We start from the raw sequence: 71,932 nt of genomic DNA, 5'->3' as shown, positions 1-71,932 counted from the left end.
AGCTTTGCGATCTCTGTGTGTTTTGTGCATGCTGCGCCATCTCTCTGATGTTTTTTTTGTGAGCTTTGTGATCTCTCTGTGTGTTTTGTGCGTGCTGCGCGATCTGTCTGAGGTTTTTTTTGTGAGCTTTGCGATCTCTCTGTGTGTTTTGTGCGTGCTGCGAGATCTCTCTGAGGCTTTTCTTGCGAGATTTGCGATCTCTCTGTGTGTTTTGTGCATGCTGCGCGATCTGTCTGAGGTTTTTTTTTGTGAGCTTTGCGATCTCTCTGTGTGTTTTGTGCATGCTGCTCGATCTGTCTGAGTTTTTTTTTGTGAGCTTTGCGATCTCTCTGAGGGTTTTGTGCATGCTGCGCGATTTGTCTGAGGTTTTTTTTGCGAGCTTTGCGATCTCTCTGAATGTATTGTGCATGCTGCGCGATCTGTCTGAGGTTTTTTTTGCGAGCTTTGCGATCTCTCTGAGTGTTTTGTGCGTGCTGCGCGATCTGTCTGAGGTTTTTTTTTGTGAGCTTTGCGATCTCTGAGTATCTTGTGCGTGCTGCGCGCTCTCTCTGAGTTTTTTTTGTGAGCTTGGCGATCTCTCTGTGGGTTTTGTGCATGCTGCGCGATCTCTCTGAGGTTTTTCTTGCGAGCTTTGCGATCTGTCTGAGGTTTTTCTTGCGAGCTTTGCGATCTCTCTGAGGTTTTTCTTGCGAGCTTTGCGATCTCTCTGAGGTTTTTTTGTGAGCTTTGCGATCTCTCTGAGTGTTTTGTGCGGGCTGCGCGCTCTCTCTGAGGTTTTCTTGTGAGCTTTGCGATCTCTCTGAGGCTTTTCTTGTGAGCTTTGCGATCTCTCTGAGGTTTTTCTTGCGAGCTTTGCGATCTCTGAGGTTTTTTTGTGAGCTTTGCGATCTCTCTGAGTGTTTTGTGCGGGCTGCGCGCTCTCTCTGAGGTTTTCTTGTGAGCTTTGCGATCTCTCTGTGTGTTTTGTGCATGCTGCGCCATCTCTCTGATGTTTTTTTTTGTGAGCTTTGTGATCTCTCTGTGTGTTTTGTGCATGCTGCGCGATCTCTCTGAGGTTTTTTTGTGAGCTTTGCGATCTCTCTGAGGCTTTTCTTGCGAGCTTCGCGATCTCTCTGAGTGTTTTGTGCATGCTGCGCGCTCTCTCTGAGGTTTTTTTGTGAGCTTTGCCATCTCTCTGAGGCTTTTCTTGCGAGCTTTGCGATCTCTCTGTGTGTTTTGTGCGTGCTGCGCGATCTGTCTGAGTTTTTTTTTGTGAGATTTGCGATCTCTCTGTGTGTTTTGTGCATGCTGCGCCATCTCTCTGATGTTTTTTTTGTGAGCTTTGCGATCTCTCTGTGTGTTTTGTGCATGCTGCGCGATCTGTCTGAGGTTTTTTTTGTGAGCTTTGCGATCTCTCTGAGGGTTTTGTGCATGCTGCGCGATCTGTCTGAGGTTTTTTTTGCGAGCTTTGCGATCTCTCTGAGTGTTTTGTGCGTGCTGCGCGATCTGTCTGAGGTTTTTTTTTGTGAGCTTTGCTATCTCTCTGTGGGTTTTGTGCATGCTGAGCGATCTCTCTGAGGTTTTTCTTGCGAGCTTTGCGATCTCTCTGAGGTTTTTTTGTGAGCTTTGCGATCTTTCTGAGGCTTTTCTTGTGAGCTTTGCGATCTCTCTGTGTGTTTTGTGCATGCTGCGCGATCTGTCTGAGGTTTTTCTTGCGAGCTTTGCGATCTGTCTGAGGTTTTTCTTGCGAGCTTTGCGATCTCTCTGAGGTTTTTTTGTGAGCTTTGCGATCTCTCTGAGTGTTTTGTGCGGGCTGCGCGCTCTCTCTGAGGTTTTTTTGTGAGCTTTGCGATCTCTCTGAGGCTTTTCTTGTGAGCTTTGCAATCTCTCTGTGTGTTTTGTGCGTGCTGTTCGATCTCTCTGAGGCTTTTCTTGTGAGCTTTGCGATCTCTCTGAGTGTTTTGTGCGTGCTGCGCCATCTCTCTGATGTTTTTTTGTGAGCTTTGCGATCTCTGTGTTTTTTTGCGAGCTTTGCGATCTCTCTGTGTGTTTTGTGCGTGCTGCGCGATCTCTCTGAGGCGTTTCTTGCGAGCTTTGCGATCTCTCTGAGGTTCTTTTGCGAGCTTTGCGATCTCTCTGTGTGTTTTGTGCGTGCTGCGCGATCTCTCTGAGGCTTTTTTTTGTGAGCTTTGCGATCTCTCTGAATGTATTGTGCATGCTGCGTGATCTGTCTGAGGTTTTTTTTTGTGAGCTTTGCGATCTCTGTGTGTTTTGTGCATGCTGCGCCATCTCTCTGATGTTTTTTTTGTGAGCTTTGCGATCTCTCTGAGGGTTTTGTGCATGCTGCGCGATTTGTCTGAGGTTTTTTTTGCGAGCTTTGCGATCTCTCTGAGTGTTTTGTGCGTGCTGCGCGATCTGTCTGAGGTTTTTTTTGCGAGCTTTGCGATCTCTCTGAGTGTTTTGTGCGTGCTGCGCGATCTGTCTGAGGTTTTTTTTTGTGAGCTTTGCGATCTCTGAGTATCTTGTGCGTGCTGCGCCATCTCTCTGATGTTTTTTTTGTGAGCTTTGTGATCTCTCTGTGTGTTTTGTGCGTGCTGCGCGATCTGTCTGAGGTTTTTTTTGTGAGCTTTGCGATCTCTCTGTGTGTTTTGTGCGTGCTGCGAGATCTCTCTGAGGTTTTTCTTGCGAGCTTTGCGATCTGTCTGAGGTTTTTCTTGCGAGCTTTGCGATCTCTCTGAGGTTTTTCTTGCGAGCTTTGCGATCTCTCTGAGTGTTTTGTGCGTGCTGCGCGATCTGTCTGAGGTTTTTTTTTGTGAGCTTTGCGATCTCTGAGTATCTTGTGCGTGCTGCGCCATCTCTCTGATGTTTTTTTTGTGAGCTTTGTGATCTCTCTGTGTGTTTTGTGCGTGCTGCGCGATCTGTCTGAGGTTTTTTTTGTGAGCTTTGCGATCTCTCTGTGTGTTTTGTGCGTGCTGCGAGATCTCTCTGAGGTTTTTCTTGCGAGCTTTGCGATCTGTCTGAGGTTTTTCTTGCGAGCTTTGCGATCTCTCTGAGGTTTTTCTTGCGAGCTTTGCGATCTCTCTGAGGTTTTTCTTGCGAGCTTTGCGATCTCTGAGGTTTTTTTGTGAGCTTTGCGATCTCTCTGAGTGTTTTGTGCGGGCTGCGCGCTCTCTCTGAGGTTTTCTTGTGAGCTTTGCGATCTCTCTGTGTGTTTTGTGCATGCTGCGCCATCTCTCTGATGTTTTTTTTTGTGAGCTTTGCGATCTCTCTGTGTGTTTTGTGCATGCTGCGCGATCTCTCTGAGGTTTTTTTTATGAGATTTGCGATCTCTCTGAGTGTTTTGTGGGTGCTGCTCGATCTCTCTGAGGCTTTTCTTGCGAGCTTTGCGATCTCTCTGAGTATCTTGTGCGTGCTGCGCTCTCTCTGAGTTTTTTTTGTGAGCTTTGCGATCTCTCTGTGTGTTTTGTGCGTGCTGCGCGAGCTGTCTGAGGTTTTTTTTTGTGAGCTTTGCGATCTCTCTGTGTGTTTTGTGCGTGCTGTGCGATCTGTCTGAGGTTTTTTTTTGTGAGCTTTGCGATCTCTCTGAATGTATTGTGCGTTCTGCACGATCTGTCTGAGATTTTTTTGTGAGCTTTGCGATCTCTCTGTGTGTTTTGTGCGTGCTGCGCGATCTGTCTGAGGTTTTTTTATGAGCTTTGCGATCTCTCTGTGTGTTTTGTGCGTGCTGCGCGATCTCTCTGTGTATTTTGTGCAAACTGTGCGCTCTCTCTGAGGTTTTTTTTGCTTTGCGATCTCTCTGAGTATCTTGTGCGTGCTGCGCGCTCTCTCTGTGTGTTTTGTGCATGCTGCGCCATCTCTCTGATGTTTTTTTGTGAGCTTTGCGATCTCTCTGTGTTTTGTGCATGCTGCGCGATCTGTCTGAGGTTTTTCTTGCGAGCTTTGCGATCTCTCTGAGGTTTTTCTTGCGAGCTTTGCGATCTCTCTGAGGTTTTTTTGTGAGCTTTGCGATCTCTCTGAGGCTTTTCTTGTGAGCTTTGCAATCTCTCTGTGTTTTGTGCGTGCTGCGCCATCTCTCTGATGTTTTTTTTTCTTGTGAGCTTTGCGATCTCTCTGAGTGTTTTGTGCGTGCTGCGCCATCTCTCTGATGTTTTTTTTTTTTGTGAGCTTTGCAATCTCTCTGTGTGTTTTGTGCATGCTGCGCCATCTCTCTGATGTTTTTTTGTGAGCTTTGTGATCTCTCTGTGTGTTTTGTGCGTGCTGCGCGATCTGTCTGAGGTTTTTTTTGTGAGCTTTGCGATCTCTCTGTGTGTTTTGTGCGTGCTGCGAGATCTCTCTGAGGTTTTCTTGTGAGCTTTGCGATCTCTCTGAGTGTTTTGTGCGTGCTGCGCCATCTCTCTGATGTTTTTTTTTTTGTGAGCTTTGCGATCTCTCTGAGTGTTTTTTGCGTGATGTTCGATCTCTCTGAGGCTTCTCTTGCGAGCTTTGCGATCTCTCTGAGTGTTTTTTGGGTGCTGCGCGATCTGTCTGAGGTTTTTTTTGCGAGCTTTGCGATCTCTCTGAGTATCTTGTGCGTGCTGCGCTCTCTCTGAGTTTTTTTTGTGAGCTTTGCGATCTCTCTGTGGGTTTTGTGCATGCTGCGCGATCTCTCTGAGGTTTTTCTTGCGAGCTTTGCGATCTCTCTGAGGTTTTTTTGTGAGCTTTGCGATCTCTCTGAGGCTTCTCTTGTGAGCTTTGCGATCTCTCTGTGTGTTTTGTGCATGCTGCGCGATCTGTCTGAGGTTTTTCTTGCGAGCTTTGCTATCTCTCTGAGGTTTTTCTTGCGAGCTTTGCGATCTCTCTGAGGTTTTTTTGTGAGCTTTGCGATCTCTCTGAGTGTTTTGTGCGGGCTGCGCGCTCTCTCTGAGGTTTTTTTGTGAGCTTTGCGATCTCTCTGTGTGTTTTGTGCGTGCTGCGCCATCTCTCTGATGTTTTTTCTTGTGAGCTTTGCGATCTCTCTGTGTGTTTTGTGCATGCTGCGCGATCTCTCTGAGGTTTTTTTTATGAGATTTGCGATCTCTCTGAGTGTTTTGTGGGTGCTGCTCGATCTCTCTGAGGCTTTTCTTGCGAGCTTTGCGATCTCTCTGAGTGTTTTGTGGGTGCTGCGCGATCTGTCTGAGGTTTTTTTGTGAGCTTTGCGATCTCTCTGAGTGTTTTGTGGGTGCTGCGCGATCTGTCTGAGGCGTTTCTTGCGAGCTTTGCGATCTCTCTGAGGTTTTTTTGCGAGCTTTGCGATCTCTGTGTGTTTTGTGCGTGCTGCGCGATCTGTCTGAGTTTTTTTTTGTGAGCTTTGCGATCTCTCTGTGTGTTTTGTGCGTGCTGCGCGAGCTGTCTGAGTTTTTTTTTTGTGAGCTTTGCGATCTCTCTTATTGTTTTGTGCGTGCTGTGCGATCTGTCTGAGGTTTTTTTTTGTGAGCTTTGCGATCTCTCTGAATGTATTGTGCGTTCTGCACGATCTGTCTGAGATTTTTTTGTGAGCTTTGCGATCTCTCTGTGTGTTTTGTGCGTGCTGTGCGATCTGTCTGAGGTTTTTTTTTTGTGAGCTTTGCGATCTCTCTGTGTGTTTTGTGCGTGCTGCGCGATCTCTCTGTGTATTTTGTGCAAACTGTGCGCTCTCTCTGAGGTTTTTTTTGCTTTGCGATCTCTCTGAGTATCTTGTGCGTGCTGCGCGCTCTCTCTGTGTGTTTTGTGCATGCTGCGCCATCTCTCTGATGTTTTTTTTGTGAGCTTTGCGATCTCTCTGTGTGTTTTGTGCATGCTGCGCGATCTGTCTGAGGTTTTTCTTGCGAGCTTTGCGATCTCTCTGAGGTTTTTCTTGCGAGCTTTGCGATCTCTCTGAGGTTTTTTTGTGAGCTTTGTGATCTCTCTGAGGCTTTTCTTGTGAGCTTTGCAATCTCTCTGTGTTTTGTGCGTGCTGCGCCATCTCTCTGATGTTTTTTTTTTTTGTGAGCTTTGCGATCTCTCTGAGTGTTTTGTGCGTGCTGCGCCATCTCTCTGATGTTTTTTTTTTTTGTGAGCTTTGCAATCTCTCTGTGTGTTTTGTGCATGCTGCGCCATCTCTCTGATGTTTTTTTGTGAGCTTTGTGATCTCTCTGTGTGTTTTGTGCGTGCTGCGCGATCTGTCTGAGGTTTTTTTTTGTGAGCTTTGCGATCTCTCTGTGTGTTTTGTGCGTGCTGCGAGATCTCTCTGAGGTTTTCTTGTGAGCTTTGCGATCTCTCTGAGTGTTTTGTGCGTGCTGCGCCATCTCTCTGATGTTTTTTTTTTTTGTGAGCTTTGCGATCTCTCTGAGTGTTTTGTGGGTGCTGCGCGATCTGTCTGAGGTTTTTTGTGAGCTTTGCGATCTCTCTGAGTGTTTTTTTGCGAGCTTTGCGATCTCTCTGTGTGTTTTGTGCGTGCTGCGCGATCTCTCTGAGGCGTTTCTTGCGAGCTTTGCGATCTCTCTGAGGTTCTTTTGCGAGCTTTGCGATCTCTCTGTGTTTTGTGCATGCTGCGCGATCTGTCTGAGGTTTTTTTTGTGAGCTTTGCGATCTCTCTGTGTGTTTTGTGCATGCTGCTCGATCTGTCTGAGTTTTTTTTTGTGAGCTTTGCGATCTCTCTGAGGGTTTTGTGCGTGCTGCGCTCTCTCTGAGTTTTTTTTGTGAGCTTTGCGATCTCTCTGTGGGTTTTGTGCATGCTGCGCGATCTCTCTGAGGTTTTTCTTGCGAGCTTTGCGATCTCTCTGAGGTTTTTTTGTGAGCTTTGCGATCTCTCTGAGGCTTCTCTTGTGAGCTTTGCGATCTCTCTGTGTGTTTTGTGCATGCTGCGCGATCTGTCTGAGGTTTTTCTTGCGAGCTTTGCGATCTCTCTGAGGTTTTTCTTGCGAGCTTTGCGATCTCTCTGAGGTTTTTTTGTGAGCTTTGCGATCTCTCTGAGTGTTTTGTGCGGGCTGCGCGCTCTCTCTGAGGTTTTTTTGTGAGCTTTGCGATCTCTCTGTGTGTTTTGTGCGTGCTGCGCCATCTCTCTGATGTTTTTTTTTGTGAGCTTTGCAATCTCTCTGAGTGTTTTGTGCGTGCTGCGCCATCTCTCTGATGTTTTTTTTGTGAGCTTTGTGATCTCTCTGTGTGTTTTGTGCATGCTGCGCGATCTCTCTGAGGTTTTTTTTATGAGATTTGCGATCTCTCTGAGTGTTTTGTGGGTGCTGCTCGATCTCTCTGAGGCTTTTCTTGCGAGCTTTGCGATCTCTCTGAGTGTTTTGTGGGTGCTGCGCGATCTGTCTGAGGTTTTTTTGTGAGCTTTGCAATCTCTCTGAGTGTTTTGTGGGTGCTGCGCGATCTGTCTGAGGCGTTTCTTGCGAGCTTTGCGATCTCTCTGAGGTTTTTTTGTGAGCTTTGCGATCTCTCTGTGTGTTTTGTGCGTGCTGCGCGATCTGTCTGAGGTTTTTTTTGTGAGCTTTGCGATCTTTCTGAATGTATTGTGCGTGCTGCGCGATCTGTCTGAGGTTTTTTTTTGTGAGCTTTGCGATCTCTGAGTATCTTGTGCGTGCTGCGCGCTCTCTCTGATTTTTTTTTGTGAGCTTTGCGATCTCTCTGTGGGTTTTGTGCATGCTGCGCGATCTGTCTGAGGTTTTTCTTGCGAGCTTTGCGATCTCTCTGAGGTTTTTTTGTGAGCTTTGCGATCTCTCTGAGGCTTTTCTTATGAGCTTTGCGATCTCTGTGTGTTTTGTGCATGCTGCGCGCTCTCTCTGAGGTTTTTTTGTGAGCTTTGCAATCTCTCTGAGGCTTTTCTTGTGAGCTTTGCGATCTCTCTGTGTGTTTTGTGCGTGCTGCGCGATCTGTCTGAGGTTTTTTTTTGTGAGCTTTGCGCGCTCTCTCTGAGTTTTTTTTGTGAGCTTTGCGATCTCTCTGTGGGTTTTGTGCATGCTGCGCAATCTCTCTGAGGTTTTTCTTGCGAGCTTTGCGATCTCTCTGAGGTTTTTTTGTGAGCTTTGCGATCTCTCTGTGTGTTTTGTGCGTGCTGCGCCATCTCTCTGATGTTTTTTTTTTTTTGTGAGCTTTGTGATCTCTCTGTGTGTTTTGTGCATGCTGCTCGATCTCTCTGAGGTTTTTTTTATGAGCTTTGCGATCTCTCTGAGTGTTTTTTGCGTGCTGCTCGATCTCTCTGAGGCTTTTCTTGCGAGCTTTGTGATCTCTCTGAGTGTTTTGTGGGTGCTGCGCGATCTGTCTGAGGCGTTTCTTGCGAGCTTTGCGATCTCTCTGAGGTTTTTTTGCGAGCTTTGCGATCTCTGTGTTTTGTGCTTGCTGCGCGATCTGTCTGAGTTTTTTTTTGTGAGCTTTGCGATCTCTCTGAGGTTTTTCTTGCGAGCTTTGCGATCTCTCTGAGGTTTTTTTGTGAGCTTTGCGATCTCTCTGAGTGTTTTGTGCGGGCTGCGCGCTCTCTCTGAGGTTTTCTTGTGAGCTTTGTGATCTCTCTGTGTGTTTTGTGCATGCTGCGCGATCTCTCTGAGGTTTTTTTTATGAGCTTTGCAATCTCTCTGAGTGTTTTTTGCGTGCTGCTCGATCTCTCTGAGGCTTTTCTTGCGAGCTTTGTGATCTCTCTGAGTGTTTTGTGGGTGCTGCGCGATCTCTCTGAGGTTTTTTTGTGAGCTTTGCGATCTCTGTGTTTTTTTGCGAGCTTTGCGATCTCTCTGTGTGTTTTGTGCAAACTGTGCGCTCTCTCTGAGGTTTTTTTTGCTTTGCGATCTCTCTGAGTATCTTGTGCGTGCTGTGCGATCTGTCTGAGGTTTTTCTTGCGAGCTTTGCGATCTGAGTGTTTTGTGCAAACTGCTGGCTCTCGCTGAGTGTTTTGTGCGGACTGCGCTATCTCTCTTAGGTTTTTTTTGCGAGCTTTGCGGTCTCTCTGAGTATTTTGTGCAAACTGCGCTCTCTCTCTGTGTGTTTTGTGCGTGCTGCGCGCTCTCGCTGAGGGTTTTGTGCGTGCTGCACCCTCTCGCTGAGTGTTTTGTACGTCCTGCGGGCTCTCGCTGAGGTTTTTCTTTGCACTGTAAAATGTGATAAGTTGATCTTACTTAAAGGAATTTAGGAATCCGGTTGCCTTGAAATAGTTAAGTAAATATAACTATTATTTTGAAGTTATGTTAACTTAACGTCTATCATTTAAGTGTACTTAAAACGCAACTGTATTTACTTAATTGATATGAGTTGTTCTGACATTAAGTAGTACATAGATGTAAGTTGCCATTTTTAAGTACTGCCAACTTATGTTACCCAAGTTAACATAATTCCACAAGAGTCCTGTTTACTTAATAGAATTTAGGAAACCGATTGCCTTAGAAAAATAAAGTAAGCACAACAAAGAATTATTATTCAGTAGTACTTCTGGTTTATTTTAATCAAATTCCATTACATCACAGAGCACATCAGCCTATCTAAATACATAAAGTTACCCAAAAATAAAATTAATTCCACATTTAAGTCAATTAAAAATATTTTTTAAAAGAAAACCTACAGTAATCTTTATTCTTGAATGACTCAAATGGCACAGTCTGTGTAATAAACAAAAATGTACAATAATGTTTAATGCACTTAACCAAGCTAAAGTTTTGCACAATAAATTTAAGTGCTTTGACACATTATGAACAACACAAGAACATTTTGCAAGTGCAAACCATATAAATGAGAGCCTAACATCAATAAGAGGGTAAAGCTGGGTCCATCGAAACTTAGAAATCCCTTAAATTATTTTGGGCTCAGATTGCCTACTCCCAGGTTTAGCAAGTCAAATGTGTTCTCCAGTCTTTTGGGATAGTCCAAATGAAGGTTTTATAGTAGTTCAAATGTCAGGCAAATAGCTTGAGCATGGTTTTCAATGTTCTCCATAACGTTACCTTCCAGTATGATATTAATGCTAGATGGCTCAAAGTGTATGGCATTTGGACCTGGTTGCTGGCTGTCTTCAGGTATAACAGTCAATAACCCATCAGGAACCTGAATGAAATCTGTGATGGTATCTGAATCCTGCAGACAAAAGGTAAATATAATGAAAAAATATATTATTGCAAAACCTTCATGTCTTCACTAAGTAAATTTTAATTATACAATTTGATGTAATACTTACAAAACAGACCTTGAAGTACTCACTGCCTAATCTCCAAGATAAACCTGGAAGACAACGAAGGACAGCAGTCCACATTGCTGTAATATCCTGGATCTACAAGTTAAGAAAAAACAAACCAAAATATCTAAAAATAAACATGAGACAAATGTGTGATAAATTATAAGTTAAAACACATAGGTGTCTGTGTTCTATAATATATGTTACCATCCCATTAAAACAGGATTCATCTGCTAAAAAAAATATTATTGGGTGTTTGTGCTGTTTTGTTTAACTTGTCTGTCTTTGGGCTCCATGGTTTTAGAAAGAACCATTAAAAATGAAAGAAACATTACACAGCACAAAAATAACTGATTTGTCTTTAATAGTTTTCGGGAAATAGTGCAGCTCCATGGCAAATAAATGTTGGTTCTCATGTTTGGAATTAGTTGATGATGACAAGTCTACAGGAAAACTAACCAACCTTAAAGGAACACTAGCTAAGATCAGTGGAGCATCACAATGATTTTTAAGCTGTAATTAAGCTAAAAAATTAAGGTAAAAAATATTATCTAGTGTTCCATTAAGGAGGTGACTGGATCACTCTTATAAAAGTAACATTCCAAATTGTAATAAAAAGATTCCTTACCTTAATTTCAACTTGGGCAACAATGTCTGCAAGTGTACTGCCAATAATTCCTTTCCTGGATTTAAAGATCTCAAGGAATCGTGGGGTGTGACTGTCCAAGGCCTCAAAAAAGTCTTGTTCAAGATCTTTACTTGCCACCCTTGTGAACTCAGCAAAAACCTTTAGGAAAAACACAGCACACATAGAGCCATAATTCGATTTGTACCACATTAACAGATTACACAAATTAAAATACATTTACTCTTGTAGAAGTAATATGTTCATGTTAATACGATTGTATGTTTTATTTTACATAAATTACATATTTGTTACCATACCTGCTGCTTTCTGAAAAGGGCTGGCCAGCGCTCCAACATGCGTTTCACTGGTGGCTGTAACCACCATGTTTCTGTATCTGTAATGTCTAAGCAGTTGCCCTTTCTTTCATACACAAATTTGCAAAATTTACATGCCCACTGCATCTGATTTAGTTGTGTTCAAGCTGCAAAAAAGAAGAACCTTTTTTAAAAATGGATTCAAACATTGTAGATATAGTGCTCACACAAGGTAAAGTGTGTTTCATAAAATGTCAGCCCTGTGCTTACAAAAAAAAGGCTAACCCGTGTCTTCTATATTATTTATAAAACGTGCTCTGTTAACGTCGACTTGGTATGTGTTGTAAATAATTGTTTTATCCATGTTATACGGAGCGCTGTTGGAGTATTTTTCCGGTGAACACATTCACACAAGACTTGAAGTTATGTAAGACACTTCAGACAAAAGGTTAACCCCAACAAAGTTATGCCTTAACCAGCTTTGCATTTGCCGTTACAAATATGGAGCTTTGCCTGGGTCACGGTTTTTTAAAAAAAAAGTAACCTCTGCCGCTTTTGACTCACCATTGAGTTATGCTATGGCTTCAACAGAAATTTTGTGAGTGCTGCGCGCTCTCTCTGAGTGTTTTGTGCGTGCTGCGCGCTCTCTCTGTGTGTTTTGTGCAAACTGCGCGCTCTCGCTGAATGTTTTGTGCGCGCTGCGCGCTCTCTCAGGTTTTTTTTTTTTTTTTTTTTTTTTTTTTTGCGAGCTTTGCGCATCCCTCTGAGTGTTTTGTGCAAACTGCGCGCTCTCTATGAGTGTTTTGTGCGAACTGCGCGCTCTCTCTGAGTTTTTTTTTGCGAGCTTTGCGCTCTCTGTGTGTTTTGTGCAAACTGCGCGCTCTCGCTGAGGGTTTTGTGCGTGCTGCGCGCTTTCGCTGAGTGTTTTGTGCAATCTGCGCGCTCTCTGAGTGTTTTGTGCAAACTGCGCGCTCTCTCTGAGTGTTTTGTGCATGCTGCCCGCTCTCTCTGAGTGATTTGTGCGAGCTTGTACTTTCCACTTCGGACGTCAGTCGCATGCTGAGCAGAGTGAATGCATGGAAGGTAGCTGGCCCTGATGGTGTACCTGGCCGGGTGCTAAGAGCTTGTGATGTGGAACTTGCGGGTGTCTTCACTCACATCTTTAATGTTTCGCTTGCCCAGGTAGCTGTACCATCTATCTTTAAGTCAGCCATCGTTGTGCTTGTGCCTCACTCACCCCAATAATTTCCAAGTGCTTTAAAAGACTAGTTCTTTCTCACTTGAAATCCTGCCTGCCTGCTACGCTGGACCCACACCAGTTTGCTTATCGTAGCAACAGATCCACCGAGGACGCTATCTCAACAGCACTACACACTGCACTAACCCACCTCGCTTGGAGGCATAAGGAAGCATAAAGTAATCTAAATCTCCCTGGTAGGCGGCTGCGTTGACCTTGGACCTCAGAAAATACAGTGGACCCACACCATCAGATGACATGGGACCCCAAACTGCCACTGACTGTGGAAACTTTGCAGGGTACCTCGAGCAACGTGGATTCTGTGCCTCTCCTCTCTTCCTCCAGATTCTGGGACCTTGATTTCCATAGGAAATGGTCCTTGGTCTCCCAGGACCAAGATGGCATCGCGATCACACTGCGAGGCTCAGCGTCTTACCGGTTTTAGTGATGTTATACTTCTGTACTTAGCTATCTCCAGTTTTCTTGCGCAAATAACTCTTGCGAACTACAGTTACGACAGACAGACACTTTTGGAAATTAACATTCACCGCACAAACACCGGATTCAGCATCGGTTTGACTTTAACCAGCTTCAAAACAACACCCCTCCCCCATCTTGGACTGTCCGATTATCTTTCTTTGTTCCTGCTTCCCAAATACACTGCAGTCATGCATAGGATTAAGCCTTCAACCAGAACTGTAAAGATCTGGATGGATGGGGCTGACTCCTTCCTTCAGCAACAGTTCCAGCACACCGACTGGAGTGAGTATGCTGCCCGAGCCACCACAGTCTCACACATCCACTTGGACACCTACACTAACTCTGTCCTGAAACAAATCAACAAGCGCTCAGGGTACAAGAGTCCTCTGTACCGCCCACTGGGGTTGCTGGCAATATGAAGAGACTAATAGCTATAGCCAAGCACTGCTACAAACGCCGGATTGAGGAGCACTTTACCTCCTCTGACCCTCGGCGTACGTGGCAGGGAATACACGCCCTGACTGACTATAAACCAACTAGCTTTGTTCCATCTACCAACAGTGCTTCAGTCCCTGATGAGCTGAACAACTTCTACGCTCGTTTCGACCAGATGATATTGATATCTTCAATAAATCTTCCACCGACGACAACCCACTTGTACTTTCCACTTCGGATGTCAGTCGCATGCTGAGCAGAGTGAATGCACGGAAGGCAGCTGGCCCTGATGGTGTACCTGGCCGTGTGCTAAGAGCTTGTGCTGTGGAACTTGCGGGTGTCTTCGCTCACATCTTTAATGTTTCGCTTGCCCAGGCAGCTGTACCATCTATCTTTAAGTCAGCCATCATTGTGCCTGTGCCTAGGCATTCTACTGCTTCAGACTTTAATGACTTTCGACCTGTAGCACTCACCCCAATAATTTCCAAGTGCTTTAAAAGACTAGTTCTTTCTCACTTGAAATCCTGCCTGCCTGCTACGCTGGACCCACACCAGTTTGCTTATCGTAGCAACAGATCCACCGAGGACGCTATCTCAACAGCACTACACACGGCACTAACCCAACTGGACTGTCAAAACTCATAGGTGAGTATGCTGTTCATCGATTTTAGTTCTGCATTCAACACAGTGATTCCGTCTATGCTGATATCCAAACTCAACCATCTGGGTATCAGCACATCACTCTGCCACTGGATTTTAGACTTCCTGTCTAACAGACCCCAATCTGTTAGATTAGGCAACCTTCATTCATCAACCATCACCTTGAACACTGGCGTTCCACAAGGTTGTGTTCTTAGCCCGATTCTGTACTCTCTCTTCACCCATGACTGTGTACCTGCCTATGGTTCAAACACCATAGTCAAATTCGCAGATGACACCATGGTGATAGGCTTGATTACAGACAATAATGAAACGCCCTACCGGGATGAAGTACAGCATCTGTCCTTGTGGTGCCAAAACAATAACCTAGTACTAAACATGCTCAAAACAAAGGCGATCATCATGGACTTCAGACGGACTAGGAATCAAGCTCACGCCCCCATTTACATCAACGGAACTGCAGTGGATCAGGTGTCCAGTTTCAAGTTCCTTCGAGGACATCTACCATAAACGCTGCCTGGGCAGGGCACGAAAATCACTATAATATCACTACTGCACTTTATGTAAATAATGTAATATATTGCACTTCTGGTTAGATGCTAACTACATTTCATTGGCCCTGTACTTGTACTCTGCACAATGACAATAAAGTCGAATCTAATCTAATCTAATTTACTTTAATCAGGGAACATAACTTTGGACCACTCAGGAGCAGTCCAGTCCTTTTTCCTGACGCTGTCTCTTGTTCAAGAGTGGCTTGGCATAAGGAACATGACAGCTGAAACCCATGTCTTGCATACATTCAAATTTTATGACCAGCACCTGTATGTGCTTGTATAATTTTAAACTACTGATTCTTAACATTGAAGTTGCCCAGAAGCTCTATTGCAACTCTTCGCTTCCACATTAAATTACCTGACGCTGGATTATAACTTACTTCTGAACGTCATCGTTCCATTATCTTGGGCATGATTTTAATGTGTGAGCAATCTTTTTGTGCTGACTATATGCAGGTGTATTGTTTAACATTCGGATTCTGACTGGTGTTCGCTCAGAAGCTTTTACATTTTTCGCTTCCACCTTAAGTAATGCAGCAGTAACGTTAGGTAACTTGAAAATTTGAAAGTAAGGCGTTCGGACAAGAGTTTCAGAAGGGCAGGCTGGCTCACTGTGGTTAACGTGTTTGTCGGTTTACTGGCATTATAAATATATCAAAGATAGTTGGAAACTTTGTGAAAGGACGTTTGTGTTGCCTTATCAAAGTAGCCAACACTTTAAAATGTTAATGTCTATGGATGTTGGGCATGTTAAAAGTATTAAAAACATTACAAAACACTTCAACGAATGATAAATATATACGCCATCCCAATCCCAATATATTTGCCTGTAATGGAATGTAATGGAATATATTGGAATCGAGACGTTCCGGGAGCCACCTGGTGGATTGATGCAGAATTGCGGGTAAAAGGCCCAAACTTTGAGGATTTTTAGCTCCCACCACGTGTGCCCAGGACCCGACCCCGGGCTCTGCAAAAAAAATCGTCTAGGGTGCGCCGCGCGCTAGGCCGATAAGGTCCACCAAGCAGCGTATCATATATGTGGATTGGGATGGTGTGGTACTACGAAGAGGTAAGCAACTGCTATTTTCTCGACTAAATGGCCTTTCGGACCTAAGACCCCACCACCACCTGTTAGGTCTAAATGGAATTGTGGACACATACTCCCATTTGTGGCCAGATGGTAGTATGTCAGTGTAGTTTTTATTTATTTTTTATTAAGTTAATGCAACATATGATTGGTCATTTGAAAATGGTACTCAGGCAGCTAGTACTTAACCTTTTCCATGTTACATATTTCAGATTATTCCAATTTTGGACATTTCAATTCCAACATTACTGATTATACACAGAGTCTTGTACAAAAAAGAAGGCATGGGTTTGAAAACGTTCAACGTACACATGTATCATTGTCACAAGCATTTTAAAATGTGCACTGTGTACACATTTGAATTTGATATGTATTTTTGAAATTGTGATGGAGAAAATAAGGACAAGTATTAAGAATTGAAATCTAACAGAGCATTTGGAATCAGAAAGTAGTTTATTTAACCTTAAGGTGGTCAACATACAATAGCAGAGAGTACTATGTGAATGTGGACAAAGGAGATGTTTTCACAGAGATATTTATATAGGTAGTTTATACGTCATAACCATAAGATAATCACTCGATGTTTCTGCAAGCTTAGTTTCCTTAGAGACATCTCAGTTTGATATACAAGATGTGGTTTGTTCTAATAAAGCATTGACCTCGAGCTGACCTGACATACACTTAGTTTTTGAGCTCTGTTGACGATTAAAAATGAATATACTGACAAACAAGCAGACAAGTTCTTTCAACAGAGACATATAAAAATTACCATTACAGAAATATCTGAGTTTGGATATCCCTATCTTACTAAGAAAAGTCGACAAGAAATGTTGTAGAGCAAATCAAAAGCTGTTCAGCAACATATAGCAAGTTTTGGTCCCTTGTGTACAACCAAAAATACAACCGCAAAGTTGCTTCAGAATATAGTGCACCTTGTCTGCCCACTGCAACGGGCTTATCCGCGTTACATTTTACCAGCCGTAACTACAAAACCTCATGTAATTCTACACACTTAGAGCAGGCCAAGCCATTTAAAATGAAAATAACCTGTTTCCAAATTGTATTATACAAGAACAAGTATAAAAACAACAATAAAGTAATTTTCACTATTAGAATTAACTCACACATCCATTCCCCTCATTTTCCTTCAGAAAAGGGTACTTAAATATCAGAGCTTTACACACTTGCACATACTCATTTGTACACTCTAAAAAGTGTATTTGGGCAGTAGTTCCTATTATAGACTTATTTACATTAACCTCAATTAATTCTTTTGCCTTAGTTCCTACAACTTACTTTCATGAGTTCAATTAACTTAAAAGTCACACATTTTATCTCAAAATAACTTTTTACTTTGAGACTACGTGAAACAATTAAGTTTAAAGCAGCTTTACGTCTGACGTCATTACGTAAGCTTTGCGCGAGGCAGATCTCTGGTACCGACAACAGGTGCGCCCCGCTTTTTCTTCCGAACATCGACGGTCGACGTGACTCGGATAAAACAGTAAGTATGCTACCCACCATAACCAAACATTTAATAAACCTTAAAAAAAACAGACTGCACTGTAAAAAATCTAACTTCAAATTTAGTTGATTATACATTGAAATAGTGAGTTGGGAATAGAACTCAATTGTGTGATAGTTCATCTAACACGAAATGTATTGTTCTGATCAACCTGTAGGCACAACATAAAAAATGTGTTGAGAAGATTTGTTTGGAAAAGTTGCTGATTAAGATAAACCTGCGCATGCTCTGTTCTAGTCATGCGCATGCTCAGTGGGAGGTTCGGGAATACGCGCGAAGGACGGTTGATTCCTCTTTGTTGTGGCTCGAAGTTTGGAGAAATTCAAGATTGAGGTAAATAACTAGTGATAGTTCACAAAGCATTTTAAAGTTACGTTTCTAGTTTTAACACTATCTTAAAGCCGTGAATATGTGAGGGAAATTGCCGTGGCATTGTTATATTAGCTAACTTTGCCAACTCGACTGAGCCATGGAAAGTTTGAATATGAGCCGTTTGTTTCATTTAATCAAATGCCCAACGTAACAGACTCAAGCAGGCTGTAACAAGCCTGAGCGCTTTCTTTATGTTCTATTTTGAAAATGTTATGTATCTTGTTGGCTGGCTTTTTTCCATTCCACCTTAAATACCGGAATAGGTAACGCTATATTGAGCCTCCTCGGTGTTTGTTGAGCTGTTTAAGGTAGAACGGAAAATTCAGGATGCTGACTACAACAACGCTCCTTTAGTCTGATATCATTTATATGAAAGCAGCAGGGTGTTATTACAAGATTAAGCCGTCAAAGATACAAAAATATCCGTATTGTCTGAATCAGACCTACTATTTGTTTTTTGTTTTGCTTTTGAGAAGTTCGTAGGTGTCTAACAGCACTAGCACTATACCTAACATCGTCTGTTTCTCAAAACATTTAGCTAAATGTAATATATGTGTGTGTGTGTGTGTAAATAAATTACAAAAACATTAAATAACGTTACATAGAGTTTGTGGTTCTGTAATTGCATTTACAAACTATAATTGTGTACAATGACAATACTAACACTAATATTGTTTTCATTTTCAAGGAAAAAAGGGATACATTAGATGAAGTGCAAAATCTGCTCTTTCACAAGCCAAGACACAGACGTTGGGTTGAAGCACCACAGAGTACGCCATGGATTTCATGGTACACGCTGGCCCTGTTTTCACTCCAATTGTGTGTGTTCCTTGATATGTCGTTTTTCAAAATGTCACAGTAAATTATCTACATGTCACCAAAGTTCTACCTTCAAATGTGATCTTTGTGATTATAAAGATGTTTGCGATATAGCCCTGCAGGGCTGAGTGAGGATTCCTTGGAAGAAGAGAGAAAGGCAATGAGGGCTGAGATAGATAAAAAGGGTCCAAACATTTTCTTTACGGTGGAAGGAGCTTGTTGAGCAGGAACCTCTGGTTGGTCTGGTTCGAGAATGATGGCCAGCACTGTTCTTGGAGAGTCAGGTGAGTAGTGTTTGTTTGCTGTACTTGTGACTCTGGCCCATTTCAGCATATTTTTCTTTTTATAGTTTTTGTAGGATTGTTTCACACTGCAAAACCTAGTGTGAACCAATCTAGTTTACTTGTCTAAAATGATACTTAACTTTTTTTCCCCAGAACAGTTCCAAAACTGTTATAATGCGAAGTCATCAGCTGTTTGGATTATTTACTTATTTTTTTAGTTATTTACTTATTAACCAAGAAGCGTACAGCATTGTCCAACCACAGTAATGTTATTTAAAGGCAACAAGTTTTATCGCGCACAACATTTGTCACGAAAGCGTCCCAAAAGAGCAATTTTCCTGTGGGCTATTTTTTTGGCCTTGGGATGACGGGATGGTTTTTGTCTGGATCCCTGCATAACTGTTATCAACTGAATCAGTGTTTGTCTAGAAATGTTCAGGCTCTGTACGTAATGACTGATAATCTGTATTCTCTATTGTTTACTCCTCTCTCTCTCTAGATATGCAGTGAGTTTCGTAGAATAACTGCCATCAACCTGAAGAGTCAGTTTCATGATGCACTGGACACATGTGCCAAAACTCCTTAAACTGTACAGGAGTAGAAGGGCAGCCTTTGGAGGAGATGGGATGCATCTGTAGTATGTTTAATGCACAAGTTTTTGTGAAAAACTAAGTTTGTGAGGTTTTCACAATAAAATTTTAAAATATTCCATTTGTGCAATGTAGATTTATTATTTTAACCAAGTTGAATTTCTGAGTAGCGTAAAGGTATTTGACTCCTATTTGCAAAACTAAAATAACATGCTAAAAAACACTTTTAAAATTATTTAAATGTAAGCTGTATTTTAAGTACACTGTAAAAAGAAAACAGTTGATCCAACTTAATTGAATTGCTTCAATTGGTAACAAGTAATTCAATTAAGTTTATCCAACTTAATTGTTTAAGTTTAACCTTAAAAAAATAAATTGAAAAAACTTAATTGAATTACTTGTTACCAATTGAAGCAATTTTCTTTTTACACTGTATAGTGTGAGTGATAATGTAATGCTCAGTGTCACTTCGTCAGCAGTCATGGGGGTCCAGGTGTATGGAATGGCGTTGGTCTCTTATAGAACAGCGTTGGGCTCTAAACGTGTGAACACATGCTCGTTAACACGTTATTAAAAATTTGCGTGTTGACACGTAAAATTTTGTCGTGATAACGTGACCAAAATTGACACGTTTACACGCTTCTTAAGGTTTTCGCCAATGGGAGGCCTCAAATCCGGGCGTACTTACATATTCATGATAGGATTTACATCACACCCTGTAGCTGACACGAAACATAAATCCTTTGTGAACGTAGTCCCTACGTTTCATCTGAATTATTCATAACATAGTGAGCTAAGCACTGACCTGTGGCTACGTTGAGCCCTACATGAGCAGTGTGAAGACAGCAATACTAGTAAGCTGTTTATGTTTCACAATAAAAAAAAACTGTTGTTTAGTACCTTAAAATTTGTAAACATGCATATTATTATATAACTTCATTCATAACATGCTCTAAAGCTTTTCATAATTTTATAAGAAACAAACATCACTATTCACTCACACTGTGTGTGACACATACTGAGGCGTAATTCATTCACATTGATAAATTATGTGCATTCTTTTAATAGCATACTGCTAAACAATACAGTGTCAATACAAACCCATAGTGAAATTAACTTTCCAGATCCTCCTCTTTCTGTAAACATGTATACTATGTGTAAAGATACATTAATTTACTCATGTGTTATTTAATTATGTGTATGTACTTATATATGTTAAGAGAGGATAAATCTCCTTCAAAATTAAATTGAACAAAAAAATCTGAATTAAAAAAGGGCTTTTTTCAGCAGTAAATTCAGTGGTGGTTGAAGTGAGGGGTATATATATATATGTGTGTGTGCGCTTTTAAACGTATTTATGTTTATATAAATATTATGTTTGTATAATGTTTATACAAAATCTCATAAACATTGTTCAGAACATTAAACACTGGAATTGTTTCCGTTATTTGGTAAGTTAAGGCTTTATGTTGTTTCAGCAATAACGCCATACACCAGTAGGTGGCAGTAAAGCATCATGATTCACGAAATACACAAACTTAACGTGTTAACACGAAATTATACGCTGCGTGTTAACACGGAGAATCCAACACGTTTAGAGCATAATTTAAAACAGATGAAAGAAAAAAAAACAGGAATTCAAGTTTATAAAATGTATTGGACTAAAAACAATAAGCTCGTAGCCTACTTAGTGTATACTCAAATACCTACATGCAACATTGAGCCATGCTTTGGTACTGCGTTCTTATAATGTTTTTTGTGAATTGACTACACTCGGCTCAGAGTCACAGTCAGAAAACAGCGTTGGCCCACAGCAGGCGCAGTGTCACTTTTCTGAGTGTTCTTCGTCAGTAGTCATGGGGGTCCAGGTGTATGGAATGTCGTTGGTCTCTAAACGTGTTGGATTTGACCATGTTTTTTTTTTTATGAGATTTTGTATAAACATTATACATATATAAATACGTTTTAATGCACGCACACACACACACACACACGCACACACACACATATATATATATATATATATAAACCCCTCACTTCAACCACCACTGAACTGCTGAAAAAACCCTTTTTTAATTTAGAATTTTTTGTTCAATTTCATTTTGAAGGAGATTTATCCTCTCTTAATGTATATATAGAAGTAGATACACATAATTAAATAAAACATAAGTAATTTAATGTATCTTTTAACATATACATGTTTACAGAAAGAGGAGGATCTGGAAAGTTAATTTCACCATGGGTTTGTATTGACACTGTATTGTTTAGCAGTATGCTATTAAAAGAATGCACATAATTTATCAATGTCAAATCTCAGTATGTGTCACACACAGTGTGAGAGAATAGTGATGTTTGTTTGATATAAAATTATGAAAAGCTTTAGAGCATGTTATGAATGAAGTTATATAATAATATGCATGTTTACAAATTTTAAGGTACTAAACACCAGAGGTTTTTTATTGTGAAAAATTAACTTCCAGTTGCTATGGGGATCAGCTTACTAATATTGCTGTCTTCACACTGCTCACGTAGGGCTCAACGTAGCCATAGGTCAGTGCTTCGCTCACTATGTTATGAATAATTCAGATGAAACGTAGGGACTATGTTCACAAAGGATTTATGTTTCGTGTCAGCTACAGTGTGTGATGTAAATCCTATCATGAATATGTAAGGATTAGTTAAATGCTGTTTTAACTACAGTAACTGAAAAATATCACTGGTGAACAAGACAAAATACATATTCAATTATAACTGATATCACAACAAAAATATAGAATTAGAAACCGTACATAAAAACCCAACCAAAGTGTAGTGTAGCGAAACTGGTGGACTCTCTCTTTGTCTGTGTGTGGATGGATATAATCTCGGTGTGGGGACTAAAACTTGTTTACAGACTCACATTTTTAGTTATACAAATACACGCATTTTTGTGTGTGTACGATTGTTTACATGTGTAAGGAAGAGACGTTATAAAAAAATAACTAAATACTCTATAAAGGACTTAAATCCAGGATAATAAGTCTGAATTAATGAAGACATGGCCCCTGTGCATAACTCGTGCGGGAGCTGGCAACGCCAGCCATGGAGCTTTCCCATTGAAGCCAGTTTGCTACGGTCTCTTTTAAATATCATTTGATTAGAATACAACATTTTACATGTGCTTAATGAATATATTTTTTGTTAAATATTGGTTTTAATCATAACATAAATGTGTCGCTTTGTCAGTTACCAAAGTTACATCAGCCAGTAATGTTAAGCTACAACCCGGTCTCACACCTACTCGTGATATAGTAGTCTGCAATTCGTGACATATCGCATATTTTCAGCATGAATTGCAGTCTCCTATATATGTGACTATACCACGAGTAGGTGTGAGACCGGGTTGTAAGCTATCACTACCTCAGGATGTAAAGGTCTTCCATGTGTCTTAGCAAATTGCAAATAATTTAAATAAATGTTTTACAGTTACTGAAAGACATCTACGAAGAAATGTACTGCTTAAATTTTAATTGTTATTTTATTATTATTTTTTTTTTTTTACAGAATATTTGTATGTTAGCATCTGCTAATGTTAGCTAGCATCCAGTTAAAAGTTCTCCTGTTCCACCTTAAACAGAGTGACAGTTATTTTCTGATGAAACAAGAACAAAAAGTAACTGCTTCAGCATTTAAAAAAGAACAGAAAACTCCAGTATTGTGCTTGTAAATAGGGATTAACATTTAGTGCTAGTTTTGCTATGCTGTGTGTGTTTTGAAAATAACATTGTGTTTGGTATTTAATATGCAGACTTTTAACTTTGGGAATTGTGTCAGTATAACAATTAATTTATGTTTTGTATTCTTTATTCCAGATTGCAAACATATGTTCCTGCACTTTTTTAGACTTCTGTTTTTTTTTTAAACTTCCTGCTATATATATTGTGTTGAAAAAAAAGCGTATTTGACAATACAAGAAATTGTATAAAACTTTATCTAGACAGTATAATAATTACATTAAGCAAGACCATACATATTTTTGCACAAATCACTAATATAAGCCTTTTAAAATTCTAGTCAACTGAATGGAGAAAAAACACATAGGGAAGAAATATGAGCATCTGCAATATCTTCAGACCATTCAGCTATTTATTATAATGTTTGTAACAGCTATTTAATACTAAAATTTAATTCAAATCAAATCAAATTGTATTTATATAGCGCTTTTCACAACAAAAAGTCGTCACAAAGCAGCTTTACAGAGATCCGGGTCCAAGCCTCCTATGAGCAAGCCAGGGGCAACAGTGGCAAGGGAAAACTCCCTCAGCACATGAGGAAGAAACCTTGGAAAGAACCAAGACTCATACGGGGAACCCATCCTCCTCGGGTCCACACCGGAGACACAACAGAGAACAGAACAGAAGTAAAAGTGAAATGATGACAGATGAAGGGGTTATAGTAATGTAAATGTAGTATATTAGTGATGTATGAGTCTGAGGAAGGAGAAGGTGATCAGGGATTCTGTGTGAATTAAAAGTAGGTGCAGAGTTAATCTGAGGTAAAACAGCATGGCCAAGCATGATAGTGTAGATGAGACAAGGCCAGGATCTTGTACAGGATACACAGGGGCTGGATCAGGGCAACACCTGGAGAGCAGCAGGACATCTCAAAGCATGAGAGAGAGACAGGAGAAAGAAAACCAGACAAAGGGAACAAAAAAATACAGAGATTAGTAGGGTCATGGTAAAGAACAGGCAAATTTGTCCTGCGAAAAAAGCTTCCACGGGTCAGGCAAGAGAACCCAGTGACAGACAGCGTGTTGGCGGTTACTAGAAAGCTAACTAAAAAAGCTGTAGCTATGGTAGTATGACAGGGTTAATACAGAACAGTGATAATTAACCTGATGCTGTGTATGGGGAAAAAAGCTTGTTCCATTTAGGGGTGGGGTGGGCGTGGCTAGGTCCCAGAGGAGGTTTCAGAGCACCTGTAAGTCCAAAATCGATGACGAAAGGAGATTCACGGTGAACGTAGTCTTCTAAGACCCACCCACCCTTGAAACTTCTGTCAAAACTCAAGCAAACCACGAAGCAGACTCTGGAGAGATTCCAGAAGCAAAAGACCTTATCAGCAAAATCCAAAAAACAATAATGAAAGCAAAGACTGGCAAAATTCAAATGAAATAATGTCAAATAACTGCAAAGAGTATCTTATAAAAATAAACTTAGCACAAAAAGTAAGGAAATTTGTGTTTGGTAGATTATTTTTTTTTGTTGTAACAATGCTTCTTGGCAGTTTATCTCATACCGTTGGAAAGCCTGTTAATTTCCCCTTTAAACGGTGCCACATTTGTAAGGAACATGCATTTGTGGGATGAGCAGTAGAGCTGAGAATGTGGGTTGCGCCTCTTTAAAAGGTAAATGTGGCATCATTTAACAGGCTTTCCAACTGTATAAGATTTATTGCCCAGAAGCATTGTTACAACCAGGAAATAATCTACCAAACACAAATAACACAATTTTAAGAAATTTGTTTATTGTTTTTTGTAGAAATTTTTAAACAGAATTATATTTCTTAAAAAGTTTAGCTTTTTCAAAGTTTCTGTAAATACAAGGGTGTGTTTAGTGTTGAGTGATATTTTTTTTAGAACTGGTCTAAACTACCTCCATGATAAAGTTTTTATAGCAAAGTTGTATAATTAGTGTTCATTGTAAGTTGAACCAGAAAATTTGCACTGAAATATTTTTAATATGTTTACTGTATCATCTTTCAATAAGAATATAATTAATTAATATAATGTGTGTGTGTGTGTATTTATTTATTTTTTTTCCACATAAGATATCAACACAGAGGTGTCTTACACGAGGGGAAAAAAATTGTTGAACTGATGGAAGATGAATGCTGATGCAGCACCACAGACACTTGTGATAATGGGCATTGCAGCAGTGGTAATGGGCAGTCTTTGAATTTACCACAGCCTTCATGAAGCATTTTAGACAGCTGAAATTCGGTGTGGCTTTTTTGAATTTGTTCTGAAAAACGTGAGTTGGTGTTGTGGGCTGTGTGACAAGAAGTTTGTGCAGTCAACTAATACGTTGTGATTAGCAGCTATCGGATTCTGGAGTTTTCAAGCCCCAAAGAGCAGAGGAGCGCGCGCCATGTCAGGTTGGTAACAGTCATTTTGTTTGAAGTTTGTGTTTTTTTCTTTAGCCATCTCAAGTGAACAAAGTCATCAAAACTTTTTATTGCATTAGGCTTACTTTTCTAATGTTTGCTGCAGCTAGCCAACGTGTCATTATGATGAATAGCAAGTGTTCTACTTAGCTTTTAACCCACATTATGTAATGTCTGAGCTAATAGCCAGGTTGTTAAATTTTGAAATTTGAATAATTACTTACAGTCTACTTGAGGTTGAGAAGTAAAATGTTTCTATCATTGTTTCTCAATATGACAACTTTAGAATGTGATCATATACTTTGATATATGAATCACGCTATATTATAGGGTAAGTGTACTTTTAAGGCCACCAAAATCAGGTTTTCAGGTATGTTTAATAGATATTCTTCTGATTTCTATTTGATATCTGTGGGGAAAAGGCAAGGTCATTTGAAAATGTATGCATTTGTTTATGTACATGTTTAGAATATTAAATGGTGATATTTTATGAAATATGTCAGAAGTGTGGTATGGACCTTATTGACAAAATAAAAATGTTGTTGATTAAGGAGGCCTTGACTTACATAGGGGTGTGATTATTTTCGTAACTGGGATTTTCTCTCAATAGAGTTAATGGTGTTGAATATAGATTCTTATAAACTAGGTGCACTGGGATAGACACTTGACTCCCACAATACACACTCCAGCCACTGGGGGGGGGTCTTACTTTTCTTGAGATCTTGAAGTGGAGCCTTTAAAGGGGAGGACCTCTGGTTTTGGAGGCCAGATACCGGAGCGTCGTTTTGGATATATATAAGATGGTGGAAGTTTTGGCGCTGATTTTTCTCTAGCACTCTGGAAACTGTTGCACCTCCAGATTACTACCTACCCTTTTGAATAATCTCTACATGCTTGGGCTGGTCGACCATGGAGTCAGCGCTTGGGTTCTTCGAGGATCTTTAGGTAAGAAGAGTGAACCCTCCCAAGTTCTCATTTCATCACAATAGATTTCAACACCTTATTTTCGTGATCTAATTGTTGGCTGTGTGATTGTAACTTGATAGTTTTGTGCTCTGTTGAGGTTAGCTGTTTGCTAAGGTGGGTATTGGATTGCAGAGTTGCTTGATTGTATACAGTCTAGACCTTTGGTAATTGGGTATGTTTGGTTGAGTTCTCAGGAAATCTGATTTGGTGGTGTTGATTTGACTCAAAAATACCTGTTGGAAATTGTGGCCTACTTGGGGCTTCTTGAGTTGTATGTGTTCTTTCAGAAGTCCTATGAGAGGACTTGAGGTAAGGTGGCCAAAATTGTCAAGTACTTTTAGTTTTGTAGTCATACTTTGGTGGTACTTAGGGATTTTAGGCCAATAGGGGAATATAGGTTACCTCTTGGTGTTTGAATTTTAGTAGCCTTAGAGTTAGGGGTCTCTGGTCTGTCCTCATTTCGGCTGGGGGGCTTTTGGTATTTTTTTAATTTTTTCCCAAAAATGTCTCAGTTTGATCCGGAAAGTTTTATCCAAGCCCATCTGCAGACAACGGACTGGATAAAATTAAAGAAGCCTCAGTTGCTCCAGCTTGCTGAATATTATGAGATTGAGGTAGATTCAGAGTTGAATAAAATTAAGATAGTAGATCCTTGCTCAGTCCCTAGGTTTGAGTGACTCCATCATTGAGGCAAGATTGGCTAGGGAACAAGCAGAGAAGGGTAGGCGAGAGAAGGAGAAGGATAGTTTGCGGGAGCTGGAGTTAGCTAAGATTGAGTTGGAGAAGGTTAAACTCTCGCAGATGGAGAGTCAACAACAGCGCAGACATGAGACTCGGTTTGATGTATCCAAATGTCTACATCTAATGCCAAAATTTCAGGAAGACGAGGTAGATGTGTTTTTTGATGCCTTTGAGAATATAGCCACGGAATTAGCTTGGCTGGAGAATTGTTGGACCGTTTTGGTTCAGAGTGTCCTGTAGGGGAAAGCTCGGGAGGCTTATGCAGCTTTGAATTCTGCACACTCCATGGAGTATGACACGGTGAAAACGGCAGTGAAGAATGCCTATGAAGTTGTGCCAGAAACTTACAGGCACAAATTCCGTTCTCTTAGACGTAAGCTAGCGGAAACCTATTTGGATGTAGCTAGGCAGCAGGAGGCAGTGTTTGAACGAAAGCATGTGAAGTTTATACTTTTGCAGATTTAAAACAGCTTGTTCTTATGGAACAGTTTAAAAATAGTCTACCTGTTCTTTAGGAAGTGTACATTCAGGAGCATGGGGCGACTGAAGTTAAAAAGGCTGCTATGATGGCAGATACTTACGAATTTACCCATAAGGAGTCGAGAGTGAAAGAGAGATCAGTGGTTGGAGAAAGGCTAATATAGAGGTTAAATCAGCAGAGACTAAAAGTCATAGGGAAGGGCCATCTGGCTCTAAACCTCATAGTCAACTTCAAAAACCTGTAAATTCTACTCCCTCGGGAGAAATAATCTGCCATTATTGTAGAAAACCTGGCCATATAAAATCAGGTTGTCCAGTTCTGCAGAAGTGCAGACGTGGGTCTTATACTGACTCTTCAAAATCTGTGGCATTGGTAGTTGGTTCAGAGAGGACTATTAGTTGTGTGGATCCTGAGTCTGAAATAACCCCCTCTCTGTATGATGGGTTTGTCTCCTGCTGTACAGTGTCCATTGGTTCTGGGGAGCCAGAAACCAAAATTAAAATTTTCAGGGACACTGGTGCAGTTCAGTCCTTGTTGTTACAAGGGGTTCGTGATTAGCCAGTTTCAATGACTCTTCAGTGTTGCTTCAGGGTGTGGGAAGTTTGTTTGGTGCCATGCCATTGCATAAAGTGTACCTAACCTCTAACTTGGTAAATGGCTATGTTAATGTAGCAGTAGTGCCATCATTACCAGTCCCTGGAGTTTCTATGCTATTGGGGAATGATCTTGCTGGGGTTCAAGTTTCGGTAACCCCTTTAATTAGTCACATGCCATGTGAGGTACCAGAAACAGAGGCTTTGGCCAGGGAGTATCCTGAGGTGTTTTCAACCTGTGTCGTTACCCGTGCCCAGTCTCGCCCCAAGGGGGTGGTTCCACAGAGAGGGCTGGAGGAGGCAGCATTTGAGCTTGGAGATACCTTCTTTGGAAAACTAGGTTAATCAGATGCAGCTCAGTTTAATAGGGAAACCTTAATCAAGGAGCTCAAGGAGGACCCTGAGTTGGCCTCATTGTGTAAGGGGGCTGGTACACGGGAGGAGACAGAGGAGTCGGCAGAGGTCTTCTATATGCATCAGGGAGTGCTTATGCGGAAGTGGAGGCCTCCTTATCATCCTGCTGTTGAAGATTGGAGTGTTGTGGAGCAGATTGTGTTGCTGAAGAGTTTTAGGTTGAAAGTGTTGCGCTTGGCACATGAAGCACCCATGGCAGGGCATGTGGGTATTCGTAAAGCCCAAGAGAGAGTCTTGCGTTATTTTTATTGGCCGAAGATGCATCGAGATGTAATCTCCTACTGTCGGACATGTCATGCTTGTCAGCTAGCCGGTAAGCCAAATCAGAAAGTGCCTTGTGCACCATTGTGTACTCTCCATTTTTGCGAGTGACGATAGATTGTGTTGGACCTTTGCACAAGACAAAAAAGGGTTATAAGTATCTGTTCACAATATTGGATGTGTGTAATAGATTTCCGGAGGCTGTACCCTCGAGAAACATTAAGGCAAGAACTATAATTGAGTGTTTGTTTCAGTTCTTTTCTCGGTGTGGGCTGCCTCGTGAGATTCAATCAGATTGTGGTTCAAACTTTACATCTGGTGTTTTCCAGGAAGTAATGTGTGAGCTAGATATTAAGCAAATTTGTATTCATTAAAGGAGCAGGAACACTCTTGTCTGTGATGTTTCTCTTTTCTCTGAGACCTCCTGTAACAAAATGCACATATGCCATTTGTTCAAAACTGTGATCTTCAAAATAAAATTTGGGCATTTAAACCATCTAACAGTGATTATGGAAAAGCGAAGAACCACTATGTTAGTACACAATAGGTTTCTGAACAGGGGCTCAAGCACTCATGAATAATAATTTACAAATAAACAAATAAGTGCTCATTTATTCTGGTTCATCCTGAGTAAACAGACCTCGGTGTGCATTTACCTCAGATCAGTATCTGGTAATGAGGGACAAACAGGTTTGTACTCACAGTAAAATCTTTAATGCTTTGTTTTAGACAGAACATTACCTCAATATCTGCATTGATTGTCGAAGTTTGCAGGTATTTCATCGTTTTAAAACAGTAAAGTACAAAGAGAATTTGTGTGTGTAAAGTTGTTCACTCTTTAATGTTAAAATCTTTCCTGTCTCTCCGCTGCTGAGCTGCAAGTAGGTGTACGCATGTGTAGTCCAAAATGCCTTGGGCACTGAGTTGTCACTCAAAAACTCATTAGCCAATGGGAAGGTACCCCTGAGAAAACCCGCCCACACGAGAGCTTTTTGCCAAAACTGCTTGCAAAACTCAAGGATCCAGTGTACAAAACTCAGAGAGCTCGTGCACAGAACTCGTGCTGCTTGTGCACAAAACTCAGAGAGCACACGCAGAACTCAGAACTCACACACTAAAGCCATGGAGCGTTTCATATTTGGCACAAATCTGATTCCATAATCCTTGGAATCCTGAAGGTTCCAAAAAGCTGTGCAAGCCTATTCTATACTTCACTCAGCACATGGAGCATTTACAAAAGAGGCGTGAGCCTAATCTTTATTTTTTTTAGCACATCTGTAACATTCCAAAATGCTGCGAGAGCCAATTCTTAATTCTCGTAGCAACCGGAGCGTTAAAAAGGGTGGCGTGAGCCTACTGTTTATTTTTAGCGCATCCTGAAGATTCCAAAAAGCTGCAAAACCTGTTCTTAATTCTTGTAGAAACCGGAGCGTTCCAAATGATGACGTGAGCATGCTGTTTATTTTTAGCATGTGCTGAAGGTTCCAAAAAGCTGCACGAGACTATTCTCAATTCTCGTAGCAACCGGAGCGATCCAAGTGGTGACGCAAGCTTGTTTATTTTTAGCGAATCCTGTATGGAACCTGATTGGTGCCAAAAAGAATCGCACAAAAAAAAATTAACATCAAACGTAAAACTTAAAGGTTACCCTCTACTCATGTGTTTACCTAGCTTGACTGGAAATAGGAATCCCATCTTGATATATACAGTTATACATTTTATGGACTAGAAGAGGTCTCCATATCTCAGCTTTGGGATATGGTAGAGCGAAAATAACCACACCACTGTCTTTGTCAGGACTTCCCTGACACACGGTGTGGGTTTGGAGAAGATCTGAGGAGGTCACAGTTTTCACCCCAAAAAAAAAATAATAAAGGGTACCCCTTTGTGTTTTTTTTTTTATACTAAATTTTTGACCGTCTCAGACTTCTACCTCTACCTCTACCTTGCTAGATGTTTTTTTTTTTTTTTTAGCGCATCCGGAATCTTTCAAAATGTTGCGCAAGCCTATTCTTAATTCTCAAAGCATCCGCAGCATTCCAAATGGTGACGCAAACTTGTTGATTATTTTTAGTGAATCCTGTATGGAATCTGATTTGTGCCAAAAAGAATGCACAAAAAAAATTCATCTCAAATGTAAAACTTATAACTTGCAAACAAAAAATCCAGCTCTGACATTTGTGCTCCATGACTTTGTGCGTGAGCGCTGAGTTCAGCGCATGCTCTCTGAGTTTTGTGCGCCAGCTGCACGAGTTCTGTGCGTGCTCTTTGAGTTTTGTACGCCTTGTTCCTGAGTAACTGTAAACTGCTTATGCATGCAAATTCATTAACTACAGAACTTCAAATGTAAAAGATTATGAGGTTATAGTACAAACGATTATGCTACAACTGATGCTAAAGATCTCATCTAAATAACTTAAATTAACCTCCTATTTGCTTTTCTCCCTGCCCACCATTTTTCACTGCCCTACTCATTTTTTTTTACTACAGTCCATCTTTACATAATTACATAAAGAAAATGAATTAGTTCATGTTCATAGTTAATTTTGAAAAAAATGTACTAACTTCACAGCTCCAAAAATAAACTACTTCACGTGCTTTTGTTTATTTTTTTCTCTCAGTAAATAAGCTTCTATAGCTTTCATATAACCTTCTGCAACCCATTAATCACCAGCCAAAACTCACTGCTACTCACTAACAAAAAATGAGTGTATGTGAAATTATATATTCAAAATATTACTTTACACCAAAAAACCAGCACTGAGATTGAGAATGTATTTTAACCCACGTAGCTACTACTTTATGTCTTCTTAATGTGTTTAAGCAGTTTTATTTCTTATTTTATTTCTTATACTGAGGGAAGCGGTTCTGTGACATAAAAAATGCTCACATCGTCTTGTAAAATTCGCCATCAAACCACATAATTACTCAAATTAAAATACTCATGTATGAGCGATTGTCATGTCATTTAAATGTTTTCTATGTCAGAGGGGAAAAAAGAGCTAGCTAGAGTTAAACAGGTTAGCTAAAGTTTGTCATTTGGAAAAAAAACAAACAAACCAAAAAAAAAAAACGGTTCAATATTACGTATGTACCATATAGCAGTTGATAGAATAACGTACATAACATTAACGATGTTGACTACATTTGGGCGATACCAAAATACATATGTATCCAAAAATAGAAGGTTAAATTGACATATTTATGGGATGAAGCTGTTCCCTGAGGCTGGTGAGAGCTGCTCGCGTGCCGCGGTCACTGAAAAGAGTGCGTAGCTTCATCGTCTTCTTCTTCTGTGTTTTTACATCAGTTCTCTTCTGCCACCTTCCGGTTTCTCACTCAGAGTTCATTCATTTTAGAGCTGTCGTTCCAGTCCAGTCGTCTTCACTTAAACTTAAATAACAATCTCCTCCCTTCAGCATGACACTGAATGTTTCCATATGTGTTTAATAAAATGCTCTGATCAGTGTAGTGTGCTAACTGCAATCCCAGTAAACATTTAGCCGTTGATTCAATGTTGAAATAATGTACTTGACTGTGGTCTAATCAACGTTTTTTTAAGGTTGAAAATGAAAATGAAACACTGACGTTGAAAAGACGACTAACTAAGTCACATTAAAGACGTCCTTTTAAAGCCGTTATTTCAATGTGGAAATCACGTACATAAATGTCATCCAATAAACTCTGGATTAAAGTTGAAAAGACATCCAAACATCAACTTTATTTGTATAGCGCCTTTTACAACTGACGTTGTCACAAAGCAGCTTCACAGTTTCAGAACAGAACATTTAAAACAAAGCCCAATGCGAGCAAGCGGAAGGCGACACTGCCAAGGAAAAACTCCCTCAAGGCTGGAGGAAGAAACCTTGGGAGGAACCAAGACTCACAAAGGAGACCCATCCTCCTCTGATCAAACTATAGATTGAATTTTAAATGATCACCAATGAATTGTCATTATGCTACATAATAATAATAATAATGATAATAATCATAATAGTGACATCAATCTTGGGGCATAATAATAGTGCATCAGATTTGGAAGAATCAGTCAATGTTGCTAATCTGAGTCCATTTCTACTTCAGTGTAGTTGATCATGGTGAGTGGTCAGAGGCTGGCAGCAGTAGATGGAGGTGAGCAGCTGGTCTGGTCTGGTCTGGGCCGCAGGAGAATCCAGCAAACAATCTTCCATCAGTGGGCCACCATTTTCTCAGAAAACAGTAAAGGGAAGCGGTTAGTTTAGTTGAGTGCAGCAGAGAAAAAGAGCATGTGACGGATCTGACTGTAACAGACTGGGAGGAGGGAAACCAGAAGGAGCTCAGGCAAGGACGTCTTTCAGCTCCAAAAAAGAGAAATTGTGAGAACATCATCCGCGTTTACCCTGATTCCCCATGTCCATGAGTTCCTGAAATGACAACCTTAAACTAGACAGAGGTTAGTTGCCAAAGGCTAAACTGAACAAGTGTGTTTTGAGCCTAGACTTAAACATAGTGACTGTGTCTGCGTCCCGGACACTAGCTGGAAGATTGTTCCAGAGCCGAGGGGCTTTGTAGGAGAAAGAGTTTACTCAAGTTTCTGCTGGAGCATTCTGATAAAAGTGCATTGCAATAATCTAATCTTGATGTAATAAAAGCGTGAACAAATTTTTCTGCATCTGGGTGGGATAAGGAATTTCTTAACTTAGCGAGGTTCCGAAGATGTAGGAAAGCTGTTTTTGTAATTTTACCTATATGCTGATCATGATGATAGATCTGAATCAATTATGGCACCCAGATTTTTAGCTGATGAGCTAGGGAGAACAGGGAAGTCAAAATTATGTATTAAGTCTGATACCTTATTTATAACAGGTTTTGGACCTAGAAGGAGAACCTCGGTTTTGTCGCTGTTTAGCAGAAGGAAATTGTATGACATCCAATGCTTCACTTCTTTAACACAGTCCTCCATTTTCTTTAGTGTAGGTTTGTCATCTGGTTTGGCTGATATGTATAACTGTGTGTCATCTGTGTAACTGTGGAAGGTAATGCCATGCCTGCTAATAACTCTGCCCAGTGGCAGCATTTATAATATGAATAGTAAAGGTCCTAGAATGGAGCCTTGGGAAATTCCAGATCTCATTTTTTTCTTACAAAGAAGAAACATTATTTACTTTTACAAACTGGTAGCGATCCTTGAGATAAGACTTAAACCATGATAGGGCCGTTCCTGTTATTCCAACCATGTTTTTTAATCTTTCTAGCAGAATAGTATGATCACTTGTATCAAAAGCTGCACTGAGGTCGAGTAGAACTAGCATGGATACGCAGCCTCGATCAGAGGTGAGAAGAAGGTTGTTTGCTATCTTAACTAAAGCCGTTTCGGTGCTATGGTGTGGCCTAAAACCAGATTGAAATTTTTTATATATGTTATTCTTATGCAAGTATGAGGGAAGTTGTTGGACCACAACTTTTTCTAAGATCTTAAATATGAAGAGAAGGTCTGTAATTGAATAGTACACTAGGATCAAGATTCGGTTTCTTGATCAGGGGTTTAATAACTGCTAGTTTAAATGCTTTGTGTACGTGATCACATACAGTATAAGGGACGAATTTATGATTGTTAAAAGGGGATTGATTATGACTGGTAATACTTCTTTAAATAGTTTTGTTGGTATTGCATCAAGTGTGCAGGTCATACAAACAGGTCAATCCAATTCTAGCTGTGGTAGTGGGTCAAAGTCCTCTAGTCGTCCTTCTCTGTTTTGTTCTATATCATCCACACCAGATGACAGACAGGCTGGATTTAGTATATTGTTTGTCTAATATGTTCAATCTTATTGTTAAAAAAGTCCATAAAAGCATTGCTGGTGTGAACAGCTGGGATCTGTGTATCAGTAGCTGCCCGATTGTTTGTAAGTTTAGAGATTACATTAAAGAGTGCTCTAGGATTGTCTTTATTATTTTCAATCAGTGAGGCCAGATGTGCTGAACGTGCATTGACGAGCGCCCTTCTAAATTCGATAAGGCTGTTTTTCCAGGCACAGTGAAATACTTCCAGTTTAGTCGACCGCCATTTCCGCTCTAATTTCCTTACGGTTTGTTTTAAGGTGAGTGTTTCTTCATTATACCAGGGAGCGAGTTTTTTCTGTCGTAGCTTTTTACGCTTAAGTGGTGCTACACTATCTAAAGTTGATCAAAGTGTGTTATCTAAGTAGTCCATTAGTCTGTCCAGCTCCAGTGGGTCCGCTGGACTACTGACTGAGGTCAATAAATCAGTGATGTTTTCAGTAAATTTAGGGGAAGTAGATGGGGTTAGTGAGCGCTTTATATAGTAATGTGGGCATGTACATTTTTTTTTATATCTAAACTATTCATACGAAATTATGTAGTGGTCTGAGACTGTGGAAGACTGCGGGAGAATATTTAAGTTTTTTATGTTCGTGCCCAGGGTCAAAACCAAGTCTAGTGTGTGATTACAATAATGAGTAGGACCTGATACATTTTGTGTGAAACCAACAGTATCTATGATTTATGTGAATGTTCTTTTTTAGGGGATCATCACTTTTCTCAAAATGAATGTTAAAGTCTCCTACAATTATTAACGTATCACAGGACACTGCTAAATTAGCAGCTAGTTCACCAAATTCTTTTATAAATTCTGAATATGGCCCTGGTGGTCTATAAATGTTTAATAAGGAGATTGTGTTCTTATTTGTGGCGGGGTTAATTATGTTAATGTACATAATTTCAAAGGAAGTAAAGTTGTAACCATGTTTTTGGTTAATAATTAAATTATTTTTGTAAATTATACATAATCCACCCCCTTTGCCCGTCAGTCTGGGGCTGTGTACATATTTATAGCCTGTAGGAGTGGCTTGATTTAGTGCTAAATATTCATCATTTCAGACTGACAGACAGTCTTGATACTGTAACAAATGTTTATATTCCTTAGAGCAAGCTTTGTACATACACCCTTACTATGGGCAAACAAATGGCCATTATCTGTAAGTGTATCCTTAAAATCACTTACCTGTTCGCTGTGTAATCTACTTGCCTGGTTTGTGCTGGTGGGTGGGGTTAGTCAAGTCTGGCGCAGACGTCGGACATCCCATTCCCAATGTATTTTAATTGAATGCAATAGATTGGAAGTGGGACGTCGGACACGGAACTGACTGATCCCATTCCCAATGTATTTGAATTGAATGCAATAGATTGGAAGTGGGACGTCGGACCCGGAAGTGACCGATCCCACTCCCAATGTATTTGAATTGAATGCAATAGATTGGAAGTGGGACGGCAGACTCGGAAGTGACCGATCCCACTCCCAATGTATTTGAATTGAATGCAATAGATTGGAAGTGGGACGTCGGACTCGGAACTGACCGATCCGACTCCCAATGTATTTTAATTGAATGCAATAGATTGGAAGTGGGACGTCAGACTCGGAACTGACCGATCCCACTCCCAATATATTTGACTTGAAGTTAGGCTTACACAACTTCACAGGCTGTCTCGTGGGGTGTGCACAATAAACATATTAACATTTGGGGTCATTCGGACCCTTTTAAGGGGTGTCCAAAACCCATGAATGAAATTTGAATGGGAATAAATTGGGAGTGGGATGTCCAGAAACTGAGCTTGGGGGGGTCTACCGACTTCACGGCGTCGAGTACTGAATCATCTGAGTCCCCCAAACAACATATCAGAAGATGGGGTCACTGGGATCTTGCGTAGTATGTTATGTTCAGCAAATTTATTCATGAAAAATGTTTTCCTTTGTTTGCCCACTTCCAATCTATTCCAGTCAAATCAAATAAACTGGAAGTGGGATCCCACTTCCAATTTATTTTACTATTTGGAATTTGGAAATCTTTGATTTTGGGGCCAGAACTGAGGCCTATATTGACAAATTGGGACCCTATCTCACTTCCAATTTATTCCAGTCAAATCAAATAGAATGGAAGTGGGATCCCACTTCCAATCTATTCTAACCAAGTCAAATTGGGGTCAATTTTGACAAATTGGGACCAATTTTGGACCCAATCTCACTATCCCATTTCCAATTGATTTCATTCAAGTCAAATAAATTGGAAGTGGGATCCCATGGAACATGTACATGACTTGGCTGAAATAAATTGGAAGTGGGATCCCATGAAACACGTACATGACTTGGCTGAAATGAATTGGAAGTGGGATCCCAATTCCAGTCTATTTCAGCCAAGTCAAATAAACTGGAAATGGGATACCACTTCCAATATATTCCAATATAGTAAAATAAATTGGAATTGGGATCCAATTTCGAAAACTTTGACTTTGAGTATTTTGTGCCTGCTGCGAGATCTCTGAGGCTTTTCTTGCGAGCTTTGCGATCTCTTTGAGTGTTTTGTGCATGCTGCGAGATCTGTCTGAGGTTTTTTTTGTGAGCTTTGCGATGTCTCTGTGTGTTTTGTGTGCGCTGCGCGATCTCTCTGAGGTTTTTCTTGCGAGCTTTGCGATCTCTCTGAGGTTTTTTTGTGAGCTTTGCGATCTCTCTGAGGCTTTTCTTGCGAGCTTTGCGATCTCTCTGAGTGTTTTGTGCATGCTGCGCGCTCTCTCTGAGGTTTTTTTGTGAGCTTTGCCATCTCTCTGAGGCTTTTCTTGCGAGCTTTGCGATCTCTGTGTGTTTTGTGCGTGCTACGCGATCTGTCTGAGGTTTTTTTTGTGAGCTTTGCGATCTCTCTGAGTATCTTGTGCATGCTGCGCGCTCTCTCTGAGTGTTTTGTGCATGCTGCGCGCTCTCTCTGAGGTTTTTTTGTGAGCTTTGCCATCTCTCTGAGGCTTTTCTTGCGAGCTTTGCGATCTCTCTGTGTTTTGTGCGTGCTGCGCGATCTCTCTGAGGCTTTTCTTGCGAGCTTTGCGATCTCTCTGTGTGTTTTGTGCGTGCTGCGCGATCTGTCTGAGGTTTTTTTTGTGAGCTTTGCGATCTCTCTGTGTGTTTTGTGCGTGCTGCGCGATCTGTCTGAGTTTTTTTTTGTGAGCTTTGCGATCTCTCTGAATGTATTGTGCATGCTGCGTGATCTGTCTGAGGTTTTTTTTTGTGAGCTTTGCGATCTCTGTGTGTTTTGTGCATGCTGCGCCATCTCTCTGATGTTTTTTTTGTGAGCTTTGCGATCTCTCTGTGTGTTTTGTGCATGCTGCGCGATCTGTCTGAGGTTTTTTTTGTGAGCTTTGCGATCTCTCTGAGGGTTTTGTGCATGCTGCGCGATCTGTCTGAGGTTTTTTTGCGAGCTTTGCGATCTCTCTGAATGTTTTGTGCGTGCTGCGCGATCTGTCTGAGGTTTTTTTTGCGAGCTTTGCGATCTCTCTGAGTGTTTTGTGCGTGCTGCGCGATCTGTCTGAGGTTTTTTTTGTGAGCTTTGCGATCTCTGAGTATCTTGTGCGTGCTGCGCGCTCTCTCTCAGTTTTTTTTGTGAGCTTTGCGATCTCTCTGTGGGTTTTGTGCATGCTGCGCGATCTCTCTGAGGTTTTTCTTGTGAGCTTTGCGATCTCTCTGAGGTTTTTTTGTGAGCTTTGCGATCTTTCTGAGGCTTTTCTTGTGAGCTTTGCGATCTCTCTGTGTGTTTTGAGCATGCTGCGCGATCTGTCTGAGGTTTTTCTTGCGAGCTTTGCGATCTGTCTGAGGTTTTTCTTGCGAGCTTTGCGATCTCTCTGAGGTTTTTTTGTGAGCTTTGCGATCTCTCTGAGTGTTTTGTGCGGGCTGCGCGCTCTCTCTGAGGTTTTTTTGTGAGCTTTGCGATCTCTCTGAGGCTTTTCTTGTGAGCTTTGCAATCTCTCTGTGTGTTTTGTGCGTGCTGTTCGATCTCTCTGAGGCTTTTCTTGTGAGCTTTGCGATCTCTCTGAGTGTTTTGTGCGTGCTGCGCCATCTCTCTGATGTTTTTTTGTGAGCTTTGCGATCTCTGTGTTTTTTTGCGAGCTTTGCGATCTCTCTGTGTGTTTTGTGCGTGCTGCGCGATCTCTCTGAGGCGTTTCTTGCGAGCTTTGCGATCTCTCTGAGGTTCTTTTGCGAGCTTTGCGATCTCTCTGTGTGTTTTGTGCGGGCTGCGCGATCTCTCTGAGGCTTTTCTTGCGAGCTTTGCGATCTCTCTGTGTGTTTTGTGCGTGCTGCGCGATCTCTCTGAGGCGTTTCTTGCGAGCTTTGCGATCTCTCTGAGGTTCTTTTGCGAGCTTTGCGATCTCTCTGTGTGTTTTGTGCGGGCTGCGCGATCTCTCTGAGGCTTTTCTTGCGAGCTTTGCGATCTCTCTGTGTGTTTTGTGCATGCTGCGTGATCTGTCTGAGTTTTTTTTTGTGAGCTTTGCGATCTCTCTGAATGTATTGTGCATGCTGCGTGATCTGTCTGAGGTTTTTTTTTGTGAGCTTTGCGATCTCTGTGTGTTTTGTGCATGCTGCGCCATCTCTCTGATGTTTTTTTTGTGAGATTTGCGACCTCTCTGTGTGTTTTGTGCGTGCTGCGCGATCTGTCTGAGGTTTTTTTTGTGAGCTTTGCGATATCTCTGTGTGTTTTGTGCATGCTGCTCGATCTCTCTGAGGCTTTTCTTGTGAGCTTTGCGATCTCTCTGTGTGTTTTGTGCATGCTGCGCGATCTGTCTGAGGTTTTTCTTGCGAGCTTTGCGATCTCTCTGAGGTTTTTCTTGCGAGCTTTGCGATCTCTCTGAGGTTTTTTTGTGAGCTTTGCGATCTCTCTGAGTGTTTTGTGCGGGCTGCGCGCTCTCTCTGAGGTTTTTTTGTGAGCTTTGCGATCTCTCTGAGGCTTTTCTTGTGAGCTTTGCGATCTCTCTGTGTGTTTTGTGCGTGCTGCGCGATCTGTCTGAGGTTTTTTTTTGTGAGCTTTGCGATCTCTGAGTATCTTGTGCGTGCTGCGCGCTCTCTCTGAGTTTTTTTTGTGAGCTTTGCGATCTCTCTGTGGGTTTTGTGCATGCTGCGCGATCTCTCTGAGGTTTTTCTTGCGAGCTTTGCGATCTGTCTGAGGTTTTTCTTGCGAGCTTTGCGATCTCTCTGAGGTTTTTTTGTGAGCTTTGCGATCTCTCTGAGTGTTTTGTGCGGGCTGCGCGCTCTCTCTGAGGTTTTCTTGTGAGCTTTGCGATCTCTCTGTGTGTTTTGTGCATGCTGCGCCATCTCTCTGATGTTTTTTTTTTGTGAGCTTTGTGATCTCTCTGTGTGTTTTGTGCATGCTGCGCGATCTCTCTGAGGTTTTTTTTATGAGATTTGCGATCTCTCTGAGTGTTTTGTGGGTGCTGCTCGATCTCTCTGAGGCTTTTCTTGCGAGATTTGCGATCTCTCTGAGTGTTTTGTGGGTGCTGCGCGATCTGTCTGAGGTTTTTTTGTGAGCTTTGCGATCTCTCTGAGTGTTTTGTGGGTGCTGCGCGATCTGTCTGAGGCGTTTCTTGCGAGCTTTGCGATCTCTCTGAGGTTTTTTTGCGAGCTTTGCGATCTCTGTGTGTTTTGTGCGTGCTGCGCGATCTATCTGAGTTTTTTTTTTGTGAGCTTTGCGATCTCTCTGTGTGTTTTGTGCGTGCTGCGCGATCTGTCTGAGGTTTTTTTTTGTGAGCTTTGCGATCTCTCTGTGTGTTTTGTGCATGCTGCTCGATCTGTCTGAGTTTTTTTTTGTGAGCTTTGCGATCTTTCTGAGGCTTTTCTTGTGAGCTTTGCGATCTCTCTGTGTGTTTTGTGCATGCTGCGCGATCTGTCTGAGGTTTTTCTTGCGAGCTTTGCGATCTCTCTGAGGTTTTTCTTGCGAGCTTTGCGATCTCTCTGAGGTTTTTTTGTGAGCTTTGCGATCTCTCTGAGTGTTTTGTGCGGGCTGCGCGCTCTCTCTGAGGTTTTTTTGTGAGCTTTGCGATCTCTGTGTTTTTTTGCGAGCTTTGCGATCTCTCTGTGTGTTCTTTTGCGAGCTTTGCGATCTCTCTGTGTGTTTTGTGCGTGCTGCGCGATCTCTCTGAGGCTTTTCTTGCGAGCTTTGCGATCTCTCTGTGTGTTTTGTGCATGCTGCGCCATCTGTCTGATGTTTTTTTTGTGAGCTTTGTGATCTCTCTGTGTGTTTTGTGCGTGCTGAGCGATCTGTCTGAGGTTTTTTTTGTGAGCTTTGCGATCTCTCTGTGTGTTTTGTGCGTGCTGCGAGATCTCTCTGAGGCTTTTCTTGGGAGATTTGCGATCTCTCTGTGTGTTTTGTGCGTGCTGCGCGATCTGTCTGAGGTTTTTTTTTTGTGAGCTTTGCGATCTCTGAGTATCTTGTGTGTGCTGCGCGCTCTCTCTGAGTTTTTTTTGTGAGCTTTGCGATCTCTCTGTGGGTTTTGTGCATGCTGCGCGATCTCTCTGAGGTTTTTCTTGCGAGCTTTGCGATCTCTCTGAGGTTTTTTTGTGAGCTTTGCGATCTCTCTGAGGCTTTTCTTGTGAGCTTTGCGATCTCTCTGTGTGTTTTGTGCATGCTGCGCGATCTGTCTGAGGTTTTTTTTTGTAAGCTTTGCGATCTCTGTGTGTTTTGTGCATGCTGCGCCATCTCTCTGATGTTTTTTTTGTGAGATTTGCGACCTCTCTGTGTGTTTTGTGCGTGCTGCGCGATCTGTCTGAGGTTTTTTTTGTGAGCTTTGCGATCTCTCTGTGTGTTTTGTGCATGCTGCTCGATCTGTCTGAGTTTTTTTTTGTGAGCTTTGCGATCTCTCTGAGGGTTTTGTGCATGCTGCGCGATTTGTCTGAGGTATTTCTTGCGAGCTTTGCGCTCTCTCTGAGGTTTTTTTGTGAGCTTTGCGATCTCTCTGAGGCTTTTCTTGTGAGCTTTGCGATCTCTCTGTGTGTTTTGTGCGTGCTGCGCGATCTGTCTGAGGTTTTTTTTTGTGAGCTGTGCGATCTCTGAGTATCTTGTGCGTGCTGCGCGCTCTCTCTGAGTTTTTTTTGTGAGCTTTGCGATCTCTCTGTGGGTTTTGTGCATGCTGCGCGATCTCTGAGGTTTTTCTTGCGAGCTTTGCGATCTGTCTGAGGTTTTTCTTGCGAGCTTTGCGATCTCTCTGAGGTTTTTTTGTGAGCTTTGCGATCTCTCTGAGTGTTTTGTGCGGGCTGCGCCATCTCTCTGATGTTTTTTTTTTGTGAGCTTTGTGATCTCTCTGTGTTTTGTGCATGCTGCGCGATCTCTCTGAGGTTTTTTTTATGAGATTTGCGATCTCTCTGAGTGTTTTGTGGGTGCTGCTCGATCTCTCTGAGGCTTTTCTTGCGAGCTTTGCGATCTCTCTGAGTGTTTTGTGGGTGCTGCGCGATCTGTCTGAGGTTTTTTTGTGAGCTTTGCGATCTCTCTGAGTGTTTTGTGGGTGCTGCGCGATCTGTCTGAGGCGTTTCTTGCGAGCTTTGCGATCTCTCTGAGGTTTTTTTGCGAGCTTTGCGATCTCTGTGTGTTTTGTGCGTGCTGCGCGATCTATCTGAGTTTTTTTTTGTGAGCTTTGCGATCTCTCTGTGTGTTTTGTGCGTGCTGCGCGATCTGTCTGAGGTTTTTTTTTGTGAGCTTTGCGATCTCTCTGTGTGTTTTGTGCATGCTGCTCGATCTGTCTGAGTTTTTTTTTGTGAGCTTTGCGATCTTTCTGAGGCTTTTCTTGTGAGCTTTGCGATCTCTCTGTGTGTTTTGTGCATGCTGCGCGATCTGTCTGAGGTTTTTCTTGCGAGCTTTGCGATCTCTCTGAGGTTTTTCTTGCGAGCTTTGCGATCTCTCTGAGGTTTTTTTGTGAGCTTTGCGATCTCTCTGAGTGTTTTGTGCGGGCTGCGCGCTCTCTCTGAGGTTTTTTTGTGAGCTTTGCGTACTCTCTGAGGCTTTTCTTGTGAGCTTTGCAATCTCTCTGTGTGTTTTGTGCGTGCTGTTCGATCTCTCTGAGGCTTTTCTTGTGAGCTTTGCGATCTCTCTGAGTGTTTTGTGCGTGCTGCGCCATCTCTCTGATGTTTTTTTGTGAGCTTTGCGATCTCTGTGTTTTTTTGCGAGCTTTGCGATCTCTCTGTGTGTTTTGTGCGTGCTGCGCGATCTCTCTGAGGCGTTTCTTGCGAGCTTTGCGATCTCTCTGAGGTTCTTTTGCGAGCTTTGCGATCTCTCTGTGTGTTTTGTGCGTGCTGCGCGATCTCTCTGAGGCTTTTCTTGCGAGCTTTGCGATCTCTCTGTGTGTTTTGTGCATGCTGCGTGATCTGTCTGAGTTTTTTTTTTGTGAGCTTTGCGATCTCTCTGAATGTATTGTGCATGCTGCTTGATCTGTCTGAGGTTTTTTTTTGTGAGCTTTGCGATCTCTGTGTGTTTTGTGCATGCTGCGCCATCTCTCTGATGTTTTTTTTGTGAGCTTTGTGATCTCTCTGTGTGTTTTGTGCATGCTGCGAGATCTCTCTGAGGCTTTTCTTGCGAGATTTGCGATCTCTCTGTGTGTTTTGTGCATGCTGCTCGATCTGTCTGAGTTTTTTTTTTGTGAGCTTTGCGATCTTTCTGAGGCTTTTCTTGTGAGCTTTGCGATCTCTCTGTGTGTTTTGTGCATGCTGCGCGATCTGTCTGAGGTTTTTCTTGCGAGCTTTGCGATCTCTCTGAGGTTTTTCTTGCGAGCTTTGCGATCTCTCAGGTTTTTTTGTGAGCTTTGCGATCTCTCTGAGTGTTTTGTGCGGGCTGCGCGCTCTCTCTGAGGTTTTTTTGTGAGCTTTGCGTACTCTCTGAGGCTTTTCTTGTGAGCTTTGCGATCTCTGTGTTTTTTTGCGAGCTTTGCGATCTCTCTGTGTGTTTTGTGCGTGCTGCGCGATCTCTCTGAGGCGTTTCTTGCGAGCTTTGCGATCTCTCTGAGGTTCTTTTGCGAGCTTTGCGATCTCTCTGTGTGTTTTGTGCGTGCTGCGCGATCTCTCTGAGGCTTTTCTTGCGAGCTTTGCGATCTCTCTGTGTGTTTTGTGCATGCTGCGTGATCTGTCTGAGTTTTTTTTTGTGAGCTTTGCGATCTCTCTGAATGTATTGTGCATGCTGCGTGATCTGTCTGAGGTTTTTTTTTTGTGAGCTTTGCGATCTCTGTGTGTTTTGTGCATGCTGCGCCATCTCTCTGATGTTTTTTTTGTGAGCTTTGTGATCTCTCTGTGTGTTTTGTGCGTGCTGCGAGATCTGTCTGAGGTTTTTTTTGTGAGCTTTGCGATCTCTCTGTGTGTTTTGTGCGTGCTGCGAGATCTCTCTGAGGCTTTTCTTGCGAGATTTGCGATCTCTCTGTGTGTTTTGTGCATGCTGCGCGATCTCTCTGAGGTTTTTCTTGCGAGCTTTGCGATCTCTCTGAGGTTTTTTTGTGAGCTTTGCGATCTCTCTGAGGCTTTTCTTGTGAGCTTTGCGATCTCTCTGTGTGTTTTGTGCATGCTGCGCGATCTGTCTGAGGTTTTTCTTGCGAGCTTTGCGATCTCTCTGAGGTTTTTCTTGCGAGCTTTGCGATCTCTCTGAGGTTTTTTTGTGAGCTTTGCGATCTCTCTGAGTGTTTTGTGCGGGCTGCGCGCTCTCTCTGAGGTTTTTTTGTGAGCTTTGCGATCTCTCTGAGGCTTTTCTTGTGAGCTTTGCGATCTCTCTGTGTGTTTTGTGCGTGCTGCGCGATCTGTCTGAGGTTTTTTTTTGTGAGCTTTGCGATCTCTGAGTATCTTGTGCGTGCTGCGCGCTCTCTCTGAGTTTTTTTTGTGAGCTTTGCGATCTCTCTGTGGGTTTTGTGCATGCTGCGCGATCTCTCTGAGGTTTTTCTTGCGAGCTTTGCGATCTCTCTGAGGTTTTTTTGTGAGCTTTGCGATCTCTCTGAGTGTTTTGTGGGGGCTGCGCGCTCTCTCTGAGGTTTTTTTGTGAGCTTTGCGATCTTTCTGAGGCTTTTCTTGTGAGCTTTGCGATCTCTCTGTGTGTTTTGTGCATGCTGCGCGATCTGTCTGAGGTTTTTCTTGCGAGCTTTGCGATCTCTCTGAGGTTTTTCTTGCGAGCTTTGCGATCTCTCAGGTTTTTTTGTGAGCTTTGCGATCTCTCTGAGTGTTTTGTGCGGGCTGCGCGCTCTCTCTGAGGTTTTTTTGTGAGCTTTGCGTACTCTCTGAGGCTTTTCTTGTGAGCTTTGCGATCTCTGTGTTTTTTTGCGAGCTTTGCGATCTCTCTGTGTGTTTTGTGCGTGCTGCGCGATCTCTCTGAGGCGTTTCTTGCGAGCTTTGCGATCTCTCTGAGGTTTTTCTTGCGAGCTTTGCGATCTCTCAGGTTTTTTTGTGAGCTTTGCGATCTCTCTGAGTGTTTTGTGCGGGCTGCGCGCTCTCTCTGAGGTTTTTTTGTGAGCTTTGCGTACTCTCTGAGGCTTTTCTTGTGAGCTTTGCGATCTCTGTGTTTTTTTGCGAGCTTTGCGATCTCTCTGTGTGTTTTGTGCGTGCTGCGCGATCTCTCTGAGGCGTTTCTTGCGAGCTTTGCGATCTCTCTGAGGTTCTTTTGCGAGCTTTGCGATCTCTCTGTGTGTTTTGTGCGTGCTGCGCGATCTCTCTGAGGCTTTTCTTGCGAGCTTTGCGATCTCTCTGTGTGTTTTGTGCATGCTGCGTGATCTGTCTGAGTTTTTTTTTGTGAGCTTTGCGATCTCTCTGAATGTATTGTGCATGCTGCGTGATCTGTCTGAGGTTTTTTTTTGTGAGCTTTGCGATCTCTGTGTGTTTTGTGCATGCTGCGCCATCTCTCTGATGTTTTTTTTGTGAGCTTTGTGATCTCTCTGTGTGTTTTGTGCGTGCTGCGAGATCTGTCTGAGGTTTTTTTTGTGAGCTTTGCGATCTCTCTGTGTGTTTTGTGCGTGCTGCGAGATCTCTCTGAGGCTTTTCTTGCGAGATTTGCGATCTCTCTGTGTGTTTTGTGCATGCTGCGCGATCTCTCTGAGGTTTTTCTTGCGAGCTTTGCGATCTCTCTGAGGTTTTTTTGTGAGCTTTGCGATCTCTCTGAGGCTTTTCTTGTGAGCTTTGCGATCTCTCTGTGTGTTTTGTGCATGCTGCGCGATCTGTCTGAGGTTTTTCTTGCGAGCTTTGCGATCTCTCTGAGGTTTTTCTTGCGAGCTTTGCGATCTCTCTGAGGTTTTTTTGTGAGCTTTGCGATCTCTCTGAGTGTTTTGTGCGGGCTGCGCGCTCTCTCTGAGGTTTTTTTGTGAGCTTTGCGATCTCTCTGAGGCTTTTCTTGTGAGCTTTGCGATCTCTCTGTGTGTTTTGTGCGTGCTGCGCGATCTGTCTGAGGTTTTTTTTTGTGAGCTTTGCGATCTCTGAGTATCTTGTGCGTGCTGCGCGCTCTCTCTGAGTTTTTTTTGTGAGCTTTGCGATCTCTCTGTGGGTTTTGTGCATGCTGCGCGATCTCTCTGAGGTTTTTCTTGCGAGCTTTGCGATCTCTCTGAGGTTTTTTTGTGAGCTTTGCGATCTCTCTGAGTGTTTTGTGGGGGCTGCGCGCTCTCTCTGAGGTTTTTTTGTGAGCTTTGCGATCTTTCTGAGGCTTTTCTTGTGAGCTTTGCGATCTCTCTGTGTGTTTTGTGCATGCTGCGCGATCTGTCTGAGGTTTTTCTTGCGAGCTTTGCGATCTCTCTGAGGTTTTTCTTGCGAGCTTTGCGATCTCTCAGGTTTTTTTGTGAGCTTTGCGATCTCTCTGAGTGTTTTGTGCGGGCTGCGCGCTCTCTCTGAGGTTTTTTTGTGAGCTTTGCGTACTCTCTGAGGCTTTTCTTGTGAGCTTTGCGATCTCTGTGTTTTTTTGCGAGCTTTGCGATCTCTCTGTGTGTTTTGTGCGTGCTGCGCGATCTCTCTGAGGCGTTTCTTGCGAGCTTTGCGATCTCTCTGAGGTTCTTTTGCGAGCTTTGCGATCTCTCTGTGTGTTTTGTGCGTGCTGCGCGATCTCTCTGAGGCTTTTCTTGCGAGCTTTGCGATCTCTCTGTGTGTTTTGTGCATGCTGCGTGATCTGTCTGAGTTTTTTTTTGTGAGCTTTGCGATCTCTCTGAATGTATTGTGCATGCTGCGTGATCTGTCTGAGGTTTTTTTTTGTGAGCTTTGCGATCTCTGTGTGTTTTGTGCATGCTGCGCCATCTCTCTGATGTTTTTTTTGTGAGCTTTGTGATCTCTCTGTGTGTTTTGTGCGTGCTGCGAGATCTGTCTGAGGTTTTTTTTGTGAGCTTTGCGATCTCTCTGTGTGTTTTGTGCGTGCTGCGAGATCTCTCTGAGGCTTTTCTTGCGAGATTTGCGATCTCTCTGTGTGTTTTGTGCATGCTGCGCGATCTCTCTGAGGTTTTTCTTGCGAGCTTTGCGATCTCTCTGAGGTTTTTTTGTGAGCTTTGCGATCTCTCTGAGGCTTTTCTTGTGAGCTTTGCGATCTCTCTGTGTGTTTTGTGCATGCTGCGCGATCTGTCTGAGGTTTTTCTTGCGAGCTTTGCGATCTCTCTGAGGTTTTTCTTGCGAGCTTTGCGATCTCTCTGAGGTTTTTTTGTGAGCTTTGCGATCTCTCTGAGTGTTTTGTGCGGGCTGCGCGCTCTCTCTGAGGTTTTTTTGTGAGCTTTGCGATCTCTCTGAGGCTTTTCTTGTGAGCTTTGCGATCTCTCTGTGTGTTTTGTGCGTGCTGCGCGATCTGTCTGAGGTTTTTTTTTGTGAGCTTTGCGATCTCTGAGTATCTTGTGCGTGCTGCGCGCTCTCTCTGAGTTTTTTTTGTGAGCTTTGCGATCTCTCTGTGGGTTTTGTGCATGCTGCGCGATCTCTCTGAGGTTTTTCTTGCGAGCTTTGCGATCTCTCTGAGGTTTTTTTGTGAGCTTTGCGATCTCTCTGAGGCTTTTCTTGTGAGCTTTGCGATCTTTCTGTGTGTTTTGTGCATGCTGCGCGATCTGTCTGAGGTTTTTCTTGCGAGCTTTGCGATCTCTCTGAGGTTTTTCTTGCGAGCTTTGCGATCTCTCTGAGGTTTATTTGTGAGCTTTGCGATCTCTCTATCTCTCTGATGTTTTTTTTTGTGAGCTTTGTGATCTCTCTGTGTGTTTTGTGCGGGCTGCGCGCTCTCTCTGAGGTTTTCTTGTGAGCTTTGCGATCTCTCTATCTCTCTGATGTTTTTTTTTGTGAGCTTTGTGATCTCTCTGTGTGTTTTGTGCGTGCTGCGCGATCTCTCTGTGTGTTTTGTGCAAACTGTGCGCTCTCTCTGAGGTTTTTTTTGCTTTGCGATCTCTCTGAGTATCTTGTGCGTGCTGCGCGCTCTCTCTGTGTGTTTTGTGCATGCTGCGCCATCTCTCTGATGTTTTTTTTGTGAGCTTTGAGATCTCTCTTTGTGTTTTGTGCGTGCTGCGCGATCTGTCTGAGGTTTTTTTTGTGAGCTTTGCGAGCTTTGCGATTTCTCTGTGTTTTGTGCGTGCTGCGCGATCTGTCTGAGGTTTTTTTTGTGAGCTTTGCGATCTCTCTGTGTGTTTTGTGCGTGCTGCGTTATCTGTCTGAGGTTTTTTTGCTTTGCGATCTCTGAGTGTCTTGTGCGCACTGCGCCATCTATCTGAGGTTTTATTGTGAGCTTTGCGATCTCTCTGTCTTTTTTTGCGTGCTTTGCGATCTCTCTGAGGTTTTTTTTTTCTTGCGAGCTTTGCGATCTCTCTAGGTGTTTTGTTCGCCCTGCGCGATCTCTCTGACATATTTCTTGGGAGCTTTGCGATCTCTCTGAGTGTCTTGTGCATGCTGCGCCATCTCTCTGAGGTTTTTTTTGTGAGGTTTGCGATCTCTGTGTTTTTTTGTGAGCTTTGCGATCTCTCTGTGTGTTTTGTGCGTGCTGCGCGATCTGTCTGAGGCTTTTCTTGCGAGCTTTGCGATCTCTCTGAGTGTTTTGTGCGTGCTGCGCGATCTGTCTGAGGTTTTTTTTTGTGAGCTTTGCGATCTCTCTGTGGGTTTTGTGCATGCTGCGCCATCTCTCTGATGTTTTTTTTGTGAGCTTTGCGATCTCTCTGTGTGTTTTGTGCATGCTGCGCGATCTGTCTGAGGTTTTTTTTGTGAGCTTTGCGATCTCTCTGAGGGTTTTGTGCATGCTGCGCGATCTGTCTGAGGTTTTTTTTGCGAGCTTTGCGATCTCTCTGAATGTATTGTGCGTGCTGCGCGATCTGTCTGAGGTTTTTTTTGCGAGCTTTGCGATCTCTCTGAGTGTTTTGTGCGTGCTGCGCGCTCTCTCTGAGTTTTTTTTGTGAGCTTTGCGATCTCTCTGTGGGTTTTGTGCATGCTGCGCGATCTCCCTGAGGTTTTTTTGTGAGCTTTGCGATCTCTCTGAGGCTTTTCTTGTGAGCTTTGCGATCTCTCTGTGTGTTTTGTGCATGCTGCGCGATCTGTCTGAGGTTTTTCTTGCGAGCTTTGCGATCTCTCTGAGGTTTTTCTTGCGAGCTTTGCGATCTCTCTGAGGTTTTTTTGTGAGCTTTGCGATCTCTCTGAGGCTTTTCTTGTGAGCTTTGCAATCTCTCTGTGTGTTTTGTGCATGCTGCGCCATCTCTCTGATGTTTTTTTTTTTGTGAGCTTTGCGATCTCTCTGTGTGTTTTGTGCGTGCTGCGAGATCTCTCTGAGGTTTTCTTGTGAGCTTTGCGATCTCTCTGAGTGTTTTTTGCGTGATGTTCGATCTCTCTGAGGCTTTTCTTGCGATCTCTCTGAGTGTTTTGTGGGTGCTGCGCGATCTGTCTGAGGTTTTTTTGTGAGCTTTGCGATCTCTCTGAGTGTTTTTTTGCGAGCTTTGCGATCTCTCTGTGTCTTTTGTGCGTGCTGCGCGATCTCTCTGAGGTTTTTCTTGCGAGCTTTGCGATCTCTCTGAGGTTTTTTTGTGAGCTTTGCGATCTCTCTGTGGGTTTTGTGCATGCTGCGCGATCTGTCTGAGGTTTTTTTGTGAGCTTTGCGATCTCTCTGAGTGTTTTGTGTGGGCTGCGCGCTCTCTCTGATTTTTTTTTGTGAGCTTTGCGATCTCTCTGTGGGTTTTGTGCATGCTGCGCGATCTGTCTGAGGTTTTTTTGTGAGCTTTGCGATCTCTCTGAGGCTTTTCTTATGAGCTTTGCGATCTCTCTGTGTGTTTTGTGCATGCTGCGCGATCTGTCTGAGATTTTTCTTGCGAGCTTTGCGATCTCTCTGAGGTTTTTCTTGCGAGCTTTGCGATCTCTCTGAGGTTTTTTTGTGAGCTTTGCGATCTCTCTGAGTGTTTTGTGTGGGCTGCGCGCTCTCTCTGAGGTTTTTTTGTGAGCTTTGCGATCTCTCTGAGGCTTTTCTTGTGAGCTTTGCGATCTCTCTGTGTGTTTTGTGCGTGCTGCGCGATCTGTCTGAGGTTTTTTTTTTGTGAGCTTTGCGATCTCTGAGTATCTTGTGCGTGCTGCGCGCTCTCTCTGAGTTTTTTTGTGAGCTTTGCGATCTCTCTGTGGGTTTTGTGCATGCTGCGCAATCTCTCTGAGGTTTTTCTTGCGAGCTTTGCGATCTCTCTGAGGTTTTTTTGTGAGCTTTGCGATCTCTCTGAGGCTTTTCTTGTGAGCTTTGCGATCTCTCTGTGTGTTTTGTGCATGCTGCGCGATCTGTCTGAGGTTTTTCTTTCGAGCTTTGCGATCTCTCTGAGGTTTTTCTTGCGAGCTTTGCGATCTCTCTGAGGTTTTTTTGTGAGCTTTGCGATCTCTCTGTGTGTTTTGTGCGGGCTGCGCGATCTGTCTGAGGTTTTTCTTGCGAGCTTTGCGATCTCTCTGAGGTTTTTTTGTGAGCTTTGCGATCTCTCTGAGGCTTTTCTTATGAGCTTTGCGATCTCTCTGTGTGTTTTGTGCATGCTGCGCGATCTGTCTGAGATTTTTCTTGCGAGCTTTGCGATCTCTCTGAGGTTTTTCTTGCGAGCTTTGCGATCTCTCTGAGGTTTTTTTGTGAGCTTTGCGATCTCTCTGAGTGTTTTGTGCGGGCTGCGCGCTCTCTCTGAGGTTTTTTTGTGAGCTTTGCAATCTCTCTGAGGCTTTTCTTGTGAGCTTTGCGATCTCTCTGTGTGTTTTGTGCGTGCTGCGCGATCTGTCTGAGGTTTTTTTTTGTGAGCTTTGCGATCTCTGAGTATCTTGTGCGTGCTGCGCGCTCTCTCTGAGTTTTTTTTGTGAGCTTTGCGATCTCTGTGTGTTTTGTGCGTGCTGCGCAATCTCTCTGAGGTTTTTCTTGCGAGCTTTGCGATCTCTCTGAGGTTTTTCTTGCGAGCTTTGCGATCTCTCTGAGGTTTTTTTGTGAGCTTTGCGATCTCTCTGAGTGTTTTGTGCGGGCTGCGCGCTCTCTCTGAGGTTTTCTTGTGAGCTTTGCGATCTCTCTGTGTGTTTTGTGCGTGCTGCGCCATCTCTCTGATGTTTTTTTTTTTGTGAGCTTTGTGATCTCTCTGTGTGTTTTGTGCATGCTGCGCGATCTCTCTGAGGTTTTTTTTATGAGCTTTGCAATCTCTCTGAGTGTTTTTTGCGTGCTGCTCGATCTCTCTGAGGCTTTTCTTGCGAGCTTTGTGATCTCTCTGAGTGTTTTGTGGGTGCTGCGCGATCTGTCTGAGGTTTTTTTGTGAGCTTTGCGATCTCTCTGAGTGTTTTGTGGGTGCTGCGCGATCTCTCTGAGGTTTTTTTGTGAGCTTTGCGATCTCTGTGTTTTTTTGCGAGCTTTGCGATCTCTCTGTGTGTTTTGTGCAAACTGTGCGCTCTCTCTGAGGTTTTTTTTGCTTTGCGATCTCTCTGAGTATCTTGTGCGTGCTGTGCGATCTGTCTGAGGTTTTTCTTGCGAGCTTTGCGATCTGAGTGTTTTGTGCAAACTGCTGGCTCTCGCTGAGTGTTTTGTGCGGACTGCGCTATCTCTCTTAGGTTTTTTTTGCGAGCTTTGCGGTCTCTCTGAGTATTTTGTGCAAACTGCGCTCTCTCTGTGTGTGTTTTGTGCGTGCTGCGCGCTCTCGCTGAGGGTTTTGTGCGTGCTGCACCCTCTCGCTGAGTGTTTTGTACGTCCTGCGGGCTCTCGCTGAGGTTTTTCTTTGCACTGTAAAATGTGATAAGTTGATCTTACTTAAAGGAATTTAGGAATCCGGTTGCCTTGAAATAGTTAAGTAAATATAACTATTATTTTGAAGTTATGTTAACTTAACGTCTATCATTTAAGTGTACTTAAAACGCAACTGTATTTACTTAATTGATATGAGTTGTTCTGACATTAAGTAGTACATAGATGTAAGTTGCCATTTTTAAGTACTGCCAACTTATGTTACCCAAGTTAACATAATTCCACAAGAGTCCTGTTTACTTAATAGAATTTAGGAAACCGATTGCCTTAGAAAAATAAAGTAAGCACAACAAAGAATTATTATTCAGTAGTACTTCTGGTTTATTTTAATCAAATTCCATTACATCACAGAGCACATCAGCCTATCTAAATACATAAAGTTACCCAAAAATAAAATTAATTCCACATTTAAGTCAATTAAAAATATTTTGTAAAAGAAAACCTCCAGTAATCTTTATTCTTGAATGACTCAAATGGCACAGTCTGTGTAATAAACAAAAATGTACAATAATGTTTAATGCACTTAACCAAGCTAAAGTTTTGCACAATAAATTTAAGTGCTTTGACACATTATGAACAACACAAGAACATTTTGCAAGTGCAAACCATATAAATGAGAGCCTAACATCAATAAGAGGGTAAAGCTGGGTCCATCGAAACTTAGAAATCCCTTAAATTATTTTGGGCTCAGATTGCCTACTCCCAGGTTTAGCAAGTCAAATGTGTTCTCCAGTCTTTTGGGATAGTCCAAATGAAGGTTTTATAGTAGTTCAAATGTCAGGCAAATAGCTTGAGCATGGTTTTCAATGTTCTCCATAACGTTACCTTCCAGTATGATATTAATGCTAGATGGCTCAAAGTGTATGGCATTTGGACCTGGTTGCTGGCTGTCTTCAGGTATAACAGTCAATAACCCATCAGGAACCTGAATGAAATCTGTGATGGTATCTGAATCCTGCAGACAAAAGGTAAATATAATGAAAAAATATATTATTGCAAAACCTTCATGTCTTCACTAAGTAAATTTTAATTATACAATTTGATGTAATACTTACAAAACAGACCTTGAAGTACTCACTGCCTAATCTCCAAGATAAACCTGGAAGACAACGAAGGACAGCAGTCCACATTGCTGTAATATCCTGGATCTACAAGTTAAGAAAAAACAAACCAAAATATCTAAAAATAAACATGAGACAAATGTGTGATAAATTATAAGTTAAAACACATAGGTGTCTGTGTTCTATAATATATGTTACCATCCCATTAAAACAGGATTCATCTGCTAAAAAAAATATTATTGGGTGTTTGTGCTGTTTTGTTTAACTTGTCTGTCTTTGGGCTCCATGGTTTTAGAAAGAACCATTAAAAATGAAAGAAACATTACACAGCACAAAAATAACTGATTTGTCTTTAATAGTTTTCGGGAAATAGTGCAGCTCCATGGCAAATAAATGTTGGTTCTCATGTTTGGAATTAGTTGATGATGACAAGTCTACAGGAAAACTAACCAACCTTAAAGGAACACTAGCTAAGATCAGTGGAGCATCACAATGATTTTTAAGCTGTAATTAAGCTAAAAAATTAAGGTAAAAAATATTATCTAGTGTTCCATTAAGGAGGTGACTGGATCACTCTTATAAAAGTAACATTCCAAATTGTAATAAAAAGATTCCTTACCTTAATTTCAACTTGGGCAACAATGTCTGCAAGTGTACTGCCAATAATTCCTTTCCTGGATTTAAAGATCTCAAGGAATCGTGGGGTGTGACTGTCCAAGGCCTCAAAAAAGTCTTGTTCAAGATCTTTACTTGCCACCCTTGTGAACTCAGCAAAAACCTTTAGGAAAAACACAGCACACATAGAGCCATAATTCGATTTGTACCACATTAACAGATTACACAAATTAAAATACATTTACTCTTGTAGAAGTAATATGTTCATGTTAATACGATTGTATGTTTTATTTTACATAAATTACATATTTGTTACCATACCTGCTGCTTTCTGAAAAGGGCTGGCCAGCGCTCCAACATGCGTTTCACTGGTGGCTGTAACCACCATGTTTCTGTATCTTTAATGTCTAAGCAGTTGCCCTTTCTTTCATACACAAATTTGCAAAATTTACATGCCCACTGCATCTGATTTAGTTGTGTTCAAGCTGCAAAAAAGAAGAACCTTTTTTAAAAATGGATTCAAACATTGTAGATATAGTGCTCACACAAGGTAAAGTGTGTTTCATAAAATGTCAGCCCTGTGCTTACAAAAAAAAGGCTAACCCGTGTCTTCTATATTATTTATAAAACGTGCTCTGTTAACGTCGACTTGGTATGTGTTGTAAATAATTGTTTTATCCATGTTATACGGAGCGCTGTTGGAGTATTTTTCCGGTGAACACATTCACACAAGACTTGAAGTTATGTAAGACACTTCAGACAAAAGGTTAACCCCAACAAAGTTATGCCTTAACCAGCTTTGCATTTGCCGTTACAAATATGGAGCTTTGCCTGGGTCACGGTTTTTTAAAAAAAAAGTAACCTCTGCCGCTTTTGACTCACCATTGAGTTATGCTATGGCTTCAACAGAAATTTTGTGAGTGCTGCGCGCTCTCTCTGAGTGTTTTGTGCGTGCTGCGCGCTCTCTCTGTGTGTTTTGTGCAAACTGCGCGCTCTCGCTGAATGTTTTGTGCGCGCTGCGCGCTCTCTCAGGTTTTTTTTTTTTTTTTTTTTTTTTTTTTTTTTGCGAGCTTTGCGCATCCCTCTGAGTGTTTTGTGCAAACTGCGCGCTCTCTATGAGTGTTTTGTGCGAACTGCGCGCTTTCGCTGAGTGTTTTGTGCAATCTGCGCGCTCTCTGAGTGTTTTGTGCAAACTGCGCGCTCTCTCTGAGTGTTTTGTGCATGCTGCGCGCTTTCGCTGAGTGTTTTGTGCAATCTGCGCGCTCTCTGTGTGTTTTGTGCAAACTGCGCGCTCTCGCTGAATGTTTTGTGCGCGCTGCGCGCTCTCTCAGGTTTTTTTTTTTTTTTTTTTTTTTTTTTTTTTTGCGAGCTTTGCGCTCTCTCTGTGTGTTTTGTGCAAACTGCGCGCTCTCGCTGAGGGTTTTGTGCGTGCTGCGCGCTTTCGCTGAGTGTTTTGTGCAATCTGCGCGCTCTCTGAGTGTTTTGTGCAAACTGCGCGCTCTCTCTGAGTGTTTTGTGCATGCTGCCCGCTCTCTCTGAGTGATTTGTGCGAGCTTGTACTTTCCACTTCGGACGTCAGTCGCATGCTGAGCAGAGTGAATGCATGGAAGGTAGCTGGCCCTGATGGTGTACCTGGCCGGGTGCTAAGAGCTTGTGATGTGGAACTTGCGGGTGTCTTCACTCACATCTTTAATGTTTCGCTTGCCCAGGTAGCTGTACCATCTATCTTTAAGTCAGCCATCGTTGTGCTTGTGCCTCACTCACCCCAATAATTTCCAAGTGCTTTAAAAGACTAGTTCTTTCTCACTTGAAATCCTGCCTGCCTGCTACGCTGGACCCACACCAGTTTGCTTATCGTAGCAACAGATCCACCGAGGACGCTATCTCAACAGCACTACACACTGCACTAACCCACCTCGCTTGGAGGCATAAGGAAGCATAAAGTAATCTAAATCTCCCTGGTAGGCGGCTGCGTTGACCTTGGACCTCAGAAAATACAGTGGACCCACACCATCAGATGACATGGGACCCCAAACTGCCACTGACTGTGGAAACTTTGCAGGGTACCTCGAGCAACGTGGATTCTGTGCCTCTCCTCTCTTCCTCCAGATTCTGGGACCTTGATTTCCATAGGAAATGGTCCTTGGTCTCCCAGGACCAAGATGGCATCGCGATCACACTGCGAGGCTCAGCGTCTTACCGGTTTTAGTGATGTTATACTTCTGTACTTAGCTATCTCCAGTTTTCTTGCGCAAATAACTCTTGCGAACTACAGTTACGACAGACAGACACTTTTGGAAATTAACATTCACCGCACAAACACCGGATTCAGCATCGGTTTGACTTTAACCAGCTTCAAAACAACACCCCTCCCCCATCTTGGACTGTCCGATTATCTTTCTTTGTTCCTGCTTCCCAAATACACTGCAGTCATGCATAGGATTAAGCCTTCAACCAGAACTGTAAAGATCTGGATGGATGGGGCTGACTCCTTCCTTCAGCAACAGTTCCAGCACACCGACTGGAGTGAGTATGCTGCCCGAGCCACCACAGTCTCACACATCCACTTGGACACCTACACTAACTCTGTCCTGAAACAAATCAACAAGCGCTCAGGGTACAAGAGTCCTCTGTACCGCCCACTGGGGTTGCTGGCAATATGAAGAGACTAATAGCTATAGCCAAGCACTGCTACAAACGCCGGATTGAGGAGCACTTTACCTCCTCTGACCCTCGGCGTACGTGGCAGGGAATACACGCCCTGACTGACTATAAACCAACTAGCTTTGTTCCATCTACCAACAGTGCTTCAGTCCCTGATGAGCTGAACAACTTCTACGCTCGTTTCGACCAGATGATATTGATATCTTCAATAAATCTTCCACCGACGACAACCCACTTGTACTTTCCACTTCGGATGTCAGTCGCATGCTGAGCAGAGTGAATGCACGGAAGGCAGCTGGCCCTGATGGTGTACCTGGCCGTGTGCTAAGAGCTTGTGCTGTGGAACTTGCGGGTGTCTTCGCTCACATCTTTAATGTTTCGCTTGCCCAGGCAGCTGTACCATCTATCTTTAAGTCAGCCATCATTGTGCCTGTGCCTAGGCATTCTACTGCTTCAGACTTTAATGACTTTCGACCTGTAGCACTCACCCCAATAATTTCCAAGTGCTTTAAAAGACTAGTTCTTTCTCACTTGAAATCCTGCCTGCCTGCTACGCTGGACCCACACCAGTTTGCTTATCGTAGCAACAGATCCACCGAGGACGCTATCTCAACAGCACTACACACGGCACTAACCCAACTGGACTGTCAAAACTCATAGGTGAGTATGCTGTTCATCGATTTTAGTTCTGCATTCAACACAGTGATTCCGTCTATGCTGATATCCAAACTCAACCATCTGGGTATCAGCACATCACTCTGCCACTGGATTTTAGACTTCCTGTCTAACAGACCCCAATCTGTTAGATTAGGCAACCTTCATTCATCAACCATCACCTTGAACACTGGCGTTCCACAAGGTTGTGTTCTTAGCCCGATTCTGTACTCTCTCTTCACCCATGACTGTGTACCTGCCTATGGTTCAAACACCATAGGCAAATTCGCAGATGACACCATGGTGATAGGCTTGATTACAGACAATAATGAAACGCCCTACCGGGATGAAGTACAGCATCTGTCCTTGTGGTGCCAAAACAATAACCTAGTACTAAACATGCTCAAAACAAAGGCGATCATCATGGACTTCAGACGGACTAGGAATCAAGCTCACGCCCCCATTTACATCAACGGAACTGCAGTGGATCAGGTGTCCAGTTTCAAGTTCCTTCGAGGACATCTACCATAAACGCTGCCTGGGCAGGGCACGAAAATCACTATAATATCACTACTGCACTTTATGTAAATAATGTAATATATTGCACTTCTGGTTAGATGCTAACTACATTTCATTGGCCCTGTACTTGTACTCTGCACAATGACAATAAAGTCGAATCTAATCTAATCTAATTTACTTTAATCAGGGAACATAACTTTGGACCACTCAGGAGCAGTCCAGTCCTTTTTCCTGACGCTGTCTCTTGTTCAAGAGTGGCTTGGCATAAGGAACATGACAGCTGAAACCCATGTCTTGCATACATTCAAATTTTATGACCAGCACCTGTATGTGCTTGTATAATTTTAAACTACTGATTCTTAACATTGAAGTTGCCCAGAAGCTCTATTGCAACTCTTCGCTTCCACATTAAATTACCTGACGCTGGATTATAACTTACTTCTGAACGTCATCGTTCCATTATCTTGGGCATGATTTTAATGTGTGAGCAATCTTTTTGTGCTGACTATATGCAGGTGTATTGTTTAACATTCGGATTCTGACTGGTGTTCGCTCAGAAGCTTTTACATTTTTCGCTTCCACCTTAAGTAATGCAGCAGTAACGTTAGGTAACTTGAAAATTTGAAAGTAAGGCGTTCGGACAAGAGTTTCAGAAGGGCAGGCTGGCTCACTGTGGTTACGTGTTTGTCGGTTTACTGGCATTATAAATATATCAAAGATAGTTGGAAACTTTGTGAAAGGACGTTTGTGTTGCCTTATCAAAGTAGCCAACACTTTAAAATGTTAATGTCTATGGATGTTGGGCATGTTAAAAGTATTAAAAACATTACAAAACACTTCAACGAATGATAAATATATACGCCATCCCAATCCCAATATATTTGCCTGTAATGGAATGTAATGGAATATATTGGAATCGAGACGTTCCGGGAGCCACCTGGTGGATTGATGCAGAATTGCGGGTAAAAGGCCCAAACTTTGAGGATTTTTAGCTCCCACCACGTGTGCCCAGGACCCGACCCCGGGCTCTGCAAAAAAAATCGTCTAGGGTGCGCCGCGCGCTAGGCCGATAAGGTCCACCAAGCAGCGTATCATATATGTGGATTGGGATGGTGTGGTACTACGAAGAGGTAAGCAACTGCTATTTTCTCGACTAAATGGCCTTTCGGACCTAAGACCCCACCACCACCTGTTAGGTCTAAATGGAATTGTGGACACATACTCCCATTTGTGGCCAGATGGTAGTATGTCAGTGTAGTTTTTATTTATTTTTTATTAAGTTAATGCAACATATGATTGGTCATTTGAAAATGGTACTCAGGCAGCTAGTACTTAACCTTTTCCATGTTACATATTGTTCCAATACAGATTATTCCAATTTTGGACATTTCAATTCCAACATTACTGATTATACACAGAGTCTTGTACAAAAAAGAAGGCATGGGTTTGAAAACGTTCAACGTACACATGTATCATTGTCACAAGCATTTTAAAATGTGCACTGTGTACACATTTGAATTTGATATGTATTTTTGAAATTGTGATGGAGAAAATAAGGACAAGTATTAAGAATTGAAATCTAACAGAGCATTTGGAATCAGAAAGTAGTTTATTTAACCTTAAGGTGGTCAACATACAATAGCAGAGAGTACTATGTGAATGTGGACAAAGGAGATGTTTTCACAGAGATATTTATATAGGTAGTTTATACGTCATAACCATAAGATAATCACTCGATGTTTCTGCAAGCTTAGTTTCCTTAGAGACATCTCAGTTTGATATACAAGATGTGGTTTGTTCTAATAAAGCATTGACCTCGAGCTGACCTGACATACACTTAGTTTTTGAGCTCTGTTGACGATTAGAAATGAATATACTGACAAACAAGCAGACAAGTTCTTTCAACAGAGACATATAAAAATTACCATTACAGAAATATCTGAGTTTGGATATCCCTATCTTACTAAGAAAAGTCGACAAGAAATGTTGTAGAGCAAATCAAAAGCTGTTCAGCAACATATAGCAAGTTTTGGTCCCTTGTGTACAACCAAAAATACAACCGCAAAGTTGCTTCAGAATATAGTGCACCTTGTCTGCCCACTGCAACGGGCTTATCCGCGCTATATTTTACCAGCCGTAACTACGAAACCTCATGTAATTCTACACACTTAGAGCAGGCCAAGCCATTTAAAATGAAAATAACCTGTTTCCAAATTGAATTATACAAGAACAAGTATAAAAACAACAATAAAGTAATTTTCACTATTAGAATTAACTCACACATCCATTCCCCTCATTTTCCTTCAGAAAAGGGTACTTAAATATCAGAGCTTTACACACTTGCACATACTCATTTGTACACTCTAAAAAGTGTATTTGGGCAGTAGTTCCTATTATAGACTTATTTACATTAACCTCAATTAATTCTTTTGCCTTAGTTCCTACAACTTACTTTCATGAGTTCAATTAACTTAAAAGTCACACATTTTATCTCAAAATAACTTTTTACTTTGAGACTACGTGAAACAATTAAGTTTAAAGCAGCTTTACGTCTGACGTCATTACGTAAGCTTTGCGCGAGGCAGATCTCTGGTACCGACAACAGGTGCGCCCCGCTTTTTCTTCCGAACATCGACGGTCGACGTGACTCGGATAAAACAGTAAGTATGCTACCCACCATAACCAAACATTTAATAAACCTTAAAAAAAAAAACAGACTGCACTGTAAAAAATCTAACTTCAAATTTAGTTGATTATACATTGAAATAGTGAGTTGGGAATAGAACTCAATTGTGTGATAGTTCATCTAACACGAAATGTATTGTTCTGATCAACCTGTAGGCACAACATAAAAAATGTGTTGAGAAGATTTGTTTGGAAAAGTTGCTGATTAAGATAAACCTGCGCATGCTCTGTTCTAGTCATGCGCATGCTCAGTGGGAGGTTCGGGAATACGCGCGAAGGACGGTTGATTCCTCTTTGTTGTGGCTCGAAGTTTGGAGAAATTCAAGATTGAGGTAAATAACTAGTGATAGTTCACAAAGCATTTTAAAGTTACGTTTCTAGTTTTAACACTATCTTAAAGCCGTGAATATGTGAGGGAAATTGCCGTGGCATTGTTATATTAGCTAACTTTGCCAACTCGACTGAGCCATGGAAAGTTTGAATATGAGCCATTTGTTTCATTTAATCAAATGCCCAACGTAACAGACTCAAGCAGGCTGTAACAAGCCTGAGCGCTTTCTTTATGTTCTATTTTGAAAATGTTATGTATCTTGTTGGCTGGCTTTTTTCCATTCCACCTTAAATACCGGAATAGGTAACGCTATATTGAGCCTCCTCGGTGTTTGTTGAGCTGTTTAAGGTAGAACGGAAAATTCAGGATGCTGACTACAACAACGCTCCTTTAGTCTGATATCATTTATATGAAAGCAGCAGGGTGTTATTACAAGATTAAGCCGTCAAAGATACAAAAATATCCGTATTGTCTGAATCAGACCTACTATTTGTTTTTTGTTTTGCTTTTGAGAAGTTCGTAGGTGTCTAACAGCACTAGCACTATACCTAACATCGTCTGTTTCTCAAAACATTTAGCTAAATGTAATATATGTGTGTGTGTGTGTAAATAAATTACAAAAACATTAAATAACGTTACATAGAGTTTGTGGTTCTGTAATTGCATTTACAAACTATAATTGTGTACAATGACAATACTAACACTAATATTGTTTTCATTTTCAAGGAAAAAAGGGATACATTAGATGAAGTGCAAAATCTGCTCTTTCACAAGCCAAGACACAGACGTTGGGTTGAAGCACCACAGAGTACGCCATGGATTTCATGGTACACGCTGGCCCTGTTTTCACTCCAATTGTGTGTGTTCCTTGATATGTCGTTTTTCAAAATGTCACAGTAAATTATCTACATGTCACCAAAGTTCTACCTTCAAATGTGATCTTTGTGATTATAAAGATGTTTGCGATATAGCCCTGCAGGGCTGAGTGAGGATTCCTTGGAAGAAGAGAGAAAGGCAATGAGGGCTGAGATAGATAAAAAGGGTCCAAACATTTTCTTTACGGTGGAAGGAGCTTGTTGAGCAGGAACCTCTGGTTGGTCTGGTTCGAGAATGATGGCCAGCACTGTTCTTGGAGAGTCAGGTGAGTAGTGTTTGTTTGCTGTACTTGTGACTCTGGCCCATTTCAGCATATTTTTCTTTTTATAGTTTTTGTAGGATTGTTTCACACTGCAAAACCTAGTGTGAACCAATCTAGTTTACTTGTCTAAAATGATACTTAACTTTTTTTCCCCAGAACAGTTCCAAAACTGTTATAATGCGAAGTCATCAGCTGTTTGGATTATTTACTTATTTTTTTAGTTATTTACTTATTAACCAAGAAGCGTACAGCATTGTCCAACCACAGTAATGTTATTTAAAGGCAACAAGTTTTATCGCGCACAACATTTGTCACGAAAGCGTCCCAAAAGAGCAATTTTCCTGTGGGCTATTTTTTTGGCCTTGGGATGACGGGATGGTTTTTGTCTGGATCCCTGCATAACTGTTATCAACTGAATCAGTGTTTGTCTAGAAATGTTCAGGCTCTGTACGTAATGACTGATAATCTGTATTCTCTATTGTTTACTCCTCTCTCTCTCTAGATATGCAGTGAGTTTCGTAGAATAACTGCCATCAACCTGAAGAGTCAGTTTCATGATGCACTGGACACATGTGCCAAAACTCCTTAAACTGTACAGGAGTAGAAGGGCAGCCTTTGGAGGAGATGGGATGCATCTGTAGTATGTTTAATGCACAAGTTTTTGTGAAAAACTAAGTTTGTGAGGTTTTCACAATAAAATTTTAAAATATTCCATTTGTGCAATGTAGATTTATTATTTTAACCAAGTTGAATTTCTGAGTAGCGTAAAGGTATTTGACTCCTATTTGCAAAACTAAAATAACATGCTAAAAAACACTTTTAAAATTATTTAAATGTAAGCTGTATTTTAAGTACACTGTAAAAAGAAAACAGTTGATCCAACTTAATTGAATTGCTTCAATTGGTAACAAGTAATTCAATTAAGTTTATCCAACTTAATTGTTTAAGTTTAACCTTAAAAAAATAAATTGAAAAAACTTAATTGAATTACTTGTTACCAATTGAAGCAATTTTCTTTTTACACTGTATAGTGTGAGTGATAATGTAATGCTCAGTGTCACTTCGTCAGCAGTCATGGGGGTCCAGGTGTATGGAATGGCGTTGGTCTCTTATAGAACAGCGTTGGGCTCTAAACGTGTGAACACATGCTCGTTAACACGTTATTAAAAATTTGCGTGTTGACACGTAAAATTTTGTCGTGATAACGTGACCAAAATTGACACGTTTACACGCTTCTTAAGGTTTTCGCCAATGGGAGGCCTCAAATCCGGGCGTACTTACATATTCATGATAGGATTTACATCACACCCTGTAGCTGACACGAAACATAAATCCTTTGTGAACGTAGTCCCTACGTTTCATCTGAATTATTCATAACATAGTGAGCTAAGCACTGACCTGTGGCTACGTTGAGCCCTACATGAGCAGTGTGAAGACAGCAATACTAGTAAGCTGTTTATGTTTCACAATAAAAAAAAACTGTTGTTTAGTACCTTAAAATTTGTAAACATGCATATTATTATATAACTTCATTCATAACATGCTCTAAAGCTTTTCATAATTTTATAAGAAACAAACATCACTATTCACTCACACTGTGTGTGACACATACTGAGGCGTAATTCATTCACATTGATAAATTATGTGCATTCTTTTAATAGCATACTGCTAAACAATACAGTGTCAATACAAACCCATAGTGAAATTAACTTTCCAGATCCTCCTCTTTCTGTAAACATGTATACTATGTGTAAAGATACATTAATTTACTCATGTGTTATTTAATTATGTGTATGTACTTATATATGTTAAGAGAGGATAAATCTCCTTCAAAATTAAATTGAACAAAAAAATCTGAATTAAAAAAGGGCTTTTTTCAGCAGTAAATTCAGTGGTGGTTGAAGTGAGGGGTATATATATATGTGTGTGTGTGCGCTTTTAAACGTATTTATGTTTATATAAATATTATGTTTGTATAATGTTTATACAAAATCTCATAAACATTGTTCAGAACATTAAACACTGGAATTGTTTCCGTTATTTGGTAAGTTAAGGCTTTATGTTGTTTCAGCAATAACGCCATACACCAGTAGGTGGCAGTAAAGCATCATGATTCACGAAATACACAAACTTAACGTGTTAACACGAAATTATACGCTGCGTGTTAACACGGAGAATCCAACACGTTTAGAGCATAATTTAAAACAAATGAAAGAAAAAAAAACAGGAATTCAAGTTTATAAAATGTATTGGACTAAAAACAATAAGCTCGTAGCCTACTTAGTGTATACTCAAATACCTACATGCAACATTGAGCCATGCTTTGGTACTGCGTTCTTATAATGTTTTTTGTGAATTGACTACACTCGGCTCAGAGTCACAGTCAGAAAACAGCGTTGGCCCACAGCAGGCTCAGTGTCACTTTTCTGAGTGTTCTTCGTCAGTAGTCATGGGGGTCCAGGTGTATGGAATGTCGTTGGTCTCTAAACGTGTTGGATTTGACCATGTTTTTTTTTTTATGAGATTTTGTATAAACATTATACATATATAAATACGTTTTAAAGCACGCACACACACACACACACACACATATATATATATATATATATATAAACCCCTCACTTCAACCACCACTGAACTGCTGAAAAAACCCTTTTTTAATTTAGAATTTTTTGTTCAATTTCATTTTGAAGGAGATTTATCCTCTCTTAATTTATATATAGAAGTAGATACACATAATTAAATAAAACATAAGTAATTTAATGTATCTTTTAACATATACATGTTTACAGAAAGAGGAGGATCTGGAAAGTTAATTTCACCATGGGTTTGTATTGACACTGTATTGTTTAGCAGTATGCTATTAAAAGAATGCACATAATTTATCAATGTCAAATCTCAGTATGTGTCACACACAGTGTGAGAGAATAGTGATGTTTGTTTGATATAAAATTATGAAAAGCTTTAGAGCATGTTATGAATGAAGTTATATAATAATATGCATGTTTACAAATTTTAAGGTACTAAACACCAGAGGTTTTTTATTGTGAAAAATTAACTTCCAGTTGCTATGGGGATCAGCTTACTAATATTGCTGTCTTCACACTGCTCACGTAGGGCTCAACGTAGCCATAGGTCAGTGCTTCGCTCACTATGTTATGAATAATTCAGATGAAACGTAGGGACTACGTTCACAAAGGATTTATGTTTCGTGTCAGCTACAGTGTGTGATGTAAATCCTATCATGAATATGTAAGGATTAGTTAAATGCTGTTTTAACTACAGTAACTGAAAAATATCACTGGTGAACAAGACAAAATACATATTCAATTATAACTGATATCACAACAAAAATATAGAATTAGAAACCGTACATAAAAACCCAACCAAAGTGTAGTGTAGCGAAACTGGTGGACTCTCTCTTTGTCTGTGTGTGGATGGATATAATCTCGGTGTGGGGACTAAAACTTGTTTACAGACTCACATTTTTAGTTATACAAATACACGCATTTTTGTGTGTGTACGATTGTTTACATGTGTAAGGAAGAGACGTTATAAAAAAATAACTAAATACTCTATAAAGGACTTAAATCCAGGATAATAAGTCTGAATTAATGAAGACATGGCCCCTGTGCATAACTCGTGCGGGAGCTGGCAACGCCAGCCATGGAGCTTTCCCATTGAAGCCAGTTTGCTACGGTCTCTTTTAAATATCATTTGATTAGAATACAACATTTTACATGTGCTTAATGAATATATTTTTTGTTAAATATTGGTTTTAATCATAACATAAATGTGTCGCTTTGTCAGTTACCAAAGTTACATCAGCCAGTAATGTTAAGCTACAACCCGGTCTCACACCTACTCGTGATATAGTAGTCTGCAATTCGTGACATATCGCATATTTTCAGCATGAATTGCAGTCTCCTATATATGTGACTATACCACGAGTAGGTGTGAGACCGGGTTGTAAGCTATCACTACCTCAGGATGTAAAGGTCTTCCATGTGTCTTAGCAAATTGCAAATAATTTAAATAAATGTTTTACAGTTACTGAAAGACATCTACGAAGAAATGTACTGCTTAAATTTTAATTGTTATTTTATTATTATTTTTTTTTTTTTACAGAATATTTGTATGTTAGCATCTGCTAATGTTAGCTAGCATCCAGTTAAAAGTTCTCCTGTTCCACCTTAAACAGAGTGACAGTTATTTTCTGATGAAACAAGAACAAAAAGTAACTGCTTCAGCATTTAAAAAAGAACAGAAAACTCCAGTATTGTGCTTGTAAATAGGGATTAACATTTAGTGCTAGTTTTGCTATGCTGTGTGTGTTTTGAAAATAACATTGTGTTTGGTATTTAATATGCAGACTTTTAACTTTGGGAATTGTGTCAGTATAACAATTAATTTATGTTTTGTATTCTTTATTCCAGATTGCAAACATATGTTCCTGCACTTTTTTAGACTTCTGTTTTTTTTTTTAAACTTCCTGCTATATATATTGTGTTGAAAAAAAAGCGTATTTGACAATACAAGAAATTGTATAAAACTTTATCTAGACAGTATAATAATTACATTAAGCAAGACCATACATATTTTTGCACAAATCACTAATATAAGCCTTTTAAAATTCTAGTCAACTGAATGGAGAAAAAACACATAGGGAAGAAATATGAGCATCTGCAATATCTTCAGACCATTCAGCTATTTATTATAATGTTTGTAACAGCTATTTAATACTAAAATTTAATTCAAATCAAATCAAATTGTATTTATATAGCGCTTTTCACAACAAAAAGTCGTCACAAAGCAGCTTTACAGAGATCCGGGTCCAAGCCTCCTATGAGCAAGCCAGGGGCAACAGTGGCAAGGGAAAACTCCCTCAGCACATGAGGAAGAAACCTTGGAAAGAACCAAGACTCATACGGGGAACCCATCCTCCTCGGGTCCACACCGGAGACACAACAGAGAACAGAACAGAAGTAAAAGTGAAATGATGACAGATGAAGGGGTTATAGTAATGTAAATGTAGTATATTAGTGATGTATGAGTCTGAGGAAGGAGAAGGTGATCAGGGATTCTGTGTGAATTAAAAGTAGGTGCAGAGTTAATCTGAGGTAAAACAGCATGGCCAAGCATGATAGTGTAGATGAGACAAGGCCAGGATCTTGTACAGGATACACAGGGGCTGGATCAGGGCAACACCTGGAGAGCAGCAGGACATCTCAAAGCATGAGAGAGAGACAGGAGAAAGAAAACCAGACAAAGGGAACAAAAAAATACAGAGATTAGTAGGGTCATGGTAAAGAACAGGCAAATTTGTCCTGCGAAAAAAGCTTCCACGGGTCAGGCAAGAGAACCCAGTGACAGACAGCGTGTTGGCGGTTACTAGAAAGCTAACTAAAAAAGCTGTAGCTATGGTAGTATGACAGGGTTAATACAGAACAGTGATAATTAACCTGATGCTGTGTATGGGGAAAAAAGCTTGTTCCATTTAGGGGTGGGGTGGGCGTGGCTAGGTCCCAGAGGAGGTTTCAGAGCACCTGTAAGTCCAAAATCGATGACGAAAGGAGATTCACGGTGAACGTAGTCTTCTAAGACCCACCCACCCTTGAAACTTCTGTCAAAACTCAAGCAAACCACGAAGCAGACTCTGGAGAGATTCCAGAAGCAAAAGACCTTATCAGCAAAATCCAAAAAACAATAATGAAAGCAAAGACTGGCAAAATTCAAATGAAATAATGTCAAATAACTGCAAAGAGTATCTTATAAAAATAAACTTAGCACAAAAAGTAAGGAAATTTGTGTTTGGTAGATTATTTTTTTTTGTTGTAACAATGCTTCTTGGCAGTTTATCTCATACCGTTGGAAAGCCTGTTAATTTCCCCTTTAAACGGTGCCACATTTGTAAGGAACATGCATTTGTGGGATGAGCAGTAGAGCTGAGAATGTGGGTTGCGCCTCTTTAAAAGGTAAATGTGGCATCATTTAACAGGCTTTCCAACTGTATAAGATTTATTGCCCAGAAGCATTGTTACAACCAGGAAATAATCTACCAAACACAAATAACACAATTTTAAGAAATTTGTTTATTGTTTTTTGTAGAAATTTTTAAACAGAATTATATTTCTTAAAAAGTTTAGCTTTTTCAAAGTTTCTGTAAATACAAGGGTGTGTTTAGTGTTGAGTGATATTTTTTTTAGAACTGGTCTAAACTACCTCCATGATAAAGTTTTTATAGCAAAGTTGTATAATTAGTGTTCATTGTAAGTTGAACCAGAAAATTTGCACTGAAATATTTTTAATATGTTTACTGTATCATCTTTCAATAAGAATATAATTAATTAATATAATGTGTGTGTGTGTGTATTTATTTATTTTTTTTCCACATAAGATATCAACACAGAGGTGTCTTACACGAGGGGAAAAAAATTGTTGAACTGATGGAAGATGAATGCTGATGCAGCACCACAGACACTTGTGATAATGGGCATTGCAGCAGTGGTAATGGGCAGTCTTTGAATTTACCACAGCCTTCATGAAGCATTTTAGACAGCTGAAATTCGGTGTGGCTTTTTTGAATTTGTTCTGAAAAACGTGAGTTGGTGTTGTGGGCTGTGTGACAAGAAGTTTGTGCAGTCAACTAATACGTTGTGATTAGCAGCTATCGGATTCTGGAGTTTTCAAGCCCCAAAGAGCAGAGGAGCGCGCGCCATGTCAGGTTGGTAACAGTCATTTTGTTTGAAGTTTGTGTTTTTTTCTTTAGCCATCTCAAGTGAACAAAGTCATCAAAACTTTTTATTGCATTAGGCTTACTTTTCTAATGTTTGCTGCAGCTAGCCAACGTGTCATTATGATGAATAGCAAGTGTTCTACTTAGCTTTTAACCCACATTATGTAATGTCTGAGCTAATAGCCAGGTTGTTAAATTTTGAAATTTGAATAATTACTTACAGTCTACTTGAGGTTGAGAAGTAAAATGTTTCTATCATTGTTTCTCAATATGACAACTTTAGAATGTGATCATATACTTTGATATATGAATCACGCTATATTATAGGGTAAGTGTACTTTTAAGGCCACCAAAATCAGGTTTTCAGGTATGTTTAATAGATATTCTTCTGATTTCTATTTGATATCTGTGGGGAAAAGGCAAGGTCATTTGAAAATGTATGCATTTGTTTATGTACATGTTTAGAATATTAAATGGTGATATTTTATGAAATATGTCAGAAGTGTGGTATGGACCTTATTGACAAAATAAAAATGTTGTTGATTAAGGAGGCCTTGACTTACATAGGGGTGTGATTATTTTCGTAACTGGGATTTTCTCTCAATAGAGTTAATGGTGTTGAATATAGATTCTTATAAACTAGGTGCACTGGGATAGACACTTGACTCCCACAATACACACTCCAGCCACTGGGGGGGGGTCTTACTTTTCTTGAGATCTTGAAGTGGAGCCTTTAAAGGGGAGGACCTCTGGTTTTGGAGGCCAGATACCGGAGCGTCGTTTTGGATATATATAAGATGGTGGAAGTTTTGGCGCTGATTTTTCTCTAGCACTCTGGAAACTGTTGCACCTCCAGATTACTACCTACCCTTTTGAATAATCTCTACATGCTTGGGCTGGTCGACCATGGAGTCAGCGCTTGGGTTCTTCGAGGATCTTTAGGTAAGAAGAGTGAACCCTCCCAAGTTCTCATTTCATCACAATAGATTTCAACACCTTATTTTCGTGATCTAATTGTTGGCTGTGTGATTGTAACTTGATAGTTTTGTGCTCTGTTGAGGTTAGCTGTTTGCTAAGGTGGGTATTGGATTGCAGAGTTGCTTGATTGTATACAGTCTAGACCTTTGGTAATTGGGTATGTTTGGTTGAGTTCTCAGGAAATCTGATTTGGTGGTGTTGATTTGACTCAAAAATACCTGTTGGAAATTGTGGCCTACTTGAGGCTTCTTGAGTTGTATGTGTTCTTTCAGAAGTCCTATGAGAGGACTTGAGGTAAGGTGGCCAAAATTGTCAAGTACTTTTAGTTTTGTAGTCATACTTTGGTGGTACTTAGGGATTTTAGGCCAATAGGGGAATATAGGTTACCTCTTGGTGTTTGAATTTTAGTAGCCTTAGAGTTAGGGGTCTCTGGTCTGTCCTCATTTCGGCTGGGGGGCTTTTGGTATTTTTTTAATTTTTTCCCAAAAATGTCTCAGTTTGATCCGGAAAGTTTTATCCAAGCCCATCTGCAGACAACGGACTGGATAAAATTAAAGAAGCCTCAGTTGCTCCAGCTTGCTGAATATTATGAGATTGAGGTAGATTCAGAGTTGAATAAAATTAAGATAGTAGATCCTTGCTCAGTCCCTAGGTTTGAGTGACTCCATCATTGAGGCAAGATTGGCTAGGGAACAAGCAGAGAAGGGTAGGCGAGAGAAGGAGAAGGATAGTTTGCGGGAGCTGGAGTTAGCTAAGATTGAGTTGGAGAAGGTTAAACTCTCGCAGATGGAGAGTCAACAACAGCGCAGACATGAGACTCGGTTTGATGTATCCAAATGTCTACATCTAATGCCAAAATTTCAGGAAGACGAGGTAGATGTGTTTTTTGATGCCTTTGAGAATATAGCCACGGAATTAGCTTGGCTGGAGTATTGTTGGACCGTTTTGGTTCAGAGTGTCCTGTAGGGGAAAGCTCGGGAGGCTTATGCAGCTTTGAATTCTGCACACTCCATGGAGTATGACACGGTGAAAACGGCAGTGAAGAATGCCTATGAAGTTGTGCCAGAAACTTACAGGCACAAATTCCGTTCTCTTAGACGTAAGCTAGCGGAAACCTATTTGGATGTAGCTAGGCAGCAGGAGGCAGTGTTTGAACGAAAGCATGTGAAGTTTATACTTTTGCAGATTTAAAACAGCTTGTTCTTATGGAACAGTTTAAAAATAGTCTACCTGTTCTTTAGGAAGTGTACATTCAGGAGCATGGGGCGACTGAAGTTAAAAAGGCTGCTATGATGGCAGATACTTACGAATTTACCCATAAGGAGTCGAGAGTGAAAGAGAGATCAGTGGTTGGAGAAAGGCTAATACAGAGGTTAAATCAGCAGAGACTAAAAGTCATAGGGAAGGGCCATCTGGCTCTAAACCTCATAGTCAACTTCAAAAACCTGTAAATTCTACTCCCTCGGGAGAAATAATCTGCCATTATTGTAGAAAACCTGGCCATATAAAATCAGGTTGTCCAGTTCTGCAGAAGTGCAGACGTGGGTCTTATACTGACTCTTCAAAATCTGTGGCATTGGTAGTTGGTTCAGAGAGGACTATTAGTTGTGTGGATCCTGAGTCTGAAATAACCCCCTCTCTGTATGATGGGTTTGTCTCCTGCTGTACAGTGTCCATTGGTTCTGGGGAGCCAGAAACCAAAATTAAAATTTTCAGGGACACTGGTGCAGTTCAGTCCTTGTTGTTACAAGGGGTTCGTGATTAGCCAGTTTCAATGACTCTTCAGTGTTGCTTCAGGGTGTGGGAAGTTTGTTTGGTGCCATGCCATTGCATAAAGTGTACCTAACCTCTAACTTGGTAAATGGCTATGTTAATGTAGCAGTAGTGCCATCATTACCAGTCCCTGGAGTTTCTATGCTATTGGGGAATGATCTTGCTGGGGTTCAAGTTTCGGTAACCCCTTTAATTAGTCACATGCCATGTGAGGTACCAGAAACAGAGGCTTTGGCCAGGGAGTATCCTGAGGTGTTTTCAACCTGTGTCGTTACCCGTGCCCAGTCTCGCCCCAAGGGGGTGGTTCCACAGAGAGGGCTGGAGGAGGCAGCATTTGAGCTTGGAGATACCTTCTTTGGAAAACTAGGTTAATCAGATGCAGCTCAGTTTAATAGGGAAACCTTAATCAAGGAGCTCAAGGAGGACCCTGAGTTGGCCTCATTGTGTAAGGGGGCTGGTACACGGGAGGAGACAGAGGAGTCGGCAGAGGTCTTCTATATGCATCAGGGAGTGCTTATGCGGAAGTGGAGGCCTCCTTATCATCCTGCTGTTGAAGATTGGAGTGTTGTGGAGCAGATTGTGTTGCTGAAGAGTTTTAGGTTGAAAGTGTTGCGCTTGGCACATGAAGCACCCATGGCAGGGCATGTGGGTATTCGTAAAGCCCAAGAGAGAGTCTTGCGTTATTTTTATTGGCCGAAGATGCATCGAGATGTAATCTCCTACTGTCGGACATGTCATGCTTGTCAGCTAGCCGGTAAGCCAAATCAGAAAGTGCCTTGTGCACCATTGTGTACTCTCCATTTTTGCGAGTGACGATAGATTGTGTTGGACCTTTGCACAAGACAAAAAAGGGTTATAAGTATCTGTTCACAATATTGGATGTGTGTACTAGATTTCCGGAGGCTGTACCCTCGAGAAACATTAAGGCAAGAACTATAATTGAGTGTTTGTTTCAGTTCTTTTCTCGGTGTGGGCTGCCTCGTGAGATTCAATCAGATTGTGGTTCAAACTTTACATCTGGTGTTTTCCAGGAAGTAATGTGTGAGCTAGATATTAAGCAAATTTGTATTCATTAAAGGAGCAGGAACACTCTTGTCTGTGATGTT

The sequence above is a fragment of the Hoplias malabaricus genome, unplaced genomic scaffold (genome assembly GCF_029633855.1).
Source record: "Hoplias malabaricus isolate fHopMal1 unplaced genomic scaffold, fHopMal1.hap1 scaffold_49, whole genome shotgun sequence".
Lineage (NCBI taxonomy): Eukaryota > Metazoa > Chordata > Actinopteri > Characiformes > Erythrinidae > Hoplias > Hoplias malabaricus.
This window is presented reverse-complemented; position numbering follows the sequence as displayed.